Here is a 72,089-nt window from a genome sequence, read left to right as displayed (position 1 = left end):
CTGCGATACAAAAATTCTGGCATTTCAGCGTCTCCGAAAACCGTGCAAATTAGTTAGTGGAACGTAAAGATATTATTATTATTATTATTATTATTAGTAGTAGTAGTAGTAGTTGTAGTAGTAGTAGTAGTAGTAGTAGTAGTAGTAGTAGTAGTAGTAGTAGTAGTAGTAGCAGTAGTAGTAGTAATATTATTTTTACGGAAGTTGTAATTAAACGGGTCCATTACAGTCATCATTTTACCTATCGGTACTTACTGTTCAGTAATAAGCCTTCCGTCCGCCTCTGTGGTTCAGTGGTTAATGTGGTTAGCTGCCACCCCCGAAGCTCGGGTTCGATTTCCAGCTCTGACAAGAAATTTGAAAAGTGGTACGAGGGCTGGAACGGGGTCCACTTAGCCTCGGGAGGTCAAATGAGTAGAGGTGGTCCGATTCCCAACTCAGCCATCCTGAAAGTTGTTTCCCGTAGTTCCCCCTTCTCCAGGCAAATGCCGGGATGGTACCTAACTTAAGGCCACGGCCGCTTCCTTCCCTCTTCCTTGTCTATCCTTTCCAATCTTCCCATACCCCCGCAAGGCCCCTGTTCAGCATAGCAGGTGAGGCCGCCTGGGTGAGGTACTGGTCATTCTCCCCAGTTGTATCCCCGATCCAATGTCTCACGCTCCAGGACACTACCCTTGAGGCGGTAGAGGTGGGATCCCTTGCTGAGTCCCATGAAAAACCAACCCTGGAGGGTAAACAGATTAGAAAAAAGAAGAATAAGCCTTCTATTAGAAATGCCTGGCGGCAATTCCACAGTAGGTCTTTTTCCTTCGAGCAATGTTCACGATGGATGCAACTACGGTTTTTGAAATTTGTCTCATTAATAACAATTTCACTGAATACTTATAGCCTTTTCTTTCAGTGTCCATCGTCCTTTCAATGACCTAAAAAGTTTATGAATAAGCATAGACAACCCGCATTGTCTATTGTCAGAAATTCATCGTAGACTGTCGCAATAACAGCACAGAAATGTTGCGCCCATATTTCATTTGCTTATTAACACTTGATTCGCACGTATGTGCTTGTACGGATCTTCGACGTCACTGTAAGTATTCTGTGTACTTTTCACACAGAGTACCCTACACCGGTTTTCGAGTACAGCAAGTGACCTGGCACGTGAGTCATCCTCTTCTACTTGCCAAGCCTTTAGGGGAAGTGCACAACAACATGTGTTGGCCTGCGATAAGAAACAGGTTCAAAAAGCCCTATACTCGGCTACTGTACTTCCACTACGCGTGGACAGAATGACATCACCGGCGTATCCTGCTACGGCCTTTCAAAACACATTAGGTCCTGAAATATTTGACTCAGTTATGGGCAAACTAATAGGACAAGGTAAAAAGTTTATAGCATATATTATGAGATGTATTTTTCTTAGCCGACTAGTTTAATATCTGCACGTATACACCTAACACCCTGTATAACTAACGGTTTCATAATATTTTGCTTTGCATAGTATTCTCCACGTGCTTGAGGGCGAATTGTCTTCCGATATTTTTTTTTTCATTTTGGAACAAAATTGATAATTATATTACAATGAGTCTTCTACCGCTTTCCCCACGCTAATGGGATTGAGGATGCGAATCGTTATAGCACTTGCGTATCTGATCCAATTTTACGACCGGATGCCCTTCCTGACTCCAATCCTATACGGAAGGCTGTAATCACTATTGCATGTTCCGGTGGTGGTTGGTAGTGTGGTGAGGCGATGAGCGAATATGAAGATAAATGTGCTGAGACAAACATAAACCCCAGTCCCAAAGCCGTAGAAATTAATCATAGTTAAAATTTCTGGGCCATCCGGGAATCAATCAATCACTACTGATCTGCATTTAGGGCAGTCGTCCAGGTGGCAGATTCCCTATTTGTTGTTTTCCTAGCCTTATCTTAAACGATTGCAAAGAAATTGGAAATTTATTGAGCATCTCCCTTGTTAAGTTATTCCAATCCCTAACTCCCCTTCCTATAAACGAATATTTGCCCCAATTTGTCCTCTTGAATTCCAGCTTTATCTTCATATTGTGATCTTTCCAACTTTTAAAGACACCATCCAAACGTATTCGTCTACTGATGTCCTCCCACGCCATCTCTCCACTGACAGCTCGGTACATACCACTTAGTCGAGCAGCTCGTCTCTTTTCTCCCAAGTCATCCCAGCCCAAACTTTGCAACAGTTTTGTAACGCTACTCTTTTGTCGGAAATCTCCCAGAACAAATCGAGCTGCTTTTCTTTGGATTTTTCCAGTTCCTGAATCAAGTAATCCTGGTAAGGGTCCTATACACTGGAACCATACTCTAGTTGGGGTCTCACCAGAGACAAATATGCTCTCTCCTTTACATCCTTACTACAACCCCTAAATACTCTCATAACCATGTGCAGAGAACTGTATCCTTTATTTACAGTCATATTTGTGTGATTACCCCAATGAAGATCTTTCCTTATATTAATACCTAGGTATTTACAATGATCCCCAAAGGGAACTTTCACCCCATCTACGCAGTAATTAAAACTGAGAGGACTTTTCCTATTTGTGAAACTCACAACCTGACTTTTATCCCGGTTTATCATCATACCATTGCCTACGGTCCATCTCACAACATTATCGAGGTCATTTTTCAGTTGCTCACAATCTTGTAACTTATTTATTACTCTGTACAGAATAACATCATCTGCGAAAAGCCTTATCTCTGATTCCACTTCTTTACACATATTGATATATACAGGGTGTTAGGTGTATACGTGCCGATATTAAGCTAGTCGGCTAAGAAAAATACATCTCATAATATATGCTATGTACTTTTTACCTTGTACTATTAGTTTGCCCATAACTGAGCCAAATATTTCAGGACCTAATGTGTTTTGAACGGCCGTAGCAGGATACGCGGGTGATGTCATTCTGTCCACGCGTAGCGGAAGTACAGTAGCCGAGTATAGGGCTTGTTGAACCTGTTTCTTATCGCAGGCCAACACATGTTGTTGTGCACTTCCCCTGAAGGCTTGGCAAGTAGAAGAGGATGACTCACGTGCCAGGTCACTTGCTGTACTCGAAAACCGGTGTAGGGTACTCTGTGTGAAAAGTACACAGAATACTTACAGTGACGTCCAAGATCCGTACAAGCACATACGTGCGAATCAAGTGTTGTGTATTTGTGTGCGATTTTTAAGACGTCAATGGCATTACTCAGTGATCCAAGTTGACAAAATGAAAGGAAATGGTTAATAAGTAAATGAAATATGGGCGCAACATTTCTGTGCTGTTATTGCGACAGTCTACGATGAATTTCTGGCAATAGATAATGCGGGTTGTCTATGATTATTCATAAACTTTTTAGGTCATTGAAAGGACGGTGGACACTGAAAGAAAAGGCTATAAGTATTCCGTGAAATTTTTATTAATGAGACAAATTTCAAAAACCGTAGTTGCATCATCGTGAACATTGCTCGAAGGAAAAAGACCTACTGTGGAATTGCCGCCGGGCATTTCTAATAGAAGGCTTATTCTTCTTTTTCCTAATCTGTTTACCTTCCAGGGTTGGTTTTTCATGGGACTCCGCAAGGGATCCTACCTCTACCGCCTCAAGGGTAGTGTCCTGGAGCGTGAGACATTGGATTGGGGATACAACTGGGGAGAATGACCAGTACCTCACCCAGGCGGCCTCACCTGCTATGCTGAACAGGGGCCTTGCGGGGGTATGGGAAGATTAGAAAGGATAGACAAGGAAGAGGGAAGGAAGCGGCCGTGGCCTTAAGTTAGATACCATCCCGGCATTTGCCTGGAGAAGGGGGGAACTACGGGAAACAACTTTCAGGATGGCTGAGGTGGGAATCGGACCACCTCTACTCATTTGACCTCCCGAGGCTAAGTGGACCCCGTTCCAGCCCTCGTACCACTTTTCAAATTTCTTGTCAGAGCTGGAAATCGAACCTGAGCTTCGGGGGTGGCAGCTAATCACACTAACCACTGCACCACAGAGGCGGACGGAAGGCTTATTACTGAACAGTAAGTACCGATAGGTAAAATGATGACTGTAATGGACCCGTTTAATTAGAACTTCGGTAAAAATAATATTACTACTACTACTACTACTAATAATAATAATAATAATAATAATAATATCTTTACGTTACGTTTCACGGTTTTTGGAGACGCTGAAATGCCAGAATTTTTTGATCGCAGTATATTTTAATGCAAATAAATCTACAGACACGAGACTGACGTATTTGAGCACCTTCAAATACCACCGGACTGAGCCAAGACCAAGCCTCCCAAGTTGGGTTCAGAAGGCCAGCACTTTACGCAGTGCTGCACCAATCATCTTGCCAGGCTGAGTGGCTCAGACGGTTGAGGCACTGGCCTTCTGAGTCCAGTCTTGACAAGGTGCTCAAATACGTCAGCCTTGTGTCAGTAGATTTACTGGTACGTGAAGAACTCCTATGGTACTAAATTCCTGCAAATCCGCGTCTCCGAAAACCGTGAAAAGTAGTTAGTGGGACGTAAAGCCAATGACATTATTATCATCACCTTACCTGCACAGTTCATAGGGGTATCTTACCTGGAGTTCCTCATAGGTACGTTATTAGAGCTTTCAGAGGACGCTCCGTTTCGACTACGCCGAAACATGTGGTTTTTACACGATGGTCCACCACCTGATATAAGCCGCTTACTGCGTGATCATTTGGATCAGTCCTTTGGTCTATGGCGAATAGGACGACATGGACCCATCAATTGGCCCGCCAGATCTCCAATGGATATTACGGAAGACTGGATTCGGAGAAGTGATTTTCTTTTGTTAGTTGCTTTACGTCGCACCAACACAGAGAGGTCTGATGGCGACAATCGGACAAGGAAGGCCTAGGAATGGTAAGAAAGTGGTCGTGGCCTTAATTAAGGTTCAACCCCCGCAATGCCTGGTGTGAACTTGGGAAACCACGGAAAACCATCTTCAGGGCTGCCGACATTGGGGTTCGAAGCCCCAATCTCCCGGATGCGAGCTCACAGCTGTGCGCTCCTAACCGCATGGCCAACTCGCCGGGTACGGAGAAGTATAGCCTGCAGAGTAGTCCAGGGAGGTCACTTGAACAATTGCTACGTGTTTCACATTGGTATGTCAGATGTTACACCATTTCTGCAGCGTATTGAGTTGGGAGTTCAGTTCTCAATCGATGTAGTATTTTGAGTCTCGATAGTTCGATATTCTCATAAATCCGAGCAGAAAAATTGAAGTACCGGTAACAAAAATTATAAATCTAGAGTTTCAGTTCGCGATTGCCTTGTTCGTGGCGCAAGCTGAACACAACACACGGAAGACGTGCTTGTTAAAACGCTAGATATTGACCTTGAACACAGCATGGCAGTCCTTCATTCTACACTGTACTGGTTTGGGTACATTGCGTGTGTATGTTTGATGTTTATACACAAAACCTGTTTGTCACACTTTGTCCTCTAGTGCTAACCACAATACGAAGATACACCTGACTCATCGCAAAGAGACCTGGTTCTGGACTTACGCATACTATCCTGTAGTAAACTACTGCGAGCGATGTAGGCACGGGTGAAGTACATTTCATCTTGTTTCCTCCTACACCACGCATATTTTACTATTTTCTTCCCTGCCTTTCAGCTCCTAATGACTTGTTGATAATAATACCGGTAATGTTATTTGCTTTACGTCCCACTAACTACTCTTACTGTTTTTGGAGGCGCTGAGGTGGTGTAATTTAGTCTCGCAGGAGTTCTTTTTACGCGCCAGTAAATCTACCGACACGAGGCTGACTTATTTGAGCATCTTCCAATACCATCGGACTGAGCCAAGATCGAGCCTGCCAAGTTGGGGTCAGAAGGCCAGCGCCTCAACCGTCTGAGCCACTCTGTCCGGCAGCAAAAATTATTATTATTATTATTATTATTATTATTATTATTACCGGGCGAGTTGGCCGTGCGGTTAGAGACGCATGGCTGAGAGCTTGCATACCGGAGATATTGGGTTCGAGTCCCACTGTCGGCAGCCCAGAAGATGGTTTTCCGTGGTTTCCCATTTTCACACCAGGCAAATGCTAGGGCTGTACCTTAATTAAGGCCACGGCCGCCTCCTTCCAACTCCTAGGCCTTTGCTATCCCATCGTCCTATAAGACCTATCTGTGTCGGTTTTATGGCGACAGATATAACTAAGGACTAGGATCGGGAAGGAAGCAACCGTGGTCTTAATTAAGGTACAGCCCTAGCATTTGCCTGGTGTGAACATGAAAAACCACGGAAAATCATCTTTAAAGCTGCCGACAGAGGGATTCGAACCCAGTACATCCCGATTATTGGATACTGTTCGAACTTTAGTGACTGCTACTATCAAGCTCGGTGATGATTTAAGAGTGGATTTCTGCCGCTGGTTAATTGATCAAGCACTCAATCCAGAATTTCTGTCAAGTGTATTAGTGACACATGAGGCAATTTTTATAGAAGGAGTGTTTAATATTTAGTATACCAAGGCAAGCTCTAGCACCGGCTCTCAATTAATATCTGGATGGATGCAGTGGGAAGTCTGTCTCTTTGACCAATCGTCTTTTTATTAGCGTTATTTTGCTTTACGTCCCACATACTATTTATACCGTTTTCTGAGACGCTGAGGTGACGAAATGTCATATCGCAGGAGTTCATTTACGTGCCAGTATTTCTACGACACGAGACTGACGTATGTGTGCCCCATCAAATATCATCAGACTGAACCAAGATTGAACCTGCCAAGTTGGAGGTCGGAAGATAAGGACCTCAACGGTCTCAGACACTCAGACCGGTACCAATCACCTTACTTGCATAAATTTGATCGGTGTAGCTTTCTTTATGGTGACGATGGGACGGGAAAGGACTAGTATCGGAAAGGAAGCGATCGTGGCATTCATGACGTTACAGCCCCAGCATTTGCCTGGTGTGAACATGGAAAACCACGGTAAACCACCTTTAGGGCTGCTGACAGAGGGGTTGGAACCCACTATATCCCACTCATGAGCTGTGGAATATCCCCATTCAATAGTTTCCAGCACCGGTTCTAATTAATATCAGGATGGGTGTAGTTGGAGGTCGGTTACATCTTTTTAGTAATGTTATCTTGCTCCTGTACAGTAGATACAGTACGTTACTGGAGCTTTCAGAGCACGTGTCGCTTCGACTACGCCGAACCACGTGGATTTTACACGATGGTGCAGACTTTTCCTCAACGGTAGACAGGACGATGTGGAACTATCAATTGGCCAGCCCTTATTCCAGTGGATTGTTATGCCTAGGGGGACATGAGAAACAAAGTATACCGAACTGAGGTAACCACTTCGGATGACCTCCGTGAACGTATGTTTAAGCACCAGAGGATATTCTGAACCACAGTGGTGTCTTGGCTCGAATGACAAGTTGCTTTACGTCGCACCGACACAGATAGGTATTATAGCGATGACGGGGCAGGTAAGGGTTAGGAGTGGGAAGGAAGCAACCATGGCCTTAATTAAGGTACAGCCCCAGCATTTGCCTCGTGTGAAAATGGGAAACCACGGAAAACCATCTTCAGGGCTACCGACAGTGGGGTACGAACCCACTATCTCCCGAATACTGGATACTGGTAGCACTTAAGCGACTGCAACTATCGAGCTCGGTGTACCAGTAAATATACCGACACGAGGCTGGCGTATTTGAGCACCTTCAAATACCACTGCACGGGGCCAGGTTCGAACATGCGAAGTTGGAGTCAAAAGGCTGGCACCTCAACCGTTTTAGCCACTCAACCAGGCAGGAAGCACGAAATGTAGGTACGTTTAATTTACTTAGTTGTATAATATGTCCATTTTTCGTTTGAAACAAAACGTTCGATGTGCTTCGATAATTCAATTCTGATTCTACTCATATGGATATCCTATGCCATGCATTTGTTCGTTGGCGCAAGGAACTGTCTTCCTTCTTCTACCTTTACGCAATGCACAACGGGGATCGTACCGCATTTCACGTCCCGGCGTGCGTATCCCAACCAATAATTATATCACACGCTCGTACAGGTCGCGCACCGACACAGGTTTTCAGGTCATTTCCATACTCACTAGACCACAGGGCTGACGACCACAGATATCCCTATCCCCTAAAGGACGTAACAGCAAATGAACCAGTATTAACGCTGAGAATTCAATCCATCTCCAGGGTCCGAAACCGATAACTAGTGTTGTCTGAAACCCCTAAGACGGAAACTAAATACTAACAACAACAAAACAGTCTGGCGATAATGTAACGTAACATGTTGTAGACTGGTAGCCTTCAGCTGTTACCGTAGGTCAGTTGCTCGTAAACATAAAACCAGTTTGGCAAGTATATTACGTAACATCTCGTGGCATTGATTAGGGAGCGCTCAGCTGTCACAGTAGCTGCTCTTAACATAAACAGAACAGAAACCAGTTTGGCAGGGATGGCGCGTGACTTGCCTGTTATCAAAGGAAAGCTATTCATTCACCAGAACAAGGCATACTACCTATTCTAAAAACATCGTACCCCTTTGCTCTCGAAAATAACTTCCGAGGATTACTAAAAGTTTGATATATAGTGGTTCGTCACATCGTTCTCTATTGCTACAATAAATATCCGCACGTATACACCTAACACCCTGTATAAGAAAACATAAAGGTCCAATAATACTGCCTTGAGGAATCCCCCCACTTAATTTTTACAGGGACAGATAAAGTCTCACCTACTCTAATTCTAATTCTCTGAATCGAACAATGGGCCCGATGAACCTAAGGCAAGTACGTTGACCATTCGGCCAAGGAGCCGGACTTAAATTTCAATGATTTTCTTGATAATGTGATCAATCCGACATGATTTACACATAATTAAAATTAACATTTTATTTGTAAAATTGAAGCCTCACTCAATTTTTCATCCCTTAGCATAACTGAAGGGGCTGCCTGGCCGTGGCAGTAAAGGCGTGTTTGGTTCGCCCGACAGGACGTGGGTTCGAATCCCCGTCGGGAAGTCATAACATTTAAGAAATGAGATTTCCACTTCTAGAGGTGCACATGGCTCTGGGGTTCACTCAGCCTACACCAAAAATGAGTACCATATTAATTCCTGGGGGCAAAGGCGGCTGGGCGTAGGGCTAACCACTCTTCCCCATCAAATGCCGAGGTTATGGATAGTGGAAACCTTTACCTCCACCCCTCCAAGGGCCTTCATGGCCTGTATGGAGATGACTCTGCTTTGCTTTCAGCATAAGTGGAACATGGGCCCCGCAATTTACGAAGAATAATATTATGCGTACTGAACAGGCCGGAAACTACCTGGAACTGAAGCCATCCAACGGAGGTGAGTTAAATGGGTGAGTATATATAGAGGCGGACAGAAGTATTCAAATGCAATATAATACTACTACAAGAGGACATTTACTGTAACTACCGAAACACACACAATAAAAGAAACAAATCTTTTCTATGTTTTTAACACACACTTATTTCATTTTTAATGTCATGTTTGCACGTAAATTACACATAATAAATGTTCGTTATATAAAAAAATGTTCTCTCAACAGTTCAACATAAGTATTCAAATAAACAAAACACAGCACGCTAGTTCTTGGTTATCATGTCTGTCCTATGTGTAACTGCTGCCGAACGCTTCGGCATTGAAGTACATGCTTGCTAATGAAGTCTGAATCAATTTTATTCCATTCCTTCAGAATAATGCATTTCAGTCTTGTTTTCCCCGTGATGTGGTGTTTCCTGACCCTATCATCCAATTCTTATCAGATGTTCTCGACTGGGTACAAGTCAGCTGATTGAGGTGGTGTTTTGAGTGTATGGGGTGTATTATAGATGTTCCATAACGTAACAACTTCTTAGGTGTGCTTAGGATCGCTGTCTTGTTGAAAATACTTTTTTTTTTTAGTTTTTGAGCACTTCGGTGCAGATGTTCTTGTAGTATGTTGTTATAATCAAACTTGTTCATGTTGCCGTCAATAAAAGGTAGCTCACCCTCACCACTCTGCCGCCCTCATGTTTGACCGTAGTTTCCATATTTTTAGGCTCACGCTCGGTATTCTTCTGTCTCCGCACCTTTGAACTTGCTTTCATCTGACCATTACACATGACCCCAGAACTCATTTTTTCGTAACATTTAAAAAAAATGCTATTTGTTCCGGGCGTCGACCTAGAAAGATCCTTTGTTCCTACTTGCAAACCTGCGTGTATTTCATAAATGACGGAACTTTCAAGTGTTGAATGTGAGGAAAAGAACGTTAAGGATGACACAAACACACAGTCCCCAGGCTAGGGGTATTAATCATTTACAATTTAAAAACCCTGACCCGGCCGGGAATCGAAACCGGGGTCGCCGAGTTACAAGCGCCCTACACCGCGGGGCAGGACTCTTCGTTACATACTCATTGGCGAATACTGAACGCTTCTTCCTCTTTACTTCATTTACGTACGGTTTTCTTCTCGGTGTTCTGAAATTGTACCCAGTATTGTGTCCGACTCCTTGGATGAATGGTCAGCGTACTGGCCTTCGGTTCAGAGGGTCTCGGGTTCGATTCCCGGCCTGGTAGGGGATTTTAACCCGCATTGGTTAATTCCAATGGCTCGGGGGCTGGGTGCCTGTGCTGTCCCCAACATCCCTGCAACTCACACACCACACATAACACTATCCTCCACCACAATAACACGCAGTTACTAATATATGCCAGATGCCGCCCACCCTCATCCGAGGGTCTGCCTTCCAAGGGCTGCACCCGGCTAGAAATAGCCACACGAAATTAAATTAAAATTACCCAGTATTGTTTAGAATCCTATAAACTATTCTTTCTTGAACCACCACCCCAAGATATTCTTTCAGATGTGCTATAATTTCTGTTGCTGTTATTCTGGGATTTTGCTTCACCATTTTCAGCATTTGTCTTTTATCTGTAGAAGTAAGTTTTGGTGGAGCACCTTTCCTAGGTTGATAATAATAAACAATGTTATTTGTTTTACGTCCCACTAACTACTCTTTTACGGTTTTCGGAGACGCCGAGGTGCCAGAATTTTGTCCCGAAGTAATTCTTTTACGTGCCAGTAAATCTACCGACACGAGGCTGACGTATTTTAGCACCTTCAAACACCGCCGGACTAAGCCAGGATCGAACCTGCCAAGTTGGGGTCAGAAGGCCAGCGCCTCAACCGTCTGAGCCACTCAGCCCGGCTTTTCCTAGGATGACTGACAATGGTATTCCTCGTCTTATAGCGTTGGATGATACCATACAATGGAAGGATTTATGTCCGCAGCTTCTCCAATTTCTTTGCATGTTTAATTTTGTTCATGCGTACGCAAGATGAGTTTCTCTCGTCTAGAGTCGTCTCTTTTCTTTTACGCCCCATTTGGACTGCGGCCATTCGTAGCTGAAGTTGCTTGTGTACTTTATGGCAGTAGACACGAGTGAGGAAATCTGGAGGTAGAAACGTCAATATTTCCATCGTTTACTGTGTTTTACTGCTGTATCATAAAGCGCGTTTGAATACTTGTCGGAACGTTGTTACGGGAAATCATATGTTCAACAATACACACGTATTCTTATCATCCGTGTACTGTATATGTGTGTGAAACACACGATAACGCATCAGTATAATCACGAAATAATACATAATTTCGCCTTTTGTGTCGATTACTTCAATATTTAAAGCGGTATATCCATAGATGTCCGCCTCTGTGGTGTAGTGGTTAGTGTGATTAGCTGCCACCACCGGAGGCCCGGGGTCGATTCCCGGCTCTGCCACAAAATTTGAAAAGTGGTACGAGGGCTGGAACGGGGTCCACTCAGCCACGAAAGGTCAACTGAGTAGAGGGGGTTCGATTCCCTCCTAAGCCATCCTGGAAGTGGTTTTCCGTGGTTTCCCACTTCTCCTCCAGGCAAATGCCGGGATGGTACCTAATTTAAGGCCACGGCCGCTTCCTTCCTCATTCCTTGTCTATCCCTTCCAAACTTCCCATCCCCCCATCAGGCTCCTGTTCGGCATAGCAGGTGAGGCCACCTGGGCGAGGTACTGGTAATCCTCCCCAGTTGCATCGTCCGACCCAGAGTCTGAAGCTCAAGGACACTGCCCTTGGGGCGGTAGAGCTGGGATCCCTCTGAGTCCGAGGGAAAAACCAACCCTAGAGGGTAAACAGATTAAGAAGAAGAAGATATCCATAGATTTGAATACTACTGTCCGCCTCTGTATATATGTTTCATGTTTGTCCGTGCGTGTCCGGTGGAGATGGCAGTCCTGTGTTAACGACTAATTCTATGTGCACTCTTTTTGTTAGGAAATTCTTTTTTTTTTTTTTTTTTTTTTTGTTAGTTGTTTTACGTCGCACCGACACAGATAGGTCTTATGGCGACGAAGTTAGGAAATTAATTTGACAAGCTTGATTTTGGTGATTTCCTACGTGTATTTTAAAACTTCACAATTTAAACAAAAGATAAGTTGAATTTTTAATGATTTTTTTTCTGACTTGACATGGAATACTTCCTATGCGTTCATAATTTCGTAGTCAAATTGTCGAATAAAATATAAAACGTGCGTTAAAATTGACAGTATTGTAAACTGCCGATACTTGATGTTATAATTGTATTATGTACAGCTGGAAGAATATCCTTTGTTGCTTTGTAATAGCAGCTGTAATTTGAAAAAGACACTGTTGATGTTGTTGTCGATGGTAAAAGTTATATGTCGGTACGGCTTGGTTGTATGGCACATTGTACGTAGTTGCAAAAGGCAGATGTTCCCTTACTCCTCGCTTGAGGTGCACTGCTTATGATGTATAGTTCCTGAAAGAACATCATCAGATTCCTTCAAATCACAAATATGTAGGAATAAATATTTATGTTTATTATATTTATGTTTAGTACTTAGGAACTTGAAATATGGAACTTATCTTAATGATGTCCTGCTTTTCATTGACTCCATAATTTACCTACCAACATAATAAACATAAATGTTTATTTGTACATACTTGGATGTGATTTAATGTAATCTGAATTAGGCTATGTACTTTCGAGAACAAAACATGTCATTATATTGTAATTAAGTTGTTCCTTTTGCTAGGGGCTTTACGTCGCACCGACACAGATAGGTCTTATGGCGACGATGGGATAGGAAAGGCCTAGGAGTTGGAAGGAAGCGGCCGTGGCCTTAATTAAGGTACAGCCCCAGCATTTGCCTGGTGTGAAAATGGGAAACCACGGAAAACGATTTTCAGGGCTGCCGATAGTGGGATTCGAACCTACTATCTCCCGGATGCAAGCTCACAGCCGCGCGCCTCTACGCGCACGGCCAACTCGCCCGGTGTGTTCCTTTTGCAGGTGTAATACTGTTACCATATGTTTTCTCCTTCAGATAATTTATAAATAGTCAAAGTTAGAATCAGCCGGCTGAAGAACCCAACAGTTATAAATTAACTCGATTAAGTGAGTCGAAATTGAACAGAGATTGCTTCGGATATTACAAACTTATATTTTCCAGTATCAGCTCACGGAAATGTGATACGAAGGAAGATAGTAATCTGATGTAGTCTTTGTGAGAGCAAACAAGACGAGAGGGACATAATACTTGACTATTAGATTTCTGTGACGGCTACGCTCAAAGTTTCAAGCGGTCACTCTCCACAGTGTGGGCGCGCCGGTGTTAGAGCACGTACGAACTCCACAACTACAATGCTGGCTGTTATTCACAGAATTGCTGTTAAAGCCGCTTATTGTGTTAGTGTCATTACATCGTCCTGGTCTTTGTGCCGCGGAGAGCAGTTGGAACGTGTATACTAATAGCGAGTCTATTGTTCGTAATACCCGTCTCATTGTAGAACAAGCGCAAGGGGGAATCTGAAGTTGTATTCTCGACGACAGGCTACGATGAATCAATACATTGCAGCTTCGAAGACTCCAGTTCTGAAAACATGACAGCATAAATAAGAAAAGAAATGAGAATAATTTGTCATGACCTCTTCTTCCGTGGATCAGCGGTAGAGTACCAGTCAGCCTGCTCATCCCGAGATCACTGATTCAATCCTGAGGAGGTAGTCGGATATTTCAAGGAAGGAAGGATATTCCTTCAACACTGGATGTCGTACAATGTCGAGATGAAAAGAAGATCTCTTGTGATATATTTGGCGTTAACCCGACGTATTTAATTAAATCTCAGCATTACGTCGCCCAAACAGACTTCTGATTTATCGAACATCAGATACGAGTAAAAAATGAATTCTTAAAACTGGCACGCAGACTGCCGAAAAGGTGTCAATTTAAGACGTCGCATAAGGTATCAGAAGCCATATCTTATTCTTATTCTTACCGAGCTCGATAGCTGCAATCGCTTAATTGCGGCCAGCATCCAGTATTCGGGAGATGGTAGGTTCGAACCCCACTTTCGGCAGCCCTGAAGATGGTTTTCCGTGGTTTCCAATTTTCACACCAGGCAAATGCTGGGGCTGTACCTTAATTAAGGCCACGGCCGCTTCCTTCCCACTCCTAGCTCTTTCCTGTACCATCGTCGCCATAAGACCTATCTGTGTCGGTGCGGTGTTTGGACAGCCTGCGACGTAAAGCAATTATAAAAAAAAATCTTACTTATTCTTACAGCATAGGAAGAAGAAAGAAGGAGGGAACACGTAAAAAAAGATAAAAGATAAGCTAGGAGTAAACTCGATTGATAAAGTTGTACACATAAATCGGCTTCGGTGGTGGGATTATGTGAGGCGAGTGGAGGAGGATAGCTTACCTAGGAGAAGAATGGACTCTGCTATGGAAAGTACGAGAAATAGAGGGAGACCAAGATGACGGTGGTTAGACTCTGTTTCTAACATTTTAACGATAAGAGCTATAGAATTAAATGAGGCCACACAACTAGATACAAATAGAGGATTGTGATGGCGGTGGTTAGTAATTTCACACAGGCTTGTAGACAGATCGCTGAAAGGCATAGCAGTATATAATGAAGATGCGTGTATGCTATATGTAAGAAGGAAGTGAAAGCCCTGCCACTGAACTGACTGATGATAATTAATAAAGCTGAAAACATAAATAAATATATCCTAATCATTTTGTTTTATGGATTAAAATATGACCAAAAAATATACAGATGTTAAGGATATACGTGCAGATATTTCTTGTAGCAATCGAGAATGAAGTGTCGAACCAATGTACTGTATATCAATTCGTTAGTAATCGTCGGAAGTTACTTTCGTGACCAAACGAATATGATGTTTTTAGAGCAGTTAACACGCGTGTTTGACGTGAATGGATAGCTTTTCTTTGTTTCTTTATATGAGCAGCCTGTCGTCCGACTCGTTGGCTGAATGGTAAGCGTACTGGCCTTCGGTTCAGAGGGTCCCGGATTCGATTCCCGGCCGGGTCGGGGATTTTAACCTTCATTGGTTAATTCCAATGACCCGGGGGCTGGGTGTTTGTGCTGTCCCCAACATCCCTGCAACTCACATACCACACATAACACTATCCTCCACCACAATAACACGCAGTTACCTACATATGGCAGATGCCGCCCACCCTCAACGGAGGGTCTGCCTTACAAGGGCTGCACTCGGCTAGAAATAGCCACACGAAATTAAATTAGCAGCCTGTCAACGATAACAGCCGAAGGCTAGTGCTACTGGGTCATGGCAAGTTACACTCCATTCTTACCAAACTGGTTTTCCTCATGTGTTTGGACAGCCTGTCCAGGATAACAGCTGAAGGCTGGTGCTACTGGTTCATGACAAGTTAGGCGCTGTTCTTGCCAAACCGGTTCTCTTTACGGGTATGTGCATCCTATCCAAGATAACAGCTGTAGATGGTGCTACTGGTTCATGACAAGTTACGCACTATTCTTGCCAAACCGGTTTTGTTTACGGGTATGTGCATGCTGTCCAAGATAGCAGCTGTAGGATGGTGGTACCTGTTCATCATATGTTACGTATCATTCATCCCAAACGAGTTTCTTTCATTTACGGTCAGCCTGTCCATGATAAAATGTTAGCATTTTGTTACCGTTTCAAGATCTTCAGACGCCCTTGGTCATCGATCTCAGTTAACGGCGATGTATTGAATAGCCGGTGTTAATGTGGGTTATGTTGCTGTTAGATCGTTTAGGGTACTGGGATATCCGTGGTTATCGGCCTCGTGCTCCAGTGGGTGTGGAGAAGGCCCGACCATCTGTGTCGGTGCGGGGTCTGTAAGACTGTGCTATATTATAATTTTTCGAGTGGTTTGGAAATTGTTTTCTATACAGCTTCCTCGCTCATGTGCATTTCTCCAGCTGCTCCGTGAACGTGGTGAATATCAGATCTTTTGGCGCATGAAAATGTTTCCATTATGTAATCAATTGGCTACAGTAATGCTGTTAGCTCTACAACTGTCCCACGACTGCGGGACATGCAGCAACAATTTGCCAGCAATATCAGCGGAGCAGGCAACGTGGAGCCTGCACCAGGTGCCGTATTCACTTGTTCACGCACCACCACAGAATGTAACGTCACTCGGATTGCATACATTAACTGCATCAGATCGTTTCCTCATCTGATTTGTAGACGTAGAGATAACAGTGGCTTGATGTTAAACAATAGTACATTTAAAATCATAATCATAATAATTATGGCGTATGGCCTCCGGAGTGGCCTGGTGCGGGCCTTTTTCTCGTAGACGGCCTATTAGGCGACCTGCATATCTGAGAAAATGAGGGCCCTACCTAGCATGATTTCTAATGCTGAATACTCCGCACACACTCAGCCCCCGAGTCATTTGAATTAACCAATGAAGGTTAAAATCACCGACCCGGCCGAGAATCGAACCCTGGACCCTCTGGACCAAAGCCAGCACGCTCACAATTTAGTCATGGAGCCGGGCACATTTAAAATTAAAACCAGAATACATTCTGGAATGAATCAACGGAGCAAGGTATTATCTGCACACTTTATCTGGATGTATTTATGTACGGGGGTGTGGACTAAGGAGGGAGTTGCCCCGGTTCCATTTGTGCTGCCAACTGAATGAAAATGAAATCTGAATTGAATCGAGAATATGATCGATCGATATGAACTTTCTAAACTGTGTCTGTGTGACGTAAAGCAACTTGTAAAAAAAAATGTATATCGATGCTTTGCTACTAAAAACCCGTATCACCCAATGTTATTCCAATCCATTACTTTCCATAAGAGTGATCCCAGCCGCAAATGGATATCCTGTCCAGCAAAACAATTTTCTTTGTGCTCATTTTCCTATGCTAATATGTAAAGGAAAATGGAGCTTAAAAACATTATACTGTAGGAGTGTGTAAATTCGCCATGCAAACAATATCCCTAACAATACGGTATGGTAAGATCCATTTACGTTTCTATTAGCATAGGAAAATGCACACAACGAAAATTATTCTGATGGACTGCATATTCGTATGTGGCTAGGAGGTGTGACCAGTCTTAAGGAATATAATGTGTAGGAAGAACTTTAGGACATACGAAGTTTTAGAATTAAGCCTTTGTTATGTTACTACAGAGCAGTTAGGTCGGCCTTGGGCCGGAACAGCACATAGTTCCACTCCACAAGACGGTGTGTGGAGACTTTTGATCTGTAACCTCCCACTTAAACTATTGATAGCATGCTCAGTGTATTGCTTCTGTATACTAAACTTGCAATAGGCAATGCTGAACGTGATGTTCATTTTCAGCCACATATTCCTGACATCTTTTGATAATATTACCATTCACACGGTTGAGTTCTTCGCCACTATTGTTCCTATCTGCTGTAATGTTCCCCTGCAGTTCCTCTATAATATGCGGATTATTCCCACAAACTTTATTTTATAGAGATTGCCCCAAACAAAAGTCACTCAGGTAAGATAGGGGGCACGAGGTGGACATAATACTTTAGAAACAACCCTACCACAATAAATAATTTGATTTCATAGAAATAATTCTCCCTAATATGGTATGTGCTGTAGCAGAATTCCTTTGGAAATATCCCTTGTTTCTCTCATCATCTGGTAAAATTTGAAAAAGCGGTATGAGTATGTTTGTACTGTCTCTGTGACAATTTACTGTATTATTGGAACAGATGACCCCTATCATTCGCCTTGCAGTTACTTCACACCATACGGCCACGGTATCATAATTGAATCTACTTGAAGTAATCTGTGATTCTGTGTGCTCCAATATCTATTGTTCAGTGAAGCTACGTGACCATGTAAATAAAAACCATTCATCATCGGAGAAATATATCGAATGTGGATCTCAGTTTAAGAAGATTGGTAGCCGTATGGATTAAGGCTTCCGAAACACCGACATTCTCAGTAACACGTCGTAGGGATTCATTTGTAGAGCGTGTAAACAATGCACCGATTTCGACAAATTTTTATTCCGTCTGAAAGTTTCGCTTTGACTGCACAGTTCGCGTAGTAAACCCATAGCCATGCTGTCAACAGGACTGTACAGTTCCGCAGTTAACATAATAACCACGATGACTGCAAGTACATAACGTACTGGCCCCATTACGGAGTTAAGGCCAGTGATGGTTTAAGACAACGTAAATAGAGTGGTAAAAGCACACATAGAAAAACCCAAAACACAAGTAAAGAGATTAAAAAACAGGTCATTTACCTGCGGAAAAGGTGCGAGCAACTCAAAAAAGGCAGAGAATAAATTAATACTTGTCCCAATGTTGAATTGACCAATGAAAGAAAAGGAAACCAACACAATTTGGGTGAGAAAAAGATAAATTTTAATTCATAAGTCAAGCTTTACCCAACACAATGAATCAGGGGAAAAAAGGGAAGATCGTCCTCAGAAATTAAAACACACAAGAAATAAGGTTAATCAATTCATAGATAACAAGTTAGGTTGTCACAAAAATGACCGGCTACTTAATAGTAACAATTTTAAATAAGACAAGTAGACTTCAAAGTTACTAAACCTGATCTTTCATCTATCAAGATCTGCACCGCCCATTGCGCTTCATGATTCCATAAAACCAGAGGTATTCATTTTTTTTTTCCAAGGGGCTAACGCAAGGTGAATAGAATTTACTAAAATGCCAACAATAGAGAGAAATAATAACAAGAAGGGGAATAAAATACATAAGAAAACATTAGGGGGCAGGAAGGAGCAAAATTCACATTAATGGTTCACCGTCACACCAGGATAAAATCAATTACCGCAACCAAGTCAATTAATTCTCACAACAATCCTCCACACAATCACTTTGCTATGGTGGCGAATTCAAGCCACCATACCATGGACGATTGATCAATCCCAACAGCCCATGCACAACAAAAGGGCCTAAAACCAAGGCACAAAGTTGAAACAATTAAACGAATAATAAATAAGGCAAAATAAAAATAGATAAACCCAAACGCAACTAAGAAGTGTAAATTAGGGACAAACGAAATTAGGAAGCCTTGCGTGAACCCACATGGTTCACAAACCAATACCTATTACCTCGAGATAATAATAATAATAATAATAATAATAATAATAGTAATAATAATAATAATAATAATAATAGTAATAATAATAATAACGATTTTTAAAAAGTTTGGTTATCTTTCAAAATGACACAAATAGCAGAACACAGTTAATTTAAGCTAAAGTTCCTAAACAACTAAAACACCGGGCTCCATAGGAGACCTGCTTATTTACCAATACAGTTTTAAAGTCGTTAAAGTTTGAAGACATGGCCTCAATATTTAAAGTCTCTGTCTGGCGCACATGAACGATTATGAGATTTTAAAAAAAAAAAATCTCTTCTTCGAAGCTGAATGCATGGGTTGAAGGAAATCCCAATAAATAATACTGGAGTTCAGTAACTTGCAGTTCAGTTGATGTTCAGCTGAATCACATTGTCACAGTTCATTCTACTCACTAGGCAGATGAGATCAGTAAAGATTCCAGATGATCCATAAGCAGGAAAAAAGAAATTAGGAGGACGATGTTCGGTAGTCAACTTAATGAGGGCGAAACAGCCCATTGATAATAGTTTATCTAACCGGGGTCTATAACCCCAGACAAAGTCAACATGTTGCTGGAAACAGAGACGCGTCCTCTCCTCATGACGGCGAAAGGCCAACTCAGAAGTGCTTACGCGATTGCGTCAGAAGCGTTGGTAGCGCTAGCGATATACACAGAGCGCTGATTGGTCGGCGATCAGTAGAGGCGAAAATTTGCAAGCAAGTCGTAGAGGGCAGCGCAACAAGGAATGGAACGACAGAGAAGACTCCTTAATTGGACAAATATGTATTAAGTTCATTTAAGGAGAATGGGCAACTACCCACACGTAGAGAATATCAATGTGGAAAAGTGATCACAGCACATAAGAGACAGCGAAGAAGGATATTAGCGAAAAGCCTTGGGACACAAATTTCAATGTTCATATTCCAGTCCGAAAAGGTTTAGGAAGAGGGTTTCGAACACGTTTCTTCCGTCATATGACTTAGAAATTTTAGCGCCTTGTGAACCTGTAGTTCGCAGATAATTAAAAAGTTACTAGCAGCTTTAATTGGAATTGTATCATCAGATGTCTATACGCCTTACACGAGACAGTTTTTACGTGCCGGTACGTCTCGTACTCGTTGACGTTTTGCTCGAACGTGAACTCGTAAGTGGGAATAGCACTAGGTTAGTATGAATATTCACCTCACTAAATAATTGACACGCATGCTGAATTTTAAGATACCAGTAAAAACTTACACTGTCTGATGAAGAGTGCCGCTGTTCCGGCCCAACATCCAGCTAACCGCTCCGTAATTTAAAGTCATGGTCGTTATATGTGTAGCCATGTTGTTGTTATTGTTCGAGTCATCAGTCCATAGACTGGTTTGATGCAGCCCTCCATGTCATCCTATCCTATGCTAACCTTTTCATTTCTACGTAACTACTGCATCCTACATTTGCTCTAATATGCTTGTCATATTCATACCTCGGTCTACCCCTACCTTTCTTACCACCTACACTTCCTTCAAAAACCAACTGCACAAGTCGTGGGTGTCTTAAGATGTGTCCTATCATTCTATCTCTTCTTCTTGTCAAATTTAGCCAAATCGATCTCCTCTCACCTATTCGATTCAGTATCTCTTCATTTGTGATTCGATCTATCCATCTCACCTTCAGCATTCTTCTGTAACACCACTTTTCAAAAACTTCTATTCTCTCTCTTTCTGAGCTAGTAATCGTCCATGTTTCACTTCCATACAATGCCACGCTCTACACGAAAGACTTTCGTGTAGCCATGTAACAGAATTAAATACATTTTTAAATATACTATTTCACAAAATCGCAGGAACTGAGGGGAGTAGAGCGGATCGTATTAGAGAGTAACTGATTTTTTAAATGGAACACAAACAAATCTAAGTCCCTCATTGGGAACATAGACTTTCCTTTCGGAATAGCTAGGTGGGCAATAATTCCAATGTGCAAATTTACCTCCCGTATGCAGTAATCAGATTGTGCCTCTACTAATCGGCTTCCGATAAATTCACCTGCATACATCCCAGTGTCAGTGAGTAGGACCTGATACACTATCTCTGATGTGCCTAGTATTCGGCCTGAGACGGAACGCTGGTTTATAGAACAAAGGTCTGAAAAGCCTTACATGTATTTTTTTAAATGGCAGCTAAGTATGGTAGCTATTTAGATATCAGCGACAAAAGAAGAACATTACAGAAACATTAAAAGGGAACATCCTGACGCGTTAAATCAGTTGAATTGAGTGTTTTGAAATCATGCGGATGCTGAGCTAATAACTTAGTATTTACACTCGAGAAATAGCAATGAAGCTCCTAATTATCTCGGATAAGTGATCACATAAAAATATAGACAAACACTCCTTAGTCGTAAAATCCAAAATATACAAGTGAATCGAATGTTACTGGGAATGAAGTAAAATGAAAGATACACCTCTATGTGAAAGAGAAGATCATTAACACGAACATGGTAAGCGCCTGCGAGATAGAGATATGAAGATATTTCCTAACAGTCGTAGGACTTTCCATATCCTGATTCCCAAGCAATATTACTGGGACACATTACATTAATCTGGTAACAATAATCGGAAATAACTCAGCAAATATTTATTTAAAACTATGTTCCATAAGCTCAGAAAAACCTTCACCAATCACATCGTCTGAAATTAATATGATTGGCAGTCACAGGATGCGGGAGGAACTTTAACAGAGTAGTTAGGTTTTGTGTATCTTAATGTAACACGTACTTAAATTTGTTGTATCTCTGGGTGCTTTTGACAATATGCAGACCACTCAATAACCAGATTCGTAAGTCATCGCCCCGCGAGATTACGATGGTAGAAAATAAATATATAGGCCTAATCAAATTTTCTCAAACTTTACCATCGGATGTATATTAGACAAAAAATGCCTGAAACATACAAGAATATTTAATTCGACACTCTGCATGAAAAACGTCCTAATTGTTTCGTTTCTTGTCACCCCAATTTAATATTTTAGTTTAACACATACAGCATAAGGCAGCATTTGCATAAACTACATGTAGCTTTCCTCTGATCCTTCCAGTCCATTAATTAATTAATTAATTAATTAATTAATTAATTATTTAATTAATTAATTAATTAATTAATTTCGTGTGGCTACTTCTAGCCGAGTGCATAACTTGTTAGACAGACCCTCCGATGAGGTTGGGCGACATCTGCCATGTGTAGGTAACTGCTTGTTATTGTGGTGGGGGTAGTTTTATGTGTGGTGTATGAGTTGCAGGTATGTTGGGAACAGCACAAAAACACAACCTCCAGGCCATTGGAATTAACCAATGAAGGTTAAAATCTCCAACTTTGCCGGGAATCGAACCCGGGACCCTCTGAACCGAAGGCCAGTACGCTGACCTTTCAGCCAACGAGTCGGACTTCCAGTCCATAATATTGCCTTACAGTATTCCAGTGGAATGATTACATGCTGTCAAAGGCCATTATTAGGAAAAACACGATTATTTCTATTAAAAATCAGACGTGAGTGTACAAATAAAGCTGGCTCATAGTCTTAGGTCACTGTTGATCAGTGGCGTGCGATGGTCACATTCGTTACCCCAGCTGCAAAGATTTTTTTCTTATATACAAGTATAAGCAATCGTACCCCACTTCACTATCTAAATTCAACATTAGCATTTTATAAGGCTGCGTTTTTCGTGGAAAGGTCTACCTGAGAAAGGTCTTTCAAGAATATTGTCAACCACACGCTCGCACATACTTCCAAATTAATATTCGTGGCAGTGGTGACATCATCATAACTTAATATATAGCAGATTTTAAACAATGTACTTACAGTTCCAACCAGTGACGCTTCGGTGATAGTACAATCATGGTTTCCACAAAAGTACACAGGGACTAACGATGTGTTTTTCACTTAAAAAGCCTAACCTAAACTGAATCAGTAAAATTTAACTGGTATTTTACCGTCTCCGAAGTTTTATATTTCCACTTGCGAAACCTTCACCTATAATCCAAGAGGAACACTACAATAATTCACTATATACAATCATCACAGACAACCAAATGCAAACTTCTTTTACATCGCGCTCAGCTCTGTGTTCATGCTGAGCAAACTAAATATTTTCTGCGGCTGTCGGAAAACATACTCTACACATGCCATCAATTAATTGCTCGAAAAGTCTTCATACATGCCGAAATCCAGAAATACGATATATTCTTTTATATTACAATTGATTTCATAAAATGGCTCTACTTTTATTAGCAAGACGATGTTCACGTGGCTATACCGTTAACATGTTAATATTTTCATCGTAGCCTCTAGTGTGTGGCGCTGAACACTTGGAGTGTCAAGTATTAAAATTAACAGACCATACCCCAGCTAACTGGCCTGTCGCCGTAAATTGCTGTCGGGGGATGGCCCACAGCCCCGCCCCACTGCCAGGACAAGGAAGCTTCAAGTTCATGCGTCAAGCAAGCGGCTTAAATTTCGCTGGGGTAGCTCTCTTTCGTGCCGGCAAGGAAACCCAGCTCGCTGTAGAAGCTGAACTGCGGTAGTGCGAGCAGATTGACGAGACGGCTCTACTCGGCTTCGCTTAGATGTTCACAGTTTTTTGAACATTATAAAAGTCGTTCTAAGGATTAATAAGTAAATGGTAACACAAAGTTATTTACCGCAGCAGCGATGAGTGCACGCCATTGCTGTTGATATTATGATCACAACCATTGAATTTCAGTTTTTTATGGTATGCGAACCACATGTGCGTGACATTACATTTAAAATTTCCCACTTGCATTTGCTGGAATTGGAAGCGTGGTTGCTACTGCGGAGACCTGGTGGCGATGTAACACGGCCATCATGCCACAATATTAAAAAAAAACAGCGAAACCGCAGTCAAATTTGTTCGCATGCTGTGATGAACTTTTCTTAATTACTACAGAATTACGCTATCCTATATTTTCTCAAATCTACGCGTCCTTCTTACGTCTTCGCTGTCCTCTAATTGTTTTGATATTTAGAAGACATATATGTTTAGAGCACTTTAATATTTTAATAGCTAAACAGGGCTTTATTACATCAATATACAATGAAGTTCTAAATGTATTTGGACGGAAGATCAAATTATTAACATACACTTAGAAATAAAGTAGAAAATAAAGGCTAGGATGCAAAATAGAACGATTTCCTATCATCTGTGCATGTTTAAACTCCCAAAATTGATAGACCATTCTTGCTTTGGAAAATTAAAAGGCTAACAGTAATGTAATGATAAGTAGTGACGATATTTCATATTGTTTAGTTATAGAAAGACAAGTTTCAAAAATAGTGATTACCTTTGGTATTATTTAAGCATAAAGAAACAAGGCTGTGACATACGTACATTCAGTGTTTAAGCATTATCGTTATTACTTCGTGTCAGAACGTTGATAAAATATGAACAGTACAAATATACATAACGTACACGTTAATACTACACAAAATACTCGTACATTACACTTTAAAGATATACAATGGAAGATTTTTTTCAAGAATTACAGTGAGATTCGTTTTTAATCAAGAATCTAATTTCTGATGGTCTCCTTCACATGGCATTGATATTGACTGATATTAATACAATGTAATCGAAGGGCTTCACTTAACCGAATTACACTGACATTCCTGCTTCAGAAACATATACTTAAACACTCGTTTAAATAAAATACAGCGTATCTCAAGCTTCTGTCAAATGGCATAGTTTAACTAAATCAAGGTCCATGTAAGAAATATAGTATAAAAACCACTGCCATACTTTCAAATCTGCACCACAACATGTACACATTGTGTTGAATAAATGTTAGTTAATAAAATTTAATAGTGTCTCTAGATCCTATATCACCTTATCTGTTTAATATTTTCATAGAATTCGCTATTAGAACAGTAAAAGGAAAAACGAAGGGATAAATTTTAACGGTAAACACATTCATAGTATTCGCTTTGCAGATGATATTGCATTGCTAGCTGATATTAAACAACACGTTAGAGAAGTTCAGGCTAAAAATTAACACAAAGAAAACGAAAATGATGGTCATTCAAAAGAAGAAGGCTGAATTAAAAAGAAACATTAAATTAGGCTGTGGAAAAATATATCAGGTTAAAGAATTTTGTTATCTGGCCAGTGTTATTACCAATGATAATCAGTGCCTAACAGAAGTCAAAAGAAGAATTGCTATGGTAAAACAAGTGTTTCAAATCAGGAAAAGTCTATTGTTAAATAAGCACATAGGAATTGAAACCAGGAAGACATTCGTTAAAACCTTTGTTTGGAGTGTGCTAACTTACATTAATAATATTCTCTGTCATTTGAAGAGTAAGCGAAATTATGTTCGTAACAAAAGTTGTTTATAATAAAGGAACGTTTCACATATAGTCGAAGTATTTATACAAAACATCATTAGTATAAGATAAAATTGAAGGAAACTGTTCTGGTTTTCCTACAAACTCCCCTTCTATTCAGAGATTTTTAAATTATACATACATACATACATACATACATACATACATACATACATACATACATACATACATACATACATTATCATTATAGACTGTTATGCCTTTCAGCGTTCAGTCTGCAAGCCTCTGAGAATTTACTAAACGTCGCCACAATCCTCGATTTGCAACTAGTGTTGTGGCCTCATTTAGTTCTATACCTCTTATCTTTAAATCGTTAGAAACAGAGTCTAACCATCGTCGTCTTGGTCTCCCTCTACTTCTCTTACCCTCCATAACAGAGTCCATTATTCTCCTAGGTAACCTATCCTCCTCCATTCGCCTCACATGACCCCACCACCGAAGCCGGTTTATGCGTACAGCTTCATCCATCGAGTTCATTCCTAAATTAGCCTTTATCTCCTCATTCCGTCCTGCCATTGTTCCCACCTGTTTGTACCAGCAATCATTCTTGCTACTTTCATGTCTGTTACTTCTAACTTATGAATAAGATATCCTGAGTCCACCCAGCTTTCGCTCCCGTAAAGCAAAGTTGGTCTGAAAATATGCATATCAAAATCTTCCCCGACATGGTCATACTCCAAATGTGAAGTTTGATAGAGATCTATTTAGCCGTTATCCGTGATGGTGGAACAAGCAGACAAACAGACACGAAAAATAAAAACCACTGGTACGGTCTTGAGTTGACCTAAAACGGATAAATATCTGAAAAATGGGAAAAACAAACGAAATTACAGACATCGGACCCCGTACAACTTTATTTTTATAGATTTCAGTGTCAGGTAAATGTTTCACTCATCGAAACAAACAGTGTTATGCCAGCTTGCATGCGAGGGCCTGTGAAATCAAGAGTTTTAGCTTTCTCAAGTACAGTGGCTTACGCCAATTGACTGATACAACCTCCTGTTAACTGTGGGTTATGACTAGTTGGTTACACCAACCGGCTTGCCTGATCTTGCCATGTGTGGGGTTACACTATCAACTTTCTTCTTTCTCTGCATTGGAGGAAGGTGTTCAGGGTTACACCAATTCACCAGTGTTAACTACTTGATTCACACATAATCTCAATTTGGAAATTCGGAAGGGTTACGCCAATTGACTTGTACACCATCGACATTTATATTAGACGCAGGGAATTTTCTTAGCAAAAAGGGAAATTCTCTGCCGCTAGTAGGGAACATTAATATCGGCCATCTTACAACGATGCCATAGCTTGTCAGTGATCGATACGCAGACCCTTCAGGAACATAGTCTTTTCCATGTTCAGTGAGAAAGTTACGCTTAAATCGCTACTTCGAGTAGTTGTGAAGGAGAAATTGCTTCGTTTTTCATTTCTAGAATTTGTAACCAATTCGCGCACCCATGACCGCATTTTCACCCTATTTACCTTAAAAGCTTTCGTGAAACTTGCTTGCAGATTCGGACCAAAACGCATAAACCCAGCATCCCATATCCAACAACTTGTAACCGTAGAGTTTCTGTCGACTCTGTTCCAAACGGGTTCACAGCCAGATAATTTTTCGCCTAATGAAACAACTATTACTAGTTAACGCGTAAGCATGATGACTGAACAGTATTTCATCACTACTCGTTCTCATGATGCTTGCGTTCTTATAGCAACCTATAAATGGAGCTACCGACCTGGTATACATAGATGACGAACATTGGTCGCCATGGTTACAATGATGTAAGAGAATTGATGACGCTAAGGTGGTGGTGGTGATTACCGTTTTAAGAGGAAATACAACTAGGACACCATCCTATAATATAACACTAATCAGAGAAAAAATGGAAGGGAAGAAGCACTTCGAAAAATGTACGTATCGGCCAAAGAAAGACAAAGGCCACGAAGGGCGTGAACATGAAAGACTCCCTATCCCTCGGGAACCTAATAGCGTAAGGGTCGGAAAAGAACAAGAGTTGACTAAGGAAGGTCGGGTAGGATAGATGAAAGTGAAGATCCCGGCACAAATAAGTGTAAGCAATGCCAGGACTCACCTAAGTGCCCCGTGGTCACCAGCCCACGCTCCAAAGTTCAGAGTCCTTAGGACCCATTTTAGTCGCATCTTACGACAGGCGGGGGATACCATCAGTGTTATTCTACCACCCCCACCCACAGGGGAATTGGTGAAGCTAATTCCAGATAGACCCCCAGCCCAAAGTATACGCATGATAAAATAAGTGACTAAAAACTCTCTCACTACTATACTTCCTAAGTCCGTGAAATGTTCCATCTCCCTCTGTATCGTTTCTCCTCCCATTCACTCAGATGCCTACTGAGCTACGCGGTTATTCTCATAGCTATGAGCTTGCATTTGAGAGACAGCCCAACTGTCGGCAACCCTGAAGAGAGTTTTCCACGTTTTCCCATTTTCACACCAGGTAAATGTAGACCACTGTCTTCCGATTCCTGGTGGATTTGGCAAAAAATATCTAAGTTCCTCAATATCTCTGTTACCTATCATTTTTACATGCTTTAGATAGAGCTGATTTGTCTGTATATAACTCAGCATTTGTGGAAACTATAATGATACGAAGTGTCTTCGTTATTATTCCTCGTATGTCAATAAAATATATGAAAGAAGAAAAGATCGCAAATTTTACTTGGCACAAATTTCATCAAAACCTCCGTGGCTTAGGCGGCAGCGTGCAGGCCTCTCACCGCTGGATACCGTGGTTCAAATCCCGGGTCACTCCATGTGAGATTTGTGGTGGACAAAGCGGAGGCGGGACAGGTTTTTTCCGGGCACTCCGGTTTTCCACGTCATATTCATTCCAGCAACACTCTCCAACATCATTTCATTTCATCTATCATTCATTAAACATTGCTCCAGAGGAGTGCGACAGGCTTCAGTAGCCGGCACAATTCCTATCCTCGCCGCTAGATGGGGGCTTCGTTCATTTCATTCCTGACCCGGTCGAATGGCTGGAAACAGGCTGTCGATTTTCACAAATTTCATTATTTACAATTATTCGATGAAGCTAACAGTAAAGAAGAAATGTGACGTATCCTTCTTTGAACCCTCAACATAGTTACGCCACTGTCTCAAAATAATATACGCAACCTGGTATTTAGCCCGGATATCCATGAACTTAAATATAGGGTATCGAAAATTTGTGCTCAGCCGTCTTTTCCGATTATGTATTTTTTGTGTAATGAATGTATATATAATTTCACAATAAATGTACGTAGTCACAAGTCCGTACAATGCTACAACTCTAGGTCTAGCTTTTTGACACAATCAGCTGCTCCATTCGACGTGCAGTAAATATCCATTAGCTTTCCGCTGAAAGCTCGAATTGGGCAGTCAGTAACAATGTAGTGGATTGACTGAGAAGGGACACCACTATCACAATTTGCAGAGCTAGTACAACCCTATTTGCACAATAGATAACCACATCTGCCTTGTCCAGTTCTTATCCGACTTATCCACCGTCACCTTGGAAGATCTACTTCGTACTTTACCCATCCCGGGCATATCAGGACATCAATTAAGTAATTCGGCTTCACAAATAAATATATAAATGGAGTTCTTGTATGGGAACCTTCGGAAATCACTTCCCGGGCTCGAAGTCCCATCCTCCCTACTTTCATTGCGTCAACGGCTAAAGCTCAATAGCATACGGGTAAAGGAATGTTCGTAAAAGAAAAATGGGCACTACATTAAATATAACGAAAGTTGGATTCTCTACAATGTGAGAGGAATACACTAATATTATTAAATGAGAAGAGTTTTTTTCCCTATATTTGCTAAGAATTTCATTATACTGATAGAACCACACGATAAAATGCACGAGATAATGCCATATAACACATCAAAATAAAACAAGGCAAAATAAATAATTTGTATACAGTATTCCTCAAAGTCTTTGTCAGTTCATACACGGTTTTGGCTATCGGTTGGCATACATTAAATCGCCTTATTAGCGAGTGTAATAATATATTCACTTTACACAAATGCAGGTTTTATTTGTCATTGAGCGATGATACTCGATGGTATCTATTCGTTGAATGGATTGACCATAAGGTCTGAATGACATTATCTAATTAAGCCATACTATTAGTTGGCCGTCATGGTTATGGATAATTTAGTAATTTAGCAGATAATTTAGTACATTTTTCTACCCACGAGATCGCATCGTCGCATATCGAACACATGACCACTTGACCACATCAATTACATATTATACTGAACACATACACGTATTTCTGGGTTTGCTTGACCCTGTTATACACGAAGCGGATCAACATAACGTCGGTTTCCTATCCATCACCATAATCATTAAAGAACAACATAAATACATGAACACATTACACAAAGAAGTAATAAACACAATAGCAAACAATATATCTTGAAAATATGGCCTAGTCAAGCCATATGATATCAGCTCAAATTCATCGTCCTGACGCGGGCGAACCCACGTTCACCAGCTCCCAATGTGCAAATATCTGAAACTCCTATCACGAGCTAATTTAATAAATAAAAATGGGAAGGAATACATCCCTGACAGAATCATAAAATTCTCAACACTAGTCATAATGTATCATTGGCATGGGATTGTTAATGCAGCGGCGAATGATGAGACTTACTAGGGCTAATATTCTGAAGGCTTTTAAATACGACTCGGTCCGCGCATTGGACCAGACAAATCCCCTTTCATCATAAATCTGTCCCTCTTGTTGTGGTCAGTGTTCAACCTTGCGGCCACAAAAACGCTTTCTATGTTCTTTCTGTCTTCTCATTTTTGCTCGTTTCCAAGTACACAATTACTCAAGAGCTGCCAATTCTTATTTCTTATTGTTCTGGCCATATAGAGCCTAATTCAATACGTCGCGATAACCTTCATTATTCTAATTCTTTATCCTTCTATCATCTCGAACATTTCACAAGTCTCACCTTCCCCATTGTCGCGCTACTGTATCTCAAATCCATCTCATTAATTTATATGGTAGACTCTATTCCCACAGGTCATTTAACTAATACTATCTCACTCGCGTATCTATATAATTCGTAAGTTGCACCTCGGGCTTGAACATCTTCAATGACCATATTCTTAATTATTATGAGATTTATAAAAATACATGCATTACCATGTGAAGCAAATACATAATCTATATTCAAATTATTATGAAGATCCATACCAGTTCGTAAAATTAGGAAGAAATTATAAATTCAGCTGAAGTACAGTTTTCCCCCTGGAAATATATGCTTTACACGCACTTGAAATTTATAGGATCTTATGCACTAATTCATGCAAAAAAGCTCGCTAAAATATTAGTGATTATCAATAAATCATACAAGAAATCCTAATTAAATTAATAAAATATTTTTTCCCAGTAACATGCGTATAGTGTTCCCTACATTTAATTTTATTAATTACGTAAAATAAACAAAACTAGTATTACAATTATATCAATATGCGAAAGTGCAGATCTCATGCTTAGTATATTTTAAAAATGTACTAATCGATACTCTGTGTGGTTTGCTGTCGTGGGGTTTTTAGACCTCCATTACGACAGCTTCACTCTTAAATAAACCTTGGTTCCTCTTCCTCGTGGTGCCAACAATGTCTCGAACTATGGTCTTCTACTGTTGGAGTATCTCAACGTTCCCTGAAGAGATGAATGCTAGCACTAGGCGCGACTCCAGTTGATTCCAATCCTGGGTTTGACGATCACTCATAAACATACAGGCAAAATGGGAAATTGGTTAATGAACACTGTTTATGCGTTTTCAAAGAACCTACTGGCGATTAGATCCACTTATTGATTCAAATGGACTAACCCAAATAGCGGTAAGTTTGTATAATCACTATTCATTTCCCCTTTTATCACACAGCCTGACTAATAGTTACTGTTATTTACCATGAGTGTCCATGGAGTATACAAACGTTTTCCTATCACGAACACCGTTCGTTACATTTACTGAGCGTCGCTCACTGTTTAAATGCCTCAAAATTGGCCACTATTAATTACTGAATGTAATCGGCTGTCTCACTAATTCTAAGCAACCTTATGCGTTTGCCCGCTCTTTGACAATTGCACCATAAGCCGTCATTGAAGTTACAAATATTTAAAGGAATAAATGTTGAAATAACACCTCTATTAATCACTACCGTACTTCGTCTCGCACCACACGGCTTATTTCGCGATATTTACAACGTGCTGATATGTTTTTCATCGTCACAGCACTTCACACACTGTTCTCCATTTTTTGCATAGTTCCACACTGACACGTAAGAAGTACGGCCGCACAAATTATAATGGGTTCCTGCATCTAGGTCTGGGTTCCATTTATATTATTTTCGCTGACTGGTCGGAGAGGTGGTAAACCACGCCCCGAATTCCGCTCCGCTAAACGTATTCTTTCAGCGACGTGAGAGTAATCAAATTATAGCTCTTGACCCCTGTTTTATACTGATCTAGTCTCATGTCTATCCGATCAGTGCGTCGTTCACAATCTCAAAAGCGTCCTTTTATAAATTCACGCGTTATGGTCTATCCCGTAACAACTCCCACCTTTTTCCTCACGTTGCCAAATCTTAGCACTTGGCTTCAGTCTGCGCACTGCTATATGACGTGCGTCTTTACCGATCCAGTATTAAGGTACTGCGTTTATGTGCATCAACAACTTGCATTAAATACGCCGGTTCGTATGAGTCCTGACTTATAAATTTCCATAGATTACCTCAGAAGAAGGTATTCTTATTCGTATTAGTCATATATGGTGGATTGGCACCAATGAATGCGCTGTTGAATCAGTATTTTTATTTCGTGAGGGTTAACACACCTTAATTTACCCCACTCTCTGACAAAATACACTTTTACGCATAGCGTCATCACTTCTTCTTCCTCGCTCCAAGTATGAGCGCAATTTCAAGGTTCCGCGGTACAGCACAGAGGCCTGCTCCCTTCGAGCTCGCGTACTGCAACTCGTGTCCCGATTTGAGGCGTAAATTGCTAATTGCGACACTATATGTCGCAGAACGTTGCGGAAAATGGCATATATTGTTGCCTTGGCCTCCTAACATGCTCATCGTGTGGTGATGGACGGTTACAGTACGATGGGTCTTCGTTGCCTCACGCACGTCGGATTAACCACCACACTGCTCTACACGTATCCCCCGGGTCGTGCTAAGAAAGCAACAGTGATAAGTAGAGCCCGGATTTTTATGCATTAATAGGTTAGAATGCAAACTTACTGAAGAGAGTAGCAAGTATAGTCTACCTTCGCAACAACTATGCTATGGGGTTTGCATAAACATTAAGCGTACGGCCCAACAGAACCCCTATAATTTATGTTACTCTTGCCACATTATGGAAGAGCGGGTGGCTGACACTTCCTACTAATAAAATTAGTTTGCAATCTAACCTGTTATTGCATAAAAATCCGGGCTTTAGTGATAAGATAAAACGACCTCTCGGTCATAGAGCGAACAAGAAGGAGGTGTGTGTTCCTTTTCAGGACCCTCAAATTCGTAGAATTGGACAATCACTGCACATTTATCAATTGAATACCTGTTTTCTTCCGGTGATGTATTGAACCATATCGTTATATGCTTCAGGTACATAATTTTGATATTGCATAACACTGTGGGCTTATTTCATAACATAGCATTGTGAGGAAGTCAGTTAGAAGACGCTTGGATACTGGGCCACGCTAATGTAAGAGACCAGCCGGTACCTAGCTTGTATCAACGATTCTTTCAAATTTGAACGAAGTCGCTGGGGAGAGCCGCTGCATCGCTCTTTGTTCCGCGAATTCGAACTCAGCCAATCACAAGCTGGTAGGAGGAGTACGAGGTACCGGGGAGCCACCGAACAACGATATCAGGACAACCAACTTGGTAAACTGCAGGACTGAACCAGCAAGATATTACGAGGGGAATCCGTCTTTGCGCCGATATTCCACAGTTCTGATATGTCCAGAGTGGCAGACGTGAATTTATCAATGCCTGTATTTGGAAAGGTTGATTAGTTGCAGTTGATAGAAATATTTCGCACTCTCAACGGCTTGCTGTTTAAAACTCAAGCGGCGGTTGAACCGACATCCTATTCACTCAGGGGGACTCCCCGGTTTCAAATGGACGTGAGTGAGTCTTTAGAAGAACGAGGAAAGGGAAGAGATTGGCCATTCCTGTGCTGTTCATCAATGTTACTTGTTCGCTAACCGACACCGTATTTTGCTAACGTCGCTTTATTATGGTGATGTTTGAACTAAACCAGTTGCTATATTCGAGAAGTATTCATTTGACTGTGATATTTTTTTTTTTTTTTTTTTTTTGGCTGTGTAAATCATTCCGATTCGGGTAACCTCTACCCGTGACGATTATTAAGGTAACGCCAAGGTGCGGGTTGGCGCATAAGTTATATAACTCTCCTAAAGACGGTAGGAACGGTATCAATTATCAACGCATAAAACCCCACAGACTAATTAACTTTAGTGAATTTCTGTAAACTGTATCGGTTTGCGTTCCGTGGTCGCGTAATGTCCGTATGCGTATCGCTATATTGCCGCGACAAGAACTGACTGTGCCCGGACGTTGTGTCCTTAATTTAATGGTACTTCCTAAGTCCGTGATATATCTCCCTCAGCATCGTTTCTCCTCCCTTTCATTCAGATGCATACTGATCTCCGCGATTAAAGTCTCATAGCTATGAACTTGCATTTGAGAGACAGTAGGTTAGAGCCCAGCTGTCGGCAGCCCTGAAAATAGCTTTCCATTTTTCCCATTTTCACACCAGATTAATATTGGCTACTGTCTTACGATCGTAACCCCGTCGTATTCCTTCGTCACCATAAGACATCTTAGTATCCGTTTAATGCAAAATTTCAGTAGTATATTTCTTCCCATGAGCCATTATTTCTTGACAATGATCGTTTCAATTTGATATTAAATAAAAAAATAAAATAACGTTGATGAGATATTTGTCGAGAAATTTGTTAAACAGAAATGAGACACATGATCATCGTGATTTCATTAGACTAATTTTCAGCTTACTTCTCAAAGGGGTACAGTAGGTTAGTGAAGCAAGGAGCGCGGACAGCCCACGAAGAGGAGACTGTTATCCCTCAGTATTGATCGGATTCAGCGGAGAAACTTTTACTTGGTGAAGCATATTCCATTTGCTTGTTTACAGTTCAGCAGATATAACCCAGGCGTTTCCTTCTCTCTAAATGGTCTGCTTTTACTCCTCGCGGAATAACATCATTTGATACATCAACAATGTAGATGGCTTTGTACACTTTACTTTACTGTCGTTGAAACAACAGAAATGGATTAAAGAGGATATGCTGTTTTCCACTTATTTTATTGTGTATTTCAAATGTTACTGGGCAATAAAGAAGCACTAGCTGGAATTTCTCCAAATGGGTTCAGCTTTAATTCTCCCTGTTGTAGGATTATTGACAAAGAAATAACAATCTCTTGACAGACATTCGAAAATATTTATTGTAAAGACATTTTCGCCAGTTTCGTGAACCTTCGTCACAATCGTTGTTCCGTACGTAAACATATTTAATAAACATGCGATCAGGAGCAGGTCTGATATTGCTCTCTGTATGGGCTCTCCTCATTTATATTTTCTGACCAACCTGTCTTGGCGAACACCAGCTTTCAGAGCATTGGTAACCTAGAGCGTTTTACTTTCCATTCTACCGAAAAAAGTGATCCATTAGTAGCCTATTGCAAACATTGAGATCGACAGTAGAGCAATGCATACGAAGAGTGTTCAAAAAGAAACCGAACATTTGCTATAACATATTTGTCGCTTATTGTACATTTTAAGCACTGTCCCCCTCAAAATAGTCCCCTCTACTGGCAATGCACCGTTCCCATCGTTTCTTCCACTTCTTAAAGCCTCCTAGAACGCACTTTCTGGGATGGCGCGCATGTCTCTTGTCGCATGTCTTAAATCTCTTTTGTTTGGACTTGATGTTTCCTACAATTGCTCCTTGGAGCGCTGAACGTTCCTTCCGCCTGCCATACTTTTGTATGGGACTGGTACTTCCGGTTTTACACATGCTGAGCGAATGTCATTTGACGTGACGCGATATCTCTTGCCTCAACGCGAGGCACAATATATTCTTGAGTATCAATGCCAGCCGGCATTTTTGAGTATCAGATATCATTTTAAAAGTACAGTCCACTATTTTTTGAACTTGTTTGCAGTTTATTTTAACGTGTTACCAGAAACTCTGCATATGTTGTGGTTTCAACATCATAGCCATAAACACACGTCTAATCGCCTGTTATGATGTTCTTAAGGAAGTTTTCGTTGTCATTGACAGTGGCAAGCATTTTCTGGCTGATTTCAACAGTCAGCAAACGCGGTACGAATTTTGTACTGATACGACGCACCTCTTGTTTTTCACTTAAACTTTGATTGAAAAGTGTACGTGAAAATTTTGCCAAGTTTGTAGAAAAATTTCACACACACACACACACACACACACACACATTGTTTTTCAAGCTCTTTCGTTGTCACTATGTACCTAGGTGTTAATATAAGGAAAGATCTTCATTGGGGTAATCACATAAATATGATTGTAAATAAAGGCTACAGATCCCTGCACATGGTTATGAGGGTATTTAGAGGTTGTTGTAAGTATGTAAAGAAGAGAGCATGTAAATATCTGGTAAGACCCCAAATAGAGTATTGTTCCAGTGTATGGGACCCTCACCACGATTACTTGATTCGAGAACTGGAAAAAATTCAAAGAAAAGCAGCTCGATTTGTTCTGGATGATTTCTGACGAAAGAGTAGCGATCCAAAAATGTAGCAAATTTTGCGATGGGAAGAATTGGGAGAAAGGAGACGAGCTGCTCGACTAAGTGGTATGTTCCGAGCTGTCAGTGGAGATGGAGTGACATCATTAGACGAATAAGTTTGAGCGTGGTCTTTAAAAGTAGGAAAGATCACAATATGAAGATAAAGCTGGAATTCAGGAGGACAAATCGAGGCAAATATTCGTTTATAGGAAGGAGAGTTCAATAAATTTCCAATTCATTTTCAATAATTTAAGAAAAGGCTAGGAAAACAACTTTTCTCCAGATACTCCGGTTTTCCCTGTCGTCTTTCATTCCAGTAACACTCTCCACTATAATTCCATTTAATCTGTCAGTCATTAATTATTGCCCCAGAGGACTGCGACAGACTTCGGCGGCCGGCACAATTCCTATCCTCGCCGCTAGATGGGTGTTCCATTCATTCCATTCCTGACCCCGTCGAATGACTGGAAACAGGCTGTGGATTTTAAATATTTTTTTTAGGAAAATGACAGGTAGGAAAACTGCCACCTGGGCGACTGCCCTAAATGCGGATCAGTATTGATTGATTGATTGATTGATTGATTGATTGATTGATTGATTGATTGATTGATTGATTGATTGATTGATTGATTGATTGATTGATTGATTGATTGATTGATTGATTGATTGATTGATTGATTGATTGATTGATTGATTGATTGATTGATTGATTGATTGATTGATTGATTGATTGATTGATTGATTGATTGATTGACATTAATCCGACTAACAGCTTGCGCACATGCTCACTTCAAAGGCTGTAGCTCGCCAGCTAACGGTCAGAGCGAACCGCGGCAAATGGCAGTTTGTCCAAACCTGCCGTTACGAACGCTAAAGAAGCGCAGCACGCACCGTCTGCCGGATAGAGAGCTATTTCAAAAAGTTCGGTTTCTTTTTTTAACACACATGTAATAATAATAGTATTGGTTTTAACACCCCCCCCCCCTTCGTTAACTATGGTTATTGTTTTAGGAAAGATAGAGGTGCCGAAATTTATTCCGGCAGGTGTTTTTATGTTTTTATACGTACTGATGTTTCTAGCGACACGAGGCTGGCGTATTTGAACAACTTCCAATACTACAGGACTGATCCGGGATTGATCTGCACCAACTTAGTCTCAGAAAGTTAGCACTTAACCTGAGCCACTGAACCGGGTAACACTTTAGAGCAGGGCCTCTCAAACGCCCAAAATCTCACGTGCGCAAATTGAGGCGAAGATTCCTGTGCACAGTGCATCGGTCACATTCGGCTCGGCTCGGACCAACGCTTCGTTCTGGGCTACTCGGCTCAACTCGGCTCAACTCGGCTCGGATATGGAGCGCTGCGGAGCAAGTGACGAAGAGGGAGACAGGCGGACCGAGCGAGACAGGCGTGGGGAAAGAGAGAGACAGCGCTATTGCTCCAAATCGAAGAGTGGGGGTCTGCACTCTGGTCAACCAGGCGAAGTCGTCTTTTGCACCGTGCACAGTTCATGCACGGTGCATGCACTCTGAGAGGCCATGGTGAATTCCCTCGTTGCGTCAGATTTACTTCATTCCAGTAACCTCGTACCACGTAATTAATTCTTCTCTATCCATTTGGCATTTGGAACCCTATATATTCCAAGCACCAGGACACTCATTTGTTGGGAACTTAATTCCAATTGTTCCCATTTGGGAACATAATTCCTGTTTTCTTTCTTGCAGAAAATTTGAAAAGTGAGCGACTTCGACTATGATTCCCAAATAGAGAGAAAGGTCCCTGCCTACTGCTGTTGGGATTATTCACGCTTTCCTGACAACCGGAAGTATTGAAATATAAGGAACCTCAAATGTTTATCATTTTCCTCTCCTGCGTCGTTCTGCCTTATTTTTAAAATAAAGTTAATTAAAAGGCGTTTTTTATGTACTGTAGGTGATATTGTGTTAGATTAGACCTACGTAGTTTTCTTTATAAAAACGATTAAACTTAAATGCAAAAAAAGTTGAACATGGATCATTAAGAGTGGCTAAATGTTTGTTGTCCCCAATTGGGAACAATGGCAACAAAGGATATCAAATCTACCAAAATTGCGAGTGCCATTATGTAGTTAGATCATGGAAGTCAAGACAACAGTCATTATTCCTTCGTATTAGCTCTGTCTGATGTAAGGACACTAATTTTTATACTGATTAGTGATCAACATCATTGTCACCTTTTTCAGTATTGTTGTACAAATACCAACTATACATTATTATGCAGTGTTTGTACATCGTGGCGCATCTTATAAATAATAATTGTGACTGCACTGATTGTAAGATTTCCCACACTCAAAGAAATTGAGAAAGAGTTGGATTCTATTGATGCCGGAAGTAACCTTGACATTGTTTTCATACCTCCCGAACGCGGTGATGGTTATGTTACTGATGAAGAATGCAGAGATGATAAAACTACTGCTGAATGCAGTGATCTGCCTGTCCATGTTTCTGGGGAAGTCGGGCTGCATGTTCCACATACAATCGCAAAAGAACCAAGGGAAGATAATACTCCAGAAGCTTATACACTTAAGAAAAATGACTTGCGGGAAAAGTTACTTTGAACTGAAATAAAACGGAGGAGGATTATGACAATTTGCCTAACAGAACTTCACCAACATCAACTGATTCGCATCCAGAGCTTATTGGATTAGAACCCTTTCACTTCTTTCGCTACTTTTTTAACGAAACGGTGTATAAGCTTCTCTTTGAAGGAACTTGAAGGTACGCAAATCAGCTTAGTGATATGAATTTCACTTGTGATGAGGGCAATATTAGGAATTTTTTTAACAATATACTTGTCAGGCTGCCATTCTCTCCCTAAAGAAAAGGTTTACTAGTCGAAAGCTGACGATGTGTATGTGCCCATTGTTGCCGAACAAATGATTTGCAAGAGATTCCACAATATAAAGAAAAAACCACGTTCTGCCAACAATGAAAGTTTTAATCCATGGGATAAAATGTCTAAGGTCAGACCACAGTGTTGCAAATGAAGCATTGCAGCAATTTGTAATTTTTTAAGATAAACTTAGCATTGATCCCCTATTTTGGATATCACAATTGTAAGAAGTTAATTAGGACAAAACCTATTATATTCGACTTCAAGCAATGGATGCTTTGTTCGTCTACTGGAGATTCGTTCCAAATGGATAGCAAATGCTGAAGCTGAGACATCTACACATTTAGAAAAGAAAGTCGTGAATCAAATGCTCAGTTGTATTCAAGACCCGTCTTGACATCAGGTCTTATGACCTCGTATGACTTGCCAGCGGAACTGCGTGCGCTTGTTTTCAGAGCCACTGAGACAGTAAGAGAAGTGTGGCTCAGGAAGTATCCTCTAGAAGGCATAAAACAAAACGACAGGTTAGAGCAAAGTACATTTGCCTATAGAAGTGACAGTAATGTCATTGGAGTAAAATGGAAAGACAACAAGGTGGCTTGTCTAGTGACAAACTACGATACAGTGTACCCAAATAATCAAGCCCAAAGATACAGCAAATGTATAAGAAGCACATTAAGGTCGAACAGCCTCGCCTAATAAACAATTACAATAAGCATATGGGTGGCGTGGACTTGTTGATAGGTTCGTATCTCAATACAGGCCAGTAATTACTTCCTAAAAATGGTACTGGCCCATTCTCATATTTTGCGACCGTATGAGTTTGCCGTGCGGTTAGGGGCGCGCAGCTGTGAGCTTGCATCCGGGATATAGTGGGTTCGAGCCCCACTACTGGTAGCCCTGAAGATGGTCTTCCATGGTTTCCCATTTTCACACCAGGTAAATGCTGGGGCTGTACCTTATTTAAGGCCACGTCTGCTTCCTTCCCACTCCTCGAACTTTCCTATCCCATCGTCGCCACAAGACCTATCTGCGCGACGTAAAGCCAGTTCTAAGAAAGAATGAGAGTAGCAGCGTGGAGAATCTGGACTACTCTTGAACCTAACATGAAGATGGATCAGCTTCAATTCATAAGGCACGTTTATAGTGGCATGTTCACATACAGTAAATTTGGTCTAAGATGTAGGGCGAGTGGTTCCTAATGCTTCACGCTCAAGAAAGGGCTTGGATTCATGTGATCTCAGCAGGACGTCAGGGATGATGTAGACTGTGCAAGAGGAACGCCAGAATGCAGTGCATTCAGTACGAAACCTTGCTACACATCCATTGTTCATCACAGCACCGCAATTGACTTGTAAGAACATACACGAGCATTGCCCCATTGTTCCCATTTGGGAAATTTGTTTTCTTTTTAACTGATCATATATACTTTAATTAAGATATAAAAGCGTGGGAAAATAAATATTTTCATAATATCAACTTTTCATAGGTTGGGAACTAATGGGTTAATGGAGTTCGGACGCAGAAAACAAAAACTCTTGACTCTTTTAGAATTCCATTCCAAGAATTAATTTATGCGTTTCAGTTAACCTAGATTGCGTATAGGTACTAATGTTAAATATCACTGCATTTTCACATTTTTTTAAATCTTAAAAGAATGTCACCATTTCCAAAAGCAATTCACATAGATGTTTGCACCGATCTGCAGACAAAATCATAACAGCTAGTGCTGCCTAATGGATGGTAATTTAGTGATTATTCAAAATGAATTACTTTGATCGCGATGTTCATCAATATTTGTCTAAATATGTGACCATATCCCATAAAATACCAAGTCGATCATACTAAACATTCGGGAAATCTTTAAATCAGGTGAAAGAAGCTATTGAACAACAATAGGAGTAGTAGTAAAAACATTCCCACTACCTGAACCAGGTGCTTGGACGGTGTTTCCAAGTAAATAGTGCCTAAGTATGGGCGCCACGTTGTTAAGATAGTGTTTGTCACTTAGATATTGTCTAAAGTCGATACCGGGAGAGTTGGCCGTGCGGTTAGGGGCGCGCGGCTGTGAGCTTGCATCCGGGATATAGTGGGTTCGAATTCCAATAAAAGGTACTCACCTACTGACTGTGATTTCCTCCTGTACTCGGTAGTAGACTATCGATGTTTTTCTTGCTAGTGGCTTTACGTCGCACCGACACAGATAGGTCTTGCGGCGACGATGGGACAGGATAGGGCTAGGAGTTTGAAGGAAGTGGCCGTGGCTTTAAGTAAGGTACAGCCCCAGCAATTGCGTGGTGTGAAAATGAGAAACCACGGAAAAACATCTTCAGGGCTGCCGACAGTGGGGTTCGAACCCACTATCTCCCGAATACTGGATACTGGCCACACTTAAGCGACTGCAGCTATCGAGCTCGGTAGTAGCTGAGTACTACGAACCATATAAATGATATTGCTATTGGAACGATTCCAGAGAATTTGTTGAATGGCTTCCTTAATGTAATTTGCTGCAGAATCATAGCAATCCTTTAGAAATGCAACGGGAAGCACAGTAAAGATTACCATTGGTCCATTACGATTCATTCTTTACAGGACACCCTAATAGCCATTCAGATTAAGGCAAACTTTAAAACTAACTTGAACTACCCAGAAATGTATTTCTGTTAACTTGTATTAGAAACACCTATTGGAGAACTCCGTTATTTATTTTTCTTTACCATGTTATCATCGTCTTCTCATCTGTTTCAAAAAGAACGACCCAGTATCCAGTATTCGGGAGATAGTGGGTTCGAAACCCACTGTCGGCAGCCCTGAAGATGGTTTTCCTTGGTTTCCCATTTTCACACCAGGCAAGTGCTAGGGGGGCCGATGACCTCGATGTTAGGCCCCTTTAAACAACAAGCATCAAGCAAATGCTAGGGCTGTACCTTAATTAAGGCCACGGCCGCTTCGTTCTCACTGCTAGCCCCTTCCTGTCCCATCGTCGCCATAAGACCTATCTGTGTCGGTGCGATTTAACACGCTGTAAACAGAATCCACAGTTCTAGCCATTCAAACAAGCAACTCCATTTTGGAAACTTTCTAGGGATATGAAGTACGAATTTTAGGTAAATATATAAAAAATTTAGAATATGTTATTTATTCCAAAAATTACAATCCTTTTCTTAATAATCGTTATCCGGTACATTAGATTAGCAGTTTGCATTTTTCTACCACTACGAGCGCTAATGTGAGTCGATGCAGAGTTTCACTTAAGTCTTTATAACCACATTCGTTGTGGACATTTTTCACAAAATCAAAAAATGCCTGAGGGTATTGAACCAAGGAACATATTAACCAAACCCCACGGCACTTAACACCCTTGAAAGGGCTTTGGCCTGCCCAGCGACCGTTGCTCAGCCCGAGGGCCTGCAGATTACGAGGGGCGGTGTGGTCAGCATGACGCATCCTCTCGGCCGTTATTCTGGGCTTTCGAGACCGGAAAAATGGAATTGAGCCTACGGCATGTGGTGTTCCCAGGCGGTCACCCATCCAAGTACTGACCACGCCCAATGTTGCTTAACTGCGGTGATCGGACGAGAACCGGTGTATTCAGCATGGTATGGCCGTTGGCCAGGAACATGTTACAGAAATATTTATGTAAATAAGTTAATTTGGCTAGGGTTAGATCTAAAAAGAAAACGAATAAAAAACAAGCGATTTTAGGCCTACTTCTGGAACTGCATTTAGGTTGGAAGTAATTTTTGATATTTTTCCTTTTCAGTTTGGTAGAGCTATCCATGACACATAATCTGAAACCTTTTCGGGCCCTTTGTTCCTTCAATGTTCGTCACAATTGAGGACACTGTTTAATTTTACGTTTTTCGTAGCCTGCTGAGAGATGTTTGCAACATTTAGAAACTTATTTCAGGCGGAAAAAGGAGCACTTGGATTTATATGACGAGACATTAACTGAGACATTTTTATGCAATTATTTCCAACTCCTGAAGGATAAAAACAATTTAGAAACACTTCAGAATAAATACTGGAAGTTTTGATGAAATTGAGAGCGACTAGAAACTACATTAGTTTGATACTTCAGGGAAGTAGTGATACTAAATGTCTGATGCACGACCAGCTGGTTATCATAGATTCCCGAGTGTCTCGCAAGTGTGAGCAGTCCACTGATAAACAGGGATATAATCATCCCGGGTCTCTAAAGTTCCGAGCCGTTCCGCCACTGTGTGGGAGTCTTTATTCTCTTCACTAAGCCATCATGTCGAATTATACGCTGTAATAATTTAGCTCTTCTAAGTTTCTTAGTAAACTTTTGTCCTCCTGAGCTCTTCTAAGGATGTCCTCGTTAGTTATCTTGCCGCTCCAACTTATTTTATGCATCCTTCCTTTGCACCAGATCTCAAATGCTAGCAGCGCTCCTCCTTTTCACCTATTGCCCATCATTTGCTTCCATACACAAAAATATATACTTATCAATTTAGTTTTTTAAACACAGCAAACTGCCGATTATCTGGGAGCGGATTATCCGATTTCCGGATTATCCGTGCACTCGTGAGGTTTACTGTATTATTATTTTCAATTTCTTTATTTTTGTCACGGCATATTGAAAATGTATGAAGTGTGCGCTTTAAATTCGAACGCGCTCTTGACTACAAGTGTGCAGGAGGCATGGTTTGTTCGAGAGCTAAACACTAAACAATATACTGTACAAATGTTCTGCGATAGCAGTCATGCTACGAAGCAAAAGAAAGTGGTTTTAAATTTTAAACAAAAGCTTGAATTATTCGAGAAAGGAAAATCAGTAAATAAATTAGCGAATGATTATGTTTTGGTGTTCAGACAGCTAGAGACATTCGCTAGAAATTGCAGCAGTGAACCATGCCCCTCGAAATAAAATTATATCAAGAGATCGACTTAGGAAAACTGGGATGGATGTAGAAATTGGAAGGGATATCATTTGATATCAATTTAGGGTGCTTTGTAAGCTGAAGAAAGCAAATATTTTATAGGGCCTTTGGCTTGCAAGGTTCATTTTTTACATCGTCGGGTTGTTCTACATTAAAAATTCACAAAATCGTATTATCTGTGTTTCAATTATTCGTGCGAATTTGTCCGGTGTTTAGCACGGGTAATAGAGAGTTTGCTGTAATGCTGTTTGGACTGAAACATTTCTCTGTTGTCAGGGACGTAAAAAAGAAAGTTATAAATTTAATTAAGTATAATGAAGTAAACATGTAATTACAGCAGGTAGACATAATGCAATACTTTGTAAAGTTATATGAACAAAGGGATTATACGGTATTGTAAGATTATTATTAAATAATCTATAATAAGTTTCATTTTACTGCCTCATATTAAGACCTGCAAGACTTCACAACGACATCCACATCCCCTTTCACCCGGATTCGGTATGTATAGAAGTTTGATGACGACCAACCAACCAGCAACCCTTTTCAGTCCTAGGATGGAAGCTTAATCCTTGGAGGGGAGCTGAAGGGCAACACATGTCGTAAAGGACTTCCAAAAGGGAGAGCAATGAGGTACGACTCGAGTTCAAGCGATAACCAAACCATAGTTCAACCTTTGTCATGAGTGTGAAGTTTAGATTCAGAATGTTTTTCTAATTGTATGCAAAGTCCTCAATGGGTGTACTTTGGTGACAGTACATGTAAATTAATGCAAGCTTATTTTGGACTCGTTAATTAACATTTAATTATTTATGAATTGCCTAGAGGAGTGTGATATCTGTAATTTAAGCAAATTTGACTTAATTTTCATAAGATTGCTATGGAGTACTAAAATACATGGTTTTTAATTATTTAAATCAAACAATAAATGGCATTCAAGTGACTATGAGTGTTAACAAAGTGAAGGATTTAATAATTGAATTATAATAGAAGAGGAAGTGAAGACACACTTTCATATAAAGCTCATGTTCTGTTGTTCAGTTGAAATATAAAGGCAAGGTAAATTTTTATTCACTAATGTTTATGCCATAGCACAATTTTAAATCATCAGTAGTGTAACTTGCCAAGTAAGGAGGGAAAAACCCAATGTCGCTGAAGTCCATATCCAAATCCCCACTGGCATTGAAGTGAGAAGAGGTGGAAAGGAAAACGTCTAAAATGGTCGAAATTATGGAATTATGTGTGTTTCATTCATCATATCCCTCATAGACATTTGGTACACATATGACTTACTACCTGAAAAAAATCTGTAGGGTAAAACACCACTTGGACTCCTAGGGTAGGGGTGAAATATAGAAATAAAGTAACAACAAAGTCGCTAAGTTGATCTGTGTCAGTCTGGATGGATAAATCATACTTCAGATGCAATCAGTATAGAGGTTGAGGAGGTGTGAAAATGAATATAAAAGTAACTGGATTATGGATGCATGTGGGTATGTTCCAGAATGGCACTCAACAAAACTGGGTACATATATGACATACCGTCTGGAAGAAAATACCATGGAGAGGAAACATCCCAAACTCCGCTGGGGTTGGAGAAAGGGAGGGGAGGAAATGACATGTAAAAGTAATGGAAACTTTCCGATATTAATGTCGAATCCATTGTTTACGTGTCGCTGAGACGTATTGTGACGCTCTGGATAGCGTTTAAGTCCACTTTCAGTCTCCATTGGGACGGGAGCTGAGAGGGGCTTAAAAGTAAATAGTTTAAAATGACCGAGATTAGTGTTGAATCCACTGCTTTCGGGCTCGCACAGCTGATTGATGACAGTTTCAATGGCAGTTGAAATCGTTTACTTAATATCCACAGCGCGACGGGTAAATACATATAGTTATCACTTATTAAGGACAAAGTTTTACTCGAAAATTATATAACCTAAACCTTGAAATCCAACATATCGAAATAACTCTAAAACTGCACAATAGAGTCGTAAAATATCAATCAATATCTCCATAATGAATTACATAAAAATTAACTTCCCACATTACTAACTGGTAATACAAACCTATCCGGGCAACGCCGAGTACTACAGCTAGTAACATAAAAGTTATTTCCTAAATTCGCGACAGATACCTTAACTGCCGATATTTCAATTTATTTTATGCTATTACTAGCTGATGTACCCGTTTTACGCTACGGGATTCTCAGGAAGACTGACCTTGTGGTTTTCCCAACTGAAGTCAACACAGGTCATTACAAGAAGGTCAGTAGGAAAGTAGCGATTAAAAGCAATGTTACTAACCATATAAAATTCTCCATGAAATGAAAAATCGCACATTTTCTCACTTTTAATGAACAGTACTACGGTGCCGATCTAAGAGTCCAAAGTTCCAGAGCTGGAGTGACCAGTCCACAGAGAGTCGTGACCACTCCTCTGCCCTTATTCAGTTAAATATGCACATTGCTCATTCCAATCAGTGCCCCAGAGTACCAGTAGGGATTCAATAGCTCGAATGCTATGATGAACAAGTTGTTTACGTACCAGTAGTATCACAAAATTTACGACGAGAGGAATGGCATGCTAAAGAAAGTTATCTAACTCCCCAGCTACTTCCCGCCAATATTGAGGCAAGCTCTTACACTCCGTACGACCACGTTGGCTGTGTGGTTAGGGTCGCGCAACTGTGAGCTTGCTTCCAGGAGATAGTGGATTCGAACCCCGCTGTCGGTAGCCCTGAAGATGGTATTCCGTGGTTTCCAATTTTCACACCAGACAAATGCTGGGGCTGTACCTTAATTAAGGCCAAGGCCATTTACTTCACACTCTTAGCCCTTTCCTCTCCCATCGTTAACATAAGACTTATCTGTGTCGGTGCGACATAAGGCAAATTAAAAAAATAAACGGTACGCAGCAGTAATCCTGTCTATCGGAGATGAGTGGCAACAGAAGACGCAAAGCACATCATAAAAACCAATGGTCAATATAATGTTATTGTTGATCATTTTTGTTAGCTTTCTATGTCGTAGGCCTTCATATTTAGTTTTCTTTCGACTCCGCGATATTAGGGTGTCTTACAAAGTTATTTATAGTATAGACTGTAGTTCCTTATTCTCTTACTTTACATAACGATTTTCATTAAATTCTGTTTACCCGTGACTCGGCGCTGATAAGGACTTAGTAACAAAATTCCAAATTCATGAATATCTCTGTGATCATAGTCGGTACGGTAACAATGTGTAAGACATAAATGATCGGAAATGTAATACTATATAACTTCAGTTATGTAGTATTTATCGATATGACCACTAATAACATAAATATTTGAGAATTAAATTTTAGGCGTTCCCCTAAACTACCATTTCACTCAGCATGAATAAAATTATTTATGGTCTAGATTATAGGGACTTCCGCGACTTTTCATACCGATTTTCATTAAGATACGACTACTATTAACAAATATTTGAGTATTAAATCTTAGGTCTTCCCCTAAACTACCATTTCAGTTAGCATGAATAACATTATTTATGGCCTAGATTGTAGCGACTTATTCCCCGACTTTGCATATCGATTTTCATTAACTTCTCCTCAGTCGTTTTCTCTTGATTCGTGTACATACATATATACAGATAGATAGACAGATAGATAGACAGACAGAAATTACGGAAAATAAAAGTGTATTTCCTAGTTACTGTGGACACGACTGGTACAGAAATACCATCTTGTTTAAATTCTGAGCAATGTACAGACAAAACTCTTATTTTGTATATATAGATTTTGGATCTGCCTGCTGTCATTTCTTGATGGTTACAGTACTTTTGCATCCATCTCTTGGCACAGGCCAGAGCAAAGTGTAGCTTCCACTGAAGTCCCAGCCTCATCCATGGCTGTAACAATATGGAAGCTGCTGGGGTATGGGTGGTGCTGATTAATGACATTCAGAGCGCAACCAGTGTGTCTGAGTGTCATGATAGGTGTTGCTCATAGGGTTAGTTGTGCTACAATAACACTGTTTGGCCCAGTGAGGAAAGCAATGGCAAACTACCTCACTCCTCATCTTGCCTAGTACGCCTCTTTTGGTACTGCCATTGGTTTTTGTGGTTTCGCTATAACTGCATAGCCTTTGGTGATGCTATTTGAGGATCCAACCAGCCTCTGGGCTGATGACCTAACAGACAGACAGATTTTGGATGCCTAGCATTTTGCAGATCTTTATAGAAAGGCTTGGTATCGTTCCACGAGCACCCACCATCAATTCAATCACCTCAGTACATTCAAGGTTTTACGGCACTGTAAGTTCTTAGATAGTTTTTCTTTCAATGTCAACCTTCTGTAGCTGGTCTGAACTCAGTTCAAACCTAAAACCTGGCTCCACAGATGTGGCCACGTTATTAGAGGAAGCAATAAAACGTACATTTTTCCATGTTTAATTGAGAACTGTATACATATATTCTTACCAGTGATTAATAAATTCTTATGTGTCCCATTGTCTCTGATAATTGACTTGATTCGCCTTGGGATATCCTCAATCAATATATTACCCAGATTTTATATAATTATGAAACAAGGTGTTAATGCGACCTTCAGTCAAGGCAACTTTAGTTGTAACATTTGTTTTCGGATCTTTTCTTTGCTGTTTTCCAGAAATTATCAATCGGATGCGTGTATGACAATACATAGGTATTGTTAAAAAAAGACAGAACATGTATAGTAATGTAAATCCCAGAAAAACAGATAGTAATACAGTTACATCATGTTCCTCTGGGATACAATATGAATCCAAATATTTTGTTGACGAGAGGAATATTCATACAGTTAAATTTTTCATAAAACAAGATCAAGTGATAGGCTTTGAATTAGGTTACTTTGCGTGAAAACGGAAATGTATGCTTTATTTTAATAATTCGGCTACGTCTGCAGTATAAATCCAGTTTTCGAGTCAGCTTTAAAGTTCGTGATGCCGATTCGTTTGGTGCTCCCATGTATATCAGTAGTTAAAATGTAAAATGAATGAAGGTAAATCACATGTTAATCGCGGTAACTTACTAGTCGTCTTCGCTGCCATGCATATTGTTATCTTTGCTAGCCTTCTTTAATTCGTCACGTTAAATGATCGTACCTGGATTTCTTCACAAGTCTTTTAGTGTATGTCATTCCACATTCTATCTTTTCTTTCTTCCATGAAGTTGGCTGACGAAAGAACTCTCTCCACTGTAGCACTCAAGCGGGATAAACTCAGAAGGCACCAAATAAACATGGACGGAAGAGGCAACACCTTTCTGTAATTTCTACATGCTTTCTTCTTCTAGTACTTTGTGCTGCTATTAGGCCTACCGCAAACAATGTCAGTGTTATGTAACAGTCGCCATTCAGTGTCAGTTTTCTGGATTTCGAGCTGTTTCGCCACTTTGAGACAGAGAGAAGCCACAGGGGAAATGCACTCTATTGTTGGATTACCGTTCCCTATGATATTTCAAAGAGTTCATTTTTGAAAAGAGACTATGAGAGGAAAGACTTCCAAGCTGTATATAAATAAAAATATAATACGTTAGGCCTACTAGAACGTTCTGAAGATGCATACACATTCCTAGGGAGTACTTATTCATCAACTTTGTGATTGTAGAATGGGTAATTTAGTTTTAATCCGAAGTTCAACAACTTGCATGAAATTACCTCTTTTTATGGAAACAGTTCTTACTTAGACTTTTACCTATCACAAAATAAACATTCGTATTCATATGTTGTAGAAATTGTTGTGTACGTACACATAACGGTTGCCTTTCATCTAAAGAGCCTTTCAATAACCATCTGATCTCCCTCCTGCCCAGCTTTGTATACATAACTTGCTTGTGAGCTCTCTGCGGCTGCTCTTTAATCCACCCCCACAGTATCCGTATCCACGTTTTTTCAGAGGTCTATCAATTCAATGCTACACTCCAACACTCCCAATATAGAAAATCAATACCGCAGACTTCATCTTTCAGTTTATATTCTTTCTCCAGTAAACCTATGTTTTCATCATAAACTCTGTAATTTTGGGATCTTATCAACTGAACACTAGACTTGCCAGTTATGGTGAACTTAGAAGAAATCTTTCGCCTCTAAATAGCTAGTCATCCAAGATGGGAGCTTCAGGAAATTGCGTTAGACATCACTGATAATTAGTTTATTTTATGCAGTGTTGTAGGCTTGTGTAGATAGTGTTCGTCTTATAACTGACACTATCAGACCTACACCTACTTTCTGGCGCGAAGGAGCATTTATACGGGATTACAAAAACTACAGAAAAAAACCTCACCTCCCTGTTCACGGAGACATCTCAACCATCAGTAAAGGAAGGCTTTGCTCTCGTCACCCTCCCCTGTAAACTGCAAGGATGTTAGATTGTAACGGGTTTATTACTAATGACGGTTGGAGACAAACATGGTAGATTAATGTTACGACGGAACAAATTACGATGCCGTGTATATCGACCAAGCCACCTGGATTTGAACTGCCACGAAAGTTCTGGTCTGTTCTTAACCAAATAAGAAACAACGCTGGCAGGTGTGACGACTTTCTTCACATGTGGAAGAAAATAACTTGTTCTTGTGGTGCTGGAAATCAGACTGTTCATCATGCGGCCCAGGAATGTCCTCTGAGAGCTTTTCCTGGCGATCCATCAGAGTTCCTGGTTATGATGGAGGGATCAATAAACTACATTTGTGGCCTGAATATTAGTTTGTAATTTGCGAGTTAGAAAAAATAGTAATACAGATACTGAGGGACTTGCTGCAAATCATTCATTTCCACCTATCCCTGAGAACGTGAGTTACATTCCTCCCCCACTAACCCTGGAAAAAAAGAAGATAACAGTATTAACGATTAAATGTTCATCTTTTGATATTTTTAAACCATTGACATTGAAACTGTATTCCGGATCCAAATGGTCACCCTCATTGGAGGACGAACGGTTTATTTCTTTAATAAATCTCTCTCTCTTTTAGAGATATATACATTCGCTAAATAAATTAGTATGCTTCCTCCTTCCCCTGCCCCTACTTCTTCCTAGTCATTCTCCTATCATCTGGAGTCGTCTTTTCTGGTCACTCTATTCCAGTATTGCCTGCCTTAGATCCTACCGTTGGGCATATTACATTGTTTCAGATCTTTAGAAACACGAGTTTTCCATCCCATTTTCGGTTTTACCATTACTCAAATTCCCTCAATATCTAGCCGATCGTCTCAATATGTGACATAATCTTCAGGTCATCGTACCTCTTCATTCACTTGCATTTACCTTTTTCTTGAAGGTAGTTATTCACAGAGACTAGCAGATAACGTCATTCTGGACTTTATCCAATCCGGTTACCCCTTGAACTCATTTTAACATAGGTATATCTGCAACATGGTGCTTCTGCTTATCTGTTCTTTTCGTAGCAAAATATTCAGAGCCATACAAAGTGGTTGGGCGCACTATAATGTTATACAATTTACCTTTAAGGTGGAGGGGATTTTTCTCGTCGCACAGAATTCCTGTTTCTGCTCGTCACTTTGGCCATCCACATTCTATCCGGTTGGTGACATACCTGTCAATGAATATTGCATTTTCAAGACCTCATTGTAATCGAAATCAACTCTCAACATATTAGGTCGTGTTACGCTCATATATCTTCTTCTTCTCCTTAGCGTGCCTGTCCGCCTCGGACGTTGGCGATCTGACTTTATCCATTGAAATTCGGAACAGTTATGCAGATGTTTTGTTGAACGAGGTTTTATATCACGTGTTGGAAAGATGCTAAGTACAGAACAAAAATGGCCAACCGGACACCAGGGAATCCGAACCCTGCACTACAGATCTAAACTGAATGTGCTGGTTTGAATGACCTTTATATTGTCGTGAATCAGTCCTGCACTTACGTAGCCATCCATCGAAATATTGCAGTCCATATACTCAGCCGATGTGATCCTCCAACACAACCTTAAGGTTGTTAACATTTTGTTGAAGTGCACCCAAACTCTCCGCCACCAACACAACGTATCAGCAAACAAAATACTCCACGGGGTTCTTCCTGGATGTATTTGGATAATTTCGTCAATAATAATAATTATGAAGTGGTAAGGCTGAGTGCAGAGCTATGATGCAGACCTACTTAAACTGTGAAATTTTCTGTGGACTCGAATGTACTGTGCGCAGATGTTCGGCATTCATAATGCACACTTATAGTGATGGTGATATGGGGAACATTTTTCGTCTTAAGGGTCCCCTAAATCATATCCCGTAGCACTCGGATATAGACTTCTTCCAGGTCTATAAAGATCATATGCAGATCTTTCCTGTGCAGGTGGTACTTTTCGATGAGCATTTTTAAGGCAAATACGGCATCCGATTTTGATCTACCAGGCATAAACCCAAACTAATTTCCCGAAATGCAGGCCTCTTCCCTTAACTTCCCTTCGATGACTCCCAGGTTGCCAAATAAGTTTAATCCATCAATAACTAGCATAATCTTCAGCATCTCCTTTGTGTTTATGAATGGGGATAATAATATTCTTTCTCCAATCCTTAGGAATATTGCGCTTAAATATAATTTTATCGAAACGTCTGTAAACCACTTGATTCATCTATCCTTGATACTCTTTCAAGCTTCAGGCAGTAAATCTTCCAAGCCCGCCGATTCTTCGTTCCTCCCATAACATTCTTCTCATTTTCAAAAGCTACTAGACTCAGAATACCTAGATTGATTGGATGTTATTCATAGGACACCCTAGATTTTTTTTCCTTTAACAGTTCTGAAAGCACTGTTTCCAGCGGCTCTTAAATTGTTCCTCAATAGTCAAGAGTTCTGCTTATCCTTAATGCTTGTTTTCCTAACTAACCTATGAGGAACATGCGTACTAAATTGCAGCTCTCTAGCTTTGTGGGAAGTATGGAAATTAAATATTGCAATTAAGGTAGTAGCCCTCATTTCGCCTCCTTAATAAAAAATATATAATTTTAAAAAAATATTACTTTTCTTAAATAGCTTATCACTTTTTGACAAATTTCAGTCCTCTACCTTTGTTGGGTGTGAGTGATTTAGTGGTATTGTGTTTTAGGTAGTTACCGGCATATCACCCAGCTGGTCACAATAGATGTCTTACGGGTGGCGTTTCTCATAGGGGCTTTTATTTTTATTTTTGGTAGGTCCCTTGTCTACTACCATGTTTGTTTAAAGCTTCATAGCATGGTTCATAGTGCTACTCGAAGAACACTTTCAGATGGCGACCATGCATGGTTTCTCATGGGGAGTTTTATTTCTGGCAGGTCCTCTTGCCTACTGCCTGGGGAGTTTTATCTTTAGCAGGCTCCCTTGCCTACTGCCAGGTAAAATCGTGCGTCCTGGGATAGTCGTATCTTAAAATTTCTGTTGCGCTTTAAAAGAACGGGGTCGAAGCGGGTTCATTTTATTAATGATTCCTCTCGTTAAATGACGTTGGCGGTTTTTCCACATGGCGCTAGAATGACGAGATGAGACTGTCCTGAGAGAGGGCTTCATCCTTTAGGGGGATAGCATGGAATGAAAGCTTCAAAAATAAACGAGGTTAGATTGTTTCCTAACCATCTAACAGGCTACATAAAACATACTGCCCAGGTGAAAAATATTCTCGTCCATTGATGGCAGCCTTTTTCAGCGATTGTCCTGGTGATTTCTTTATAGTTATGGCAAATCAAAGCTTAACAGGTGTCTGGAGACGATTAAATTCAAAAGGATAACCTGATGGGATAATGGGACTTCTTGCTACAAACAAGGTCTCACTCACATTAGTGCTTAGCAGAATCACTCCTGTCTCAGTTTATTGGTATTTGAAGATATTCAATTACGCCCGACTCGAGCCTGTAGATTTACTAGTACGTAAAATAACTCCTCCGGGACAATATTCCGGCACCTCACGTCTCCGAAAACCGTCAAAAGTAGTTAGCGGGACGTAAAAGGACAATAACATTATTTATAATCACAGTCGTCCCGGTCAAAATTGTAGCCTCAATGACGTTCGGTTGCAAAGACTTTACTCGACGCCGTGTTCCGTTGCGAAGCCTTGATGCATTCAGGACTTTAAGAAGCATCACAGGAGCACCGATTCATCTGAACTTATGAAGCAATATCACAAAATTGAACATCTCTACATTTCTTAATTACCTCATCAGAAACACCTCTGCCAACTAATGCCTGTGTGAGAAGTGTGAAATGAGAATCAGTGATATTATTGGTTGGGGTAGTACCTGGAATTCACACCCTTAATTACAAAATATGGGAATTAAATATTTTTACCTTTCCTAATTATATTATCAGGAATATCTGTGCCGAATTTGCTCCACTCTACTCTTCTGGTAAGCTTAAAATAGGTTTAACCCCCTTAATCACAAAAAATCGCAATGAAACACGCTTAATTTTCATTCATAATGAACATATTTGCCCAGTTTCAGCAATCTAACTTCTTGGGAATTGACGGAATGAGTGCCACAGTGATTATTGCAGTTACCCCTATAGCAAAACTTTACAACACCTAACAAATGTTTAAGACTATCAGCGAAAATCAGTTAATGAACTCCTGATCCTACATTTATTGTAGGAATTGAACTGAAAAGTATGTTTGGTTTATTCGTGTTGTTAACATCATGGAAAACAACCGTTGTAATATCGAACTATGTTTATAACTGTTAAACATTTAAAACATGTTTAGAACCTATAAAAATACCCCACTTTTGGATACAAAGACTGATGGTATATGGCTGTTTCTCTAAATAACTATCCAATAAATAGACTGTATATTGGCATAAAAGCCGAAAATGAAAGTATTATACGGTTTTTCAGGGGATTTCCACTTTTTGAAATTTCGCATTTAAATCATAAAAACTGACACCGTATTTATAAATGCTTAAAAAGAACTTTGGACTGAGCTATCGTCACCGAACATACACCACTTACGTAGTACAGTCTTCGCTCAACAGATCGCAGGGTCCATATATGTAACAGATTGAGAATTTTCGCTGAATGGCGTCTTATCTTTGAGGTTACTGTCACCATCCGAACTGGGAAGTGAGTGTAGTGAAAATGCGGAGGAAAACGATCCCTTTGATACTTTCATTCGCCTGGCTGAGTGGCTCAGACGATTGAGGCGCTGGCCTCATGAACCAAACTTAGAAGATTCAATCCTGGCTCAGTCCGTTGGTACTTGAAGGTCCTCAAATACGTCAGCCTCGTGTCGGTAGATTTATGGCACGTAAAAGAACTCCTGCGGGAATAAATTGCGCCACCTCGGCGTCTCCGATAAACCGTAAAAGTAGTTAGTTGGACGTAAAGCAAACAACATTAAGATGCTTTCATCTTTCGGCATTTACGGAAATATACACCCTATTGGATAACTATTTAGAAAAACAATTTTAGCGAACAGAGTGCCCTTTACACCCAGAATAGGTTCTCAAAATGTTTCAACAATTATAACTCATAAATTTAATTCGATTTTTCAACGGTTCTTTTGATAAGTTGTGAGTCCACACAAATAAGCTAACATATTTGCAGGCCAATTCGTACCGTCAATGTAGGACCTGGAGCTCAAAAACTGATTTTTGCTCGTGATCATAAACGTTTGTTAGGTACTGTAGTAACAAAACGTCAGCATAAAACGTTTACTGTAGGGAATATTTAGGTTTCTCAAGATAACGCAGCGCGTCCGCAACCGATCACGTCTGCGACTATTCTAACAATAACGGAAGATTTTTAGCAGTATTTAAAAACTTTAGCACATTTGTAAACTAAATTTCGCTCTAAGGAAATTTCAAGAAAGAGATAAACGAAGAAACTGAAACTTTATTAATTTCTATTGTTAAAAATACAGTGCAAAATATGTATTTACCCTACATGTATCATACAAACAGGTGACGCTATCATGGACCATGATAAGCAAATGGTCCGCTGGGATGAGAATTATCTCGAACTACTGTACATGCCATTGAGAATTATCGAAGATGCGGTTGGTGCCATCCCACAGATTCCAGGTATTGTGAATCTAGATACACAGCCCACCACGGACGAGATCAGTAAACTTACTGATTCACTAGTGAGTGGGGAATCCTCAGAAGATGATGGAATCCCTGCTGAATTTCGGACGAGTGGGAAGTTTGCACTCCTTCAGCATCTGCTCACATCCCTTTGCCTCGTCAGCATTTTCTTTGCTGAGTCAGCACCCGAGGTCATTTACCCGTAGTAGTGTACCTAGGCGGGTTCTGACCCCGAGGTCATTGACCCTACAGTAGTATAGTAGGAGGGCTAGGCCGATTTGTGGATGTTGCATAAGAGAGCGAGCCTAACCTCACAGTCGCCATCTTGAGGGGCGAAACCTCACATTAACGGCTAGTTGCTCTTCCCGACGCGTAAGAGACAAAGCATAACCTTACATCCGCCATCTTAAAGGGAGTTTTACGGCAAGGTGCCCTTCCTGACGCCAATTGCACAAGATGGCGGTTATACATGGTTTCTTATGTGACGGCCTAGGGGCGCTTGCGCAGGATGGCTGCTATACATAGGCTCTTATCAGACACCCTAGGGGCGCTTGCGGAAGATGGCGGTCGCAAGATGGTGGCTATACACAGCTCCTTATGGAACGGCATAGTGGCGCTTCGCAAGATGGCTGCTATACATAGGCTATTATGAGACTCCCTAGGGGCGCTTGCGCAAGCTGGCGGCTATTTAATTGCTCAAGATGGCGCTGACACGGCCATCTATAATCAACAGAGCACCGTGCTGCTATCTTTACGGCACTAAACATTATAGACACGTGGTGGCGGGCAATTTGAAATTTGATAATTCAGGGCTGCCGTCAGTGGGGTTCGAACCCACTATTTTCCGAATACTGGCTACTGGCTGCACTTAAGCGGCTGCAGCTGTCGATCTCGGTATGTACGTAAATGAATATGTGTATTAAGATGATTATAAACACCCAACTCCTAAGGTAGAAAAATTATCCGCACGCGGTAAAGTCACTAAGGTGACTATTCAGCCAAGGGGAGCACTGTTTAATAACTGCATCACTTTTCAAAAATAAAGTACGGATAAAGTACGGATAGTGTTTTTTTTATTACTTGTCATAGAGTACTCACCACGTGTTTAACATTTCACAGCCTTTCAAGTTGATTTACGTCGCACCGACACAGATAGGTCTTATGGTTACGATGGCACAGGAAAGGGCTATGGGAGGAGAAGAAGTGGCCGTGGTCTTAATTAAGGTACAGCACCATCACTTGCCTGGTATGAAAATGGGAAAACACGGAGAAAACAATCTTAAGGACTGTCGACAGTGGGTTTCGAACCCTACTATCTCCTGAATACTGGATACTGGCAGCACTTAAGCGATTGCAGCTATCGAGCTCGGTCACAGCCTTTCATAAAGTAAACGGAGAATAAGAGAATAAGCCCTAAGATGGCTTTCCATGGTTTCCCATTTTTACACCAGGCAAATGCTGGGGCTATACTTGAATTAAGGCCAGGGCCGCTTCCTTCCCACTCCTAACCCTTTCCTACCCCATCGTTGCCATAAATCCTAAGTTATGCGTCCACCTCACCTGTACAAGTTCCTTAATTTTCCAAGCCAACTTAGAGGGTGACGCCCTCTCTTTGTTCAGGAAATATGTGGTGATGATTTGGGGTATCGGCTGTGTCCTATGATTAATACTGTCCCGGCATTTGTCTGGGAGCAAGAATGGAAAACCACTCAAAAACATTTCCAGGACAGCCGACGGTGGGGATGAGCCCAATCACTCCAGAATGGAGAGCTTGTCTCCAGAACCACAATGCTACACAAATGTTAATTCTATCCCTGAAGGGGACGGTGGGCCTTCTATACCGTAGCGCCATCACCCAGGCCAGGCATGGTGAAAGAGAATTCGGAGAAAGTGAGGGAGTTGGTGGGCGTGGCCCATACTGGAACTGTCCCAGCATTCGTCTAAGTGCAGGAGAATGAAAAACCATTCTCAGGACAGCCGACGGTGGGGTCCCGCCGCTCTCCGTCTCCGAATACAAAGGTGTAGAGCCACAGTAGAGCCGAGGCCAACGTTCCTCCACTCGGCTTGTCGGTCGGAGTGCAGAGCTGTCGGCCACTTGTAGACCAGAGCCTACTCTGTACCTGCCGAATGCAAGTGTTATTCGAGCGCGGTAGCTGTTTTATGTAATGAAATGACTTTGTTGTGAAACACTGAAACTTCGACCGACTCCAGAATATCAAAGACGGAGTCGGTGCTTATGGCCTCGGCTACAAAGTGGCAGGCGTTCTGAGGTGGTGCACTCTATAAAACCTGCTTGCATATTTCCACATTCTGAATGTGCTGCTGTCAAGCAACGTAAGCAGAATAATTTAGGTTTATACTTTTCCGTTGACCCTCAGTGTGCCAGTCTTCCTTATGGCTTTGACTGTTAAGGCATCGACACTTTTTGGTCTGACACTGAGGTTAGCAAGTTCCAGTCCCTTAGGTAAAAGACACATCAATTTTGTGGCCGGAAGGGTAGAAGAAGTGGTGGTACACAATTTTTATCATTAGACTGCGTGCCAGAAGCGGCCGTGGCTCTAATTAAGGTGAAGTCTCAGCATTTCGTTGGTGTGAAAGTGGGTTACCACGAAAAGATATCTTCAGGGTAGTCGACAGTGGGATCCAATTCCACCATCTCCGAATAGAAGTTCACAACTAGGAGACCCTAACCGCACGGTCAACACACTTGGTAATAAAATATGTAGTAATAATTAGAGTTTAGAAAAAAAATGAACTGAAATTACGAATGAAAAAGGGAAAACATAAAAACCGCAACTGCCGATTCCATCGCTCTCGTAGAAGATATAGTGCGTAATAATTTGTTCATGTCTGGGTGCAAATATAATACGCCGTCGAATTTTCTCCTTAAGACGATATTTTCTCATTAGAAAATGTTTTTAATAATCGTGTAAATATTTCATTCTTTTGTTTTCGAATTTGACCAAATAGGAACCGCATAGAACTTTAGGCTTTTAGCCTTTCTTCACTTCTCTTCCCAATACCTCTTCATTCCTTCGCTGCTCTTCTTTTCGGAAATGATCCGTTTGGGCCTCCGTTTTAGTGATTTCTCTTCAAATGATTTAAAACTGTCGATTCTTCTTCTTCTGAACTCTCCTCCATTATGGATCATGCGTAGTGTAATTCCAACTTCTCCTTTTCTTTCTTTCTTTGCTAGGGGCTTTACGTCGCACCGACACAGATAGGTCTTATGGCGACGATGGGATAGGAAAGGCCTAGGAGTTGGAAGGAAGCGGCCGTGGCCTTAATTAAGGTACAGCCCCAGCATTTGCCTGGTGTGAAAATGGGAAACCACGGAAAACCATTTTCAGGGCTGCCGATAGTGGGATTCGAACCTACTATCTCCCGGATGCAAGCTCACAGCCGCACGCCTCTACGCGCACGGCCAACTCGCCCGGTCAACTTCTTCTGCACCCACCTTGACCTCTTCTACCCCCATGGAGGTGGCCTTTAACCCCATGACGAATGTCAAGATCTTCTTCGTCAGTCGTTTGTCATCCATTCTTACAAGGAGTCCGTAGAATTTCAGCCTTCGTTTGCGCATTGTGTCCGTAATGTTTTCAGTGTACTTATACAGCTCCTCAGTAGTCTTCTGCGGTCACAGGATTTTCCTCATAATCTTCGTTTCGTTCTTCTTGAGTTCTTGCAGCTCCCCTTTTTTATGTAAAATGAGGCATTCTTAAACATCCAGTCGTTCCTGGTTCATTACTGGGTTATAATGTCGGATTTTGCCCTTTTAGGATATTTCCCGTTTGTTAGATCTGTTCTGTGTTAGCATGTAGGCCAGGTCTAATTGTCTGGCTCTTGTCTTGTTTGCCACTTTATACACTCTGTTGAGCTCGATCCATTCACCCAGGTATTTGAAATTGTCTCTCCTTTTAATGTTGCCGTGTTTTACCTGCTTATACCTCTCACCTTGGTGATTGTACTCCATATATTGTATTTTTATAAGAGACTTTAAGACCCACTTTTTCGGCGATTGTATGTAGGCTCTCCAGCATATTTTGAGCGACTTTTCGTTTTTTGGCTAAAACAGCAAGATCATTTGCAAAAGCTAAACACTAAATTTATAGGATCTGTCCTTTATTCCCCAGGTGTATTCCGCTTACCTTCCAATTTCAGACCTTCTTCCCAGGTTTTTATTAGTTTATCCGGTACGATAATGAAGAGGATCGGGGATAATCCGTCTCCTTGTCTGACTCCTGTTGTTATTTAAAACGGAGCAGAGATTTCTCCCAAGAACTTTACTTTCGAGATGGTGTCCTCCAGTGATAGTTTTATGATATCTCTCGTTTTCTTGTCAATTCCAAACTCCTGTAAGACACTTACTTTGTTTATTTTACTAATTTATGTCCTCTATCTGAGTGTCTCAGCTGTTTGCTCCTCTGTTTTCTAATTCTGATGGAATTGAAGCTTTTTTGAGGTATTTGAACTGAACAACTAAGTGTTGCTGGCTTTCAGCTCGCTAAATAATTTCTGTGAAACATCATTACTTGTTGCAGTCGTTTAGAACTATGACGGACGTTCAAGGGAACAATTCCTTATTTTCAGTTTGTTATTTAATTTATTAGGTTAATAACAACTCAAAACACCCTCGCAACAATGATTTTTTGTTGCGGAGTTCCAACGTTTAAAAAAATTGGAAATTTGTCAGATCCTCTTCCCATCGAACACTCCTGTGAACATATAATAATAATAATAATAATAATAATAATAATAATAATAATAATAATAATAATAATAATAATAATAATAATTGTAATGTATTTAGTATTATTCCTCGCTATGTACGATCTTTTCAGCATTTTATTCATGCGTCTCTTACTGTCTGCGTCACGGTGAATTCAAATCTCAAGATTCCTTGAACCTTCTCTGATTTGGTAATGGTGAGCCATCTGGCGTTCGAGTTTGAACCAGTCGTAGGAGGTGACCAAGCGGTGCTGCTATCTAGCCGGGAAGTAGTTAACCCTGCTAGGCCAGTGATCGTGGCTTGTCAATAATGAAATCGATTGCAGTTTTTTTTTAATTCTTGTTGGTGATTTGGAAGAAGACGTCTTGAAAAATTACGCTTCTGGTTCTGGTCTGAGGATAAATTATCCGTGAAGAGAAGGAAAATGATTGTGGGATTTGATCCTGGATAAACATTTCTCCATCAAGGCGTAAGGGCCTGAAGAACTGGTTTGTTATTTTAAAGAGATTTCATTTCTTCTTGCGTCTGACCTTGTAAGTAGCTTCAAGCATATCTATTATGGTTAACCTACCCCATCGAAGGCTGCTAATTATTGTGTTAAGAGACGTGGACACTACTAAACACTACGATATGTGTGATTTTCTACAGCTGATCTTTCGGACTTTCGAGCTTAAAATTTTTAGGAGTAAAAAAAAAAAAAAAAAAAAAAAAAAAAAACTGGACTTCATCATATCTATGTAATACTTTAATGTAACACTCATACCTTTGGTATTTGAATTCGAGTGTATGAAAGATATTAATGTTTGCTTTAATGCTGTTTTGAAGTTTCCATGTTAGTAAAAGTATATTTACGTTGCGGAGCTCCCAACTAACTACTATATACGAAGTGTTTGCTTAAGCTTATGATGGTTAACTTCTTTTCCTCCTTTAAATCGTAATAATTATGTTATTATTTAAATATATTTAAGCTCTTCGGAGCAAGTAAGAGGATAAGAATTAGTTTTAGGATGAAAGCTTTTCTGATGAATTACTCGGTACTTGAGTTGGGATTTGATCATGGTGGTTGTCACTCTGTTACACCTACCGTGTAACAGAATGCAAACGAAAGGGGGCGTTGCTCCTTTGTGTCTGACACATGAGTGTCGGGTAATTATTATGTCTTGACTGTCATCTGATTTTTTTTTGGGAAGGATTGTTTGCCCGTGTTGCTTACCTTTCTTCAGTCTTGTGTGACTGATTTTATTGAAGTTACTGTTCCTTGTGGGGTATCTAATTATTGTGCTACTTGTGGATTTATTCCATGTCATTGCATTATATCTGACTCATTTTTGAAGTAATGTGTGTTGTGGGTTATAACTGTTTCTCATACCATTTGTGGTAACCGAGATAATCGTTTGGAGAAGTTTTCAGCCTACATATTGAAATATTTGATTCAAGTTTTCTTATTTGAGTTGACCTCCCTTTACTTAAGGGATCTGAATTTTAATTACAGATTGGAAGTTGGTACTTACCTTAAATGATTTGGGTTGACTTAGTATTTTAGGTTGAACTGAACTACATTGATTTATTGTTCTGGAAGATTTTCAGCCCTCATTCTTAAAACTTGATTTTTATATTATAATTCTGAATTGAGTTTCCTTCATTTATTGCTCAAAATTTAAATTATTTTAAGAAGGTCAGATGTTCCTTACGATTTTGGCTTATTAAAGTTTTTCTTTAAATTGATCAAGGAATTATTATTTCAGCCAATTAATTAAGCTTATTTTAAGTTGATTCGCTTGGCCTCTTGTGTCCAGTGCTTCCTCAATCAGCGACGGCCCTTTGTTGGGATAATTTGTAAGTATTTCATTTAATTTTGCTTATTTATTCCTGGTCGTGCTAACACTCTTGACTTTAACCTTATGTTGTGAGAATAATAATAGCATGTAGCGTGTGGCCTCCGAAGAGGCATGGTGCAGGTCTATTGAGTTGACGCTTTATAGGCAACCTGCGCGTCTGTGAGGATGAGACTCTAGATGTGAAGAAATCTAATGCTCTGAAGACGGCATACACACCCCGCCGCCGGGCTATCAGAATTAACCAATGAAGGTTAAAATCCCCGTCCCGTCCGGGAATACAACTTGGACCAAAGGCCAGGCAGCTTGCTAACCATTTAGCCATGAAGCCGGACAATTCGCGTGTCCTCGCCTTGAGGTGGTGCAGTTCTTTACAGGCACACCCCCAATGGAGATAAACTTCATGTACCATTTTAACCACATACAGCACTTCTGTCATTCGTAAATATCTGGCAGTGCCGGGAATCGAACCGCAGCCACCGAGGACGCAGCTAATTGTGATAACCGTTACGCTACGGAGGCGGACCATTTTAACCACATACAGCACTTCTGTCATTCGTAAATATCTGGCAGTACCGGGAATCGAACCGCAGCCACCGAGGACGCAGCTAATTGTGATAACCGTTACGCTACGGAGGCGGACAATGTATGATAAAGAAGAATAAAGAGAAGAATAGGACGAGCAGACGACGACACGAGAAGAATGAGACTCCCATGTACTTTTCTCTAATGATCGTAAATGTATCGCAGCCGGAAGCTGTGGCAGTTGCGCCTAGAAAATCTGCTGTGTGATAATATTTCAGCTTCGAACTCTGACCAGAAAGGTTCTGTCACGTAAGGATCAGTATTGCAAAAAGTGTATCAACGAATTTTCGTTCCAAGTGAGACCTGTGTTGCGGGCCAGTATTTCTCCCCTCAACATTGTCACATTCACAGTGCGAATCTTCTGATCCCCTTTGATTGTAGTTACGGCAACTCTTCACACACACGCATTTTAACCTACAAACATCCAGCCATGCCGAAGTGTCCACACCATATAATTTACTGAATAGACTCCACAGAACTCCGACGGCCTTGTGCCGTGGATTCTGGAGTGGTAGCTCTTCTGAATAAACTCATTAGCCATTTAGATTGAAACATTTATACATGTGGAAGAATGCATTAGGTCTAAGGCAAGCGTACTGGTGGCCACTTAGGTCCCTCGTCAGCTCCGTTGGAACGAACAGTGAATTGACTAGCTGCCGTATAAAGTGAAATCTGGTTAGAATCTCGAGACGTTCTGTTTCTTGGGTGTTTTGCCTTACTTCGCGAATTATAGCATTACATAAATATTTTAGTGACTGGATGTTTATGTAGCCCTGAAAAGGGTCGTTTAATGATCAGGTCTGAACGGGAAAAGTATGGCAATTGGAAGGTAGTTGAGTTACGTGAACACAAATTCTCTAAAGCAGTTGTGACCTTGATTAATACATATTTAAACACAGCGTTGAACTGGAGCATGTTAGATGTAACGGATCTCCAGGCCTCCGTAATTAGATTCCGAATGCTCTCCGGATTTTCCGGCTGTTGTGTGTATAGTACTCGTTTTAAATGGCCTCAAAGAAATAATTTCAATGGTGTTAAATCTGGTGATCTGGCGGGCCAGGACACAGATCCTCTCTTTCCTATTCATTGACCGGGGTGTGAAGCATTCAGATTGTTGCGATGCAGTGGAGCTCCGTCATGCTGAAACCACATGGTAACATGCTTCCCTAGAGGTAAATCCTCTAACAAGAGTGGTAATCGATGGTAGAGAAAATGTAGGTAACCGTTTTCTATCAAATGGCCCTGAAAGAAATGTGGAACAATTAGGTGGTTATCAAAAATACTATACAAAATATCTACTCCCTATCATGGCGAAATGCTGCTTTTCTTATCTATACCGAATTGCCAACACTCCAATAATGTATTTGTATGTTGTGATGACTCACGGTACCATTGTCGTGAAACCGTGATTTGTTCGAAGACCAGATTTTCGAAACGGACGGAACTATTCACAAAAGTCGACGCGAGCTCCGAAATCTGCCCCATGGAGCTCCTGGTGTAGTTGCAGATGACAGAGGTGAAAGTGACTGTTATATAAGATACATACTACAGACGACTGGCTGATGTTAGCCTTTTGTGCGACTGCCCTTAACCGCATGCGGATTATCCGTGGTAGCATTCAGCACAACGTCTGGATTAGCTCAGAAATCACAGGTGCCTCTCTAACTGGAAGCAGTCTGGCGAGTGACCCTGTTGTACACAATCGACGTTCCACTTTACTAAAAGTAACTGCGGCCGGTTGACGCCTGTGTGTCTTGGCAAAGGCATTGAGCTTGTAGTGCGTTCGCTCTTGACTCACTGTAAATTAGGAGCATATCAACGCACTCATCCGTTGAGTACATAGCGGACGAATGAACAGCACTACTGACATTGCAGGCTACGATATTGGTCGAATGGAACACGAACGGGCGTGTGTTTGGTAGCCAAAGCTCTAATTGCAAAACAAAAACAAAATCCGAACTAATAGCAAACGGCGCGAAAGATAATACCTATGCTGTTTAACCAACTGAGCCATGTCAACAACACATGTCAAACATCTACAAATTTGACTTAATGTGCACTCACTTTCTTTTCATCAAGTCGAATAATTTGAATACCCCTGTATCGTTGTTTTCAGCATTCCCCTCACATTTGTGTGTTAGATTGTTTGAAACGATCCATTAACATTATCGTTTGACAGTCCGACTCGTTGGCTGAACGGTTCAGAGGGTCCCGGGTGCGATTCCCGGCCGGGTCGTGGATTTTAACCTTAATTGGTAAATTCCTACGGCACGGGGGCTGGGTGCATGTGTCGTCTTCATCATCATTTCATCCTCATCATGACGCGCAGGTCGCCTACGGGAGTCAAATAGGAAGACCTGCACCTGGCGAGTCGAACCCGTCCTGGGATATCCCGGCACTAAAAGCCATACGACATTTCATTTCATTTTCATCGTTTGACATATACATGGATGTTTAACCATCGGACGCATATATATTTTTACAATGATCTTGCTGTGATGAAGTCATCTGACGTCATCTAATATTATACGATAGATCCCTCTACACTGCCATGGTACTATATCACAAGTAGGCAAAGAAATTTATATTTTTCGTGCTCTTGAAGTTTGAAGGGTGGTCGAAAATCGAAAATTCAAAGTGGCAGAAGATTCAGACTATATATGTATTGGCTCTCTCCTCATCAATCACAATACGTTTCATCCTCCGACGAACACATATCTTCTTCGTAGCTTCTTCAGTAGGACGGGCTTAAACGGCAGGTATTCAGCTTTGATTCGGGATAATAAAAATTCTGGATAGAACAGAGGAAACGGGTACACATTACAGATGAAGACTCTGAACGCATGATTAACACAAAAGTTCAAAAGGAAAAGAGCATACAATTAAAAAATCTAGGTATAAACAAACCGGTGAGCTCGGCTTTGGGTCAGAAAAGCACAGGCATGGGCTGCCCGTGACGGCGTGTTACTATTCGAGATTATCGATGTGAAATGATATCCATCTGCCTTCACACATTCCTGATATCTTCTGATGATATTACCATTCACAAGCATGAGTTATTCTTCGGAAATGTTATTAATTCCTGCTGTAATATATGCCCAAAATTCCTCTAAAGCATGAGTATTATTCCTAAAAAATATCATTGTTAATACATTATATTTTAGAGTCCCCATAAACTGAAGTCACTTCAAGTACGCTTGAGGGAACAACTGAGACATAATCCTTTAAAAATATGCCTACCAACAAACTTAATTTTATGTCGTCTAAGTATGTATCGGCTATACCAAAGATTTGTTGAAGATATCCCTTGTTTCTCTCATCATGTGACGACATAAAAAAATCGCTACGGTATGTTGTACTGTAGTGCGTCCATTTACTGTATAGTTAGAAATGATGGGGCATTGCAGTTACAGCACACCGTATGGCCACTTTTCCGTTCTGTAATGGAACGTCATGAATTAATTGGGGAATCCCTGTGCTCCAGGTCCTCCGCAGCTCAGGCGGCAGCACGCCGAACTCTCCCCGCTGGGTTCTGTGTTTCAAATCCAGGTGAGATGTGTACCGGGAGCGAGACAGGTTTTACTCTGGGTTCTCCGGTTTTAACTGTCATCCTACATTCCAACAACACTGTCCAATATCATTACATTTCATCTGTCAGTCATTAATCATTGCCACAGAAGAGTGCGTAAAGCTTCGGCAACTGGCACATTTCCTATCCTGGACGCTAGATGGGATCTACATTCATTCCATTATTGACCCGGTCGAATGGCAAGAAACGGGTTGAGGATTTTCATTTTTCTCTGTGATCCAATATCGATTGTTCTGTAAAGTTACGTGACCATGCGAATGAAATCACGCCTCATCCGAAAGAATCAAAAGTGCATCAACAATGCCGTCAACAAAGTTTTAAAAACTCGAACAGTTTCTGTTCACGCTTCGGCGAGATCATTAGTTAACATAAGTATCCGTTTCAGTTAGGCTTCTTGTTAATAAACTAAGAAGAACCTCCTCAGCCGGGTTTGAACCTGAGACCGAAATTCTACCACGTATCTTATAAATGATTGTTTAAACAAGATCAAATTCCAACAAAAGTTGATCATTTAATTTGTCGGTGTTTCGTACTCAAACTATTCATCACATTCTGAAGTTTGATCATGGCTGGCATAGTGGTTCGCTTTCAGCTTATGAAGCAGGACCATGTGAACATAACAGCAGACAAGGCTATGTCCATGTCTCTGTTCTCTCTGTAGTGAAACACAGTGTTCCCATAAACTACCAAGCTGACCTGCCTTTATTGATGTGAATTATTACCACACTTCATTGCACTCCTGCCTCTTTAACATTGCTCCATTTGCATCGACATGTTTCGTCATACAGATTAATGGACGAGATAGCTGTGCAAATGAAACATTGTAGTTCTAGGATTATTCTAAATGAAGATAAATAATGACCATGAAAGCTATTTCTAAATGTCAAAGGCTGGCGAGACGAACGTCATCGTTTTGAATTTTGCGTTTTTATAAACTTCTTCTCCGTTGTTGCAATTGCTGAGCGTAGGGCAGGTACCGCACCAAAGATATGGGTAAAGCATAAATCCTGAGGCTATCTAGAAGTGATGGATCGATACATATTAGAATGAAAAATATAATCTATTGTTGTTCTCGTTAAGTGAACGTGTTATGGGTAAACAGTCCTTATTTATTTATTTATTTATTTATTTATTTATTTATTTATTTATTTATTTATTTATTTATTTATTTATTTAGCGTATGATGCTTCATTTGACAATCGTTTGAAATGTATTTTACATATAAGTGTTATTAGAAAAATATAAACATATTGAAATACATGGATGTAGAGTATTACACACATATATATATTTTGCCCTTTTAAAGGCATGTGTGGCGATGCTCCTCTTGACTGAATGTTGCTCCGGCTGCTCCTAAAAATGAAAACATCAAAAATACTTACCGCTCACGTAGACTCTCTCTCTCTCTCTCTGCTTGGGTGTGGTAACGTCCCTCAGTTTTCCTCGAGGTTGTCGGGCCACAACAAAATGGAGTGAGGAAGAAAAAATAACGGTGGGTCAGCTAACTACAAATAACGTTACAAAAGACTGAATCGAATTTAAATGAACGTAAATTTATTAACAAAAATTGCAAAAGAAAAAAATTAAACGAAGTGAAATAAAATGGAATTAAAGAAAAATAACTGGAAGTAACAAAACTCAAAATCATCCCATACAAACTACCTCGCATAAACTTGGATGTAGGTCACAAATTAAAATAATAAACATCACCATGAACTAATAACCTCTACGTCGATAGACGCTACTATGAAAAAAAAACAGTGGTCTACAAAGACTCACCACTCAATGAAAATATCTCAGATTTACAATCAAACTGAAATTGTAATTAATGGAATTATATAATTAATTAATTAATTAATCAAATAGTCTGAGATCATTAATTGGTATCTTCAAATCACAATTCCAGACTTATCAAATCTACAAGTTACCCAATTGTTAACAACAATATTTATGTAAAAATAAGACAGAAAGAAAGAAAAACCCATGCACACACTTTCCGTTACGTAAAAATATCACTTTTTAAAATCATATACACTTTGCAACGTGAATAACTGGTGGCTGAACGCAAAATAGTCACAAAAACTGTGCTTCAATTAAAATGAAATTAACTATTACCAATTAATTAATCTGCCATGATACGCCTTACATTAACTTACTGTGATAGTTCTGGATACTAAAACAAAATAAAAATATTAGGCTAAATGCCTCAGTCTTATCATTAACCAAATGAACGCGCCTTTCTACATCATTTTATGACTTGCCGCTATTTACACTTTACTAAGAATAACCAAATTGTGTTAATTTATAGTTGATGGAGGCAGATTCCATCTTATTGAAATCAATTTGCGGCTTTGTTCAACATAACCTCTTACCAAAGGTCGGTTCATTTGCATAAACTAAATTTGTAGTGGCATCCAATTTTTTTTTATTTACGGTGCCTTCATGTCTGCGTAAAGAACCTGCTGTAATTGATTTTGACTGTGAATACCAGGTGGTCCTATTAAACTAACCCTTGAAATTCTAATTTACAAAATATACACGGCGCTGTTGAACATAGTGCTCAAAACAAAAGAAGAAATCAAAATACAAAATAACCTAACTACACCTACACTTAATTCACAAAATACAACCAATATCCACGTACCTTCGGTGTCTACGCTTTAAAACACGGTAAAAATCAAAACAAATGAAAAATAAAACAAATAATAAAAAAGATGAACGAAACTCAAAAACAACGTGATCAACGCCTACATCGAAAAATTAAAAAAAACTGCAATTTACAAAATTCAAAACTTCGCTGTCAACAACAAACTTCCTAAACGTTGAGGTGTATTTTGGTGGCAATCCCATAACAAAACATACTGTCTGAAACTGATATTCAAAACTTCAAAAAAAATGAATAGAAAATGCACATCACAATGATCACAGTATAACTTTCAAAATATTCATTGCTAGCCCGCTCTGTTTTCATGCTTCAACTCGGCCCCATATTTGGAACATCTCCGAGCATTACATCATCCCTGGTAACATTTGCGTACTTAACACTTTCGCCTATTATTGTCATACGTATTCTACCATATATCTAAAACTCAATATTCTTTGAGATGATTATATTCAATTCCTAATTTTATCTCATTATTTTCTTTTCTCAACGTAGCATTTTATATCAACATAGCCTTGTTCTTTTCCACATGGGCTCAACAACTGCACTAATTCATTCTGTCGTTCTCATAATCACAAATACGACATATGTACGACATGGTCCTCAAGACTCTGTTCTCCATCTCATAGCTATTACCGTTGCATATTTATCCTCATACTTCGATCTTTCATTTCTATTCCATAAATCGCGAAGTATTTCAGAGCTGGTCGGCAACGATTCCTCATTTTTAAACTGAATATAACAAAACAAGATTGCCTGCCAACATTCTACTACCAAACTTCAAACTATGCACCCTAAAGAAAATCGTGCATTTGAAAACATACACCATCATAACGAGAAAAAGAAATCCAAAACTCATCGTTTGACTGTGATCACACAAGGCAAAAATAGATCGGGTACGCTACAATTACACATCACGATACAAGACGGCTCTCCGAATTAAATCACTTCGGCAGACTTTAAATGACTTGACAACATTCCACAAAAACACATTATTATTATTATTATTATTATTATTATTATTATTATTATTATTATTATTATTATTATTAAATTAAGGCCTCGTAAAACCTGAAATACGAAATACCTAATGTCAAAGTAACATGATCCATAAATCATCAACATAAAACTCACGTCATTGAATGATTCAAATAAGATTGACAAATATTTCAAATATGTTTATGATGATGATGATGATGATGATGATTATTATTATTATTATTATTATTATTATTATTATTATTATTATTATTATTATTATTACTATCGATTCTCCGACATTTACATCCCGAATCGTTAGATGTAATTGCCCTCGTCTCGCTCATGGACCTCGCTAAAAATTAACAGTAAAACGCAACTAAGCTCCGTCTCCGGTACGTGAATTTTACTTATACACAAAATACATGAAAATCACTAACCTAACCGGACCACGAATTATTCACGTCATTATTAATTACATACCATATAAATACAACATGGTCTTTACCTTTGTGCTGGCAGGTGAGCTGCATCCTCTTTAGCCCCCGTTACATATTGATTTAATCCATCTTGCACATCTTGCTGAAATCATATGACATTGCGCGCACACGGCTTGGGTCCATTTTGATTATGTAGCACTCGCAAATCGGTTGGAACACACGCACTCTTGCAGCTTACATTAAAATACAATTTACACAATATAAATGGAATTAGCACACAAAGAGTTTGGCTTCCATTGCCAGAAACAGAAAATAGCTCGCTCCCCTGCGTTGTTTGTTCTAGGGATTAAATGTCATTCACCTGGCTTGGAAATAGAATGTATACGTCCAGTCCTTGTCCCGTTACATTCCGTAGTAACCAAGTCTCACCCTCTAATTAGCACGACTAGTACTGGCTCCAATGTCCCAATTGAACAGTCTTTTAATACAATGCAAATCCAATTGCGATACATTACTGATCATGCACAGAGGAAAACTGTAAAAAAAATTTGTCCTTCAGAATGTAATGACTTCTCCACTCAATTACTACTGCATAGGTTACGTGTGAGCTAGGAAAATGCTGCGAAACTAAATGTTCTGAAAAATACAATAGTTCATCTGTGTACTCCGTGAACTTAACACGTTAAATGTTCATATATAAAACATCATCGT

At 40.4% G+C, this 72,089-nt stretch overlaps 1 non-coding gene across 1 annotated transcript; it reads right to left on the bottom strand.

Moving 5' to 3' along the window:
- Positions 1-43,129: 43,129 nt before the first annotated feature.
- LOC136877898 (5S ribosomal RNA) lies at positions 43,130-43,248 on the bottom strand. The gene has a single exon (XR_010860825.2). It is a non-coding gene; the product is annotated as a 5S ribosomal RNA (ribosomal RNA).
- Positions 43,249-72,089: the final 28,841 nt, after the last annotated feature.

This window comes from Anabrus simplex, chromosome 7 (assembly GCF_040414725.1).
Source record: "Anabrus simplex isolate iqAnaSimp1 chromosome 7, ASM4041472v1, whole genome shotgun sequence".
NCBI lineage: Eukaryota > Metazoa > Arthropoda > Insecta > Orthoptera > Tettigoniidae > Anabrus > Anabrus simplex.
Note: the sequence above shows the minus strand (reverse complement) of the source record. Positions and strands in the feature narration are given on the sequence as shown.